Source organism: Zingiber officinale, chromosome 9A (assembly GCF_018446385.1).
Source record: "Zingiber officinale cultivar Zhangliang chromosome 9A, Zo_v1.1, whole genome shotgun sequence".
NCBI lineage: Eukaryota > Viridiplantae > Streptophyta > Magnoliopsida > Zingiberales > Zingiberaceae > Zingiber > Zingiber officinale.
In genome coordinates this window covers 96,117,332-96,180,987 of record NC_056002.1, presented here as the reverse complement: position 1 = coordinate 96,180,987, position 63,656 = coordinate 96,117,332, and the positions used below count along the sequence as shown (strand labels likewise).

The 63,656-nt window shown below is 39.5% G+C and overlaps 6 protein-coding genes and 1 pseudogene across 9 annotated transcripts; 3 read left to right on the top strand and 4 right to left on the bottom strand.

The window, feature by feature from the left end:
- Positions 1 to 3,180: 3,180 nt before the first annotated feature.
- On the top strand, positions 3,181 to 20,058 carry LOC122019351 (annotated as a pseudogene).
- A 535-nt stretch (positions 20,059 to 20,593) lies between these two features.
- On the bottom strand, positions 20,594 to 22,258 carry LOC122019350 (cell surface glycoprotein 1-like). The gene has a single exon (XM_042576826.1). The coding sequence runs from the start codon at positions 22,256 to 22,258 to the stop codon at positions 20,594 to 20,596; it is 1,665 nt and encodes a 554-aa protein (XP_042432760.1).
- Positions 22,259 to 23,242: 984 nt separating this feature from the next.
- On the bottom strand, positions 23,243 to 24,470 carry LOC122021454 (transcription factor bHLH63-like). The gene is made up of 5 exons (XM_042579572.1): positions 24,118 to 24,470; positions 23,917 to 24,051; positions 23,744 to 23,836; positions 23,597 to 23,669; positions 23,243 to 23,457 (listed from the first exon to the last, which is right to left on the bottom strand). Exons 1-5 carry the CDS (start codon positions 24,430 to 24,432, stop codon positions 23,381 to 23,383), a joined length of 693 nt encoding a protein of 230 aa, XP_042435506.1. The 5' UTR covers positions 24,433 to 24,470; the 3' UTR covers positions 23,243 to 23,380.
- Positions 24,471 to 30,401: 5,931 nt separating this feature from the next.
- On the bottom strand, positions 30,402 to 33,554 carry LOC122021445 (protein RER1A-like). Of its 2 annotated transcripts, none has more exons than XM_042579563.1 (4): positions 33,324 to 33,554; positions 32,842 to 33,243; positions 32,046 to 32,226; positions 30,402 to 30,813 (listed from the first exon to the last, which is right to left on the bottom strand). In XM_042579563.1, exons 2-4 carry the CDS (start codon positions 33,180 to 33,182, stop codon positions 30,766 to 30,768), a joined length of 570 nt encoding a protein of 189 aa, XP_042435497.1. In that variant the 5' UTR covers positions 33,183 to 33,243; positions 33,324 to 33,554; the 3' UTR covers positions 30,402 to 30,765. The 2 variants fall into 2 exon arrangements, with proteins under 2 accessions (XP_042435497.1, XP_042435496.1); XM_042579562.1 differs by having other exon boundaries at positions 32,842 to 33,250; positions 33,324 to 33,553.
- A 129-nt stretch (positions 33,555 to 33,683) lies between these two features.
- On the top strand, positions 33,684 to 39,733 carry LOC122020647. Its single transcript, XM_042578654.1, has 4 exons — positions 33,684 to 33,812; positions 34,077 to 34,777; positions 36,227 to 36,664; positions 39,315 to 39,733. Exons 2-4 carry the CDS (start codon positions 34,150 to 34,152, stop codon positions 39,485 to 39,487), a joined length of 1,239 nt encoding a protein of 412 aa, XP_042434588.1. The 5' UTR covers positions 33,684 to 33,812; positions 34,077 to 34,149; the 3' UTR covers positions 39,488 to 39,733.
- Positions 39,734 to 40,202: 469 nt separating this feature from the next.
- On the bottom strand, positions 40,203 to 46,291 carry LOC122019955 (vacuolar protein sorting-associated protein 45 homolog). The gene is made up of 13 exons (XM_042577612.1): positions 46,003 to 46,291; positions 45,027 to 45,222; positions 44,856 to 44,935; positions 44,112 to 44,339; positions 43,854 to 43,979; positions 43,701 to 43,781; positions 43,446 to 43,587; positions 43,181 to 43,359; positions 42,023 to 42,178; positions 41,593 to 41,700; positions 41,401 to 41,522; positions 41,124 to 41,255; positions 40,203 to 40,634 (listed from the first exon to the last, which is right to left on the bottom strand). Exons 1-13 carry the CDS (start codon positions 46,090 to 46,092, stop codon positions 40,577 to 40,579), a joined length of 1,698 nt encoding a protein of 565 aa, XP_042433546.1. The 5' UTR covers positions 46,093 to 46,291; the 3' UTR covers positions 40,203 to 40,576.
- Positions 46,292 to 46,723: 432 nt separating this feature from the next.
- Positions 46,724 to 51,255, top strand: LOC122018925. 3 transcript variants are annotated; one of them, XM_042576397.1, is made up of 5 exons: positions 46,724 to 47,049; positions 48,343 to 48,361; positions 48,448 to 48,806; positions 49,792 to 49,826; positions 49,926 to 51,255. In XM_042576397.1, the coding sequence occupies exons 3-5, from the start codon at positions 48,479 to 48,481 to the stop codon at positions 50,814 to 50,816; spliced, it is 1,254 nt and encodes a 417-aa protein (XP_042432331.1). In that variant the 5' UTR covers positions 46,724 to 47,049; positions 48,343 to 48,361; positions 48,448 to 48,478; the 3' UTR covers positions 50,817 to 51,255. The 3 variants fall into 3 exon arrangements, with proteins under 3 accessions (XP_042432331.1, XP_042432333.1, XP_042432332.1); XM_042576399.1 differs by lacking the exon at positions 48,343 to 48,361 and having other exon boundaries at positions 48,562 to 48,806; XM_042576398.1 differs by lacking the exon at positions 48,343 to 48,361.
- The last annotated feature ends 12,401 nt before the right edge of the window (positions 51,256 to 63,656 follow it).

Sequence of the window (63,656 nt, the reverse complement as noted above, 5' to 3'; positions counted from 1 at the left end):
TCTTAGCCTTTGGTTTGTATCCCAAACCTCTATGGCCATTAGATAACCTTTGTGCTCCTAGACCTAGGTTATGCTCATTTTGCCCTAATAGGATATTTTCCATCCTTTTTAGGGTCTTTTCCATTTTATCAAGTCTTGACCTCAAGACTTGATTTTCTCTCACTAAGTCCTTAGTATTTGACCCATGAGCATTTTTGTTTCTAGGCTTGTATCTAAAATCCTTAGAGTTTTCGCCTAGATTTTTACCTACAATCCTAGCCTTAGGTGTAGTAGTTTTAGCATGAAAAGCTATATGTTTTTCTTTAACACTATCATGCTTTCTATTTTCATGGTAAATAGCATTAAAATGATATAAATTTGAACTATCATGCTTTTTACCATAATGTAAAGGAGTAGGCTCAATAAATGTTACCTTCTTCTTTACCTTAGAGGCTCCCCCTTGACTAGAGCTTCCTCCATGAGCCTTGACCATCTTCTTCCCCTTGGGGCATTGACTTCGGTAATGCCCTTTTTGTTGACACAAGAAGCACACAATGTGCTCCTTGCTCTTCTTTGTCCCGGGGGTGGTCTCCTTGGGCTTCTCCTTGCCCTTTTGTGCCACTTGGCCCTTCTTCTTGGCCAATTTAGGGCATTTGCTCTTGTAGTGCCCACTTTCCCTACACTCAAAACATATTATATGATTTTTATTTTTAATTGAAACATTTATACCTTCTTGTATAGGGATGACACTTGCTCCTCCATTTGATGTTTCTTGAATTTCGGAGGTGGCACCATCTTCTTCTTCTTCACTTGACCCGGATGTAGAAGCTTCTCCTTCTTCTTGATCCGGCGTCACCAAGGATTGCTCCCCCTCAATCCTAGAGGTGGAGGCTTCATCATCTTGAATATGAAACAAGGAGTATGCTCCCTCCTTGTTCCCTTCGTTGCATTCCCTTGAGGATGAAGCTTCTTGGATCTCCTCTTCTTCGGAGGTTGAGCATCTCTCAACCTCGGAGTCCTCCTCTTGGTCTTGATCCAATGAGTCGCCCTCTTTGGATTCTCCTTGATTTGATACAGTGGAGGGGATCTCATGAATTCTTGCCAATTTGCTCCAAAACTCCTTGGCATCTTCAAACTCTCCAATTTGTTCCAAGATGTTGCTTGGCAATAAATTGACCAAAAGCTTGGTCACTTTGTCATTGGCCTCACATCTTTGAATTTGGTCTTTGCTCCACTTGCTCCTTTTGAGTACTTTGCCCTTGGAATTTGTGGGAGCTTCAAAACCTTCCATGAGAGCAAACCATTGCTCTATCTCCATCATAAGAAAATTTTCAATTCTTGATTTCCAAGAATCGAAGCTTGTAGATGAATATGGTGGAGCCACCCTTGTGTCAAATCCAAGTCCATCTTGGAATTGCATCTTGAAGTTGAGCTTGATAAAGTCTTGAACTTGAAGAATTTGCTTCAACTTCTTCACCCTCTAGCTTTTCTTGTTATGCTTGACCTTTCCGGCGATGATTCCGGTGAAGAGCGGCCTCGCTCTGATACCACTTGTTAGGACCAAAAGTAGCTAGAGGGGGGTGAATAGCTCGTCGCGTTCGCTCGGTGCTCGGCGTTGCTTGTTCCTTCAAAGATGTGCAGCGGAAAATACAGAAACAAACACACAACGCTAACACGGTTGGTTTTACTTGGTATCCACCTCACAAGAGGTGACTAATCCAAGGATCCACACCAACACACACACCCTCCACTAAATAAAACTCTCCTTTATGGTAACTACCAAGGGCGGAGAAGCCCTACAAGACTCAATACAAGAAGAGAGGGAAAGGATACAAGAAATACAAGCTTACAAGCTTACAATGAGTATAAAACCCTAACCCTAGCTTCTCTTCTTGGCTTTGATCCGCCTCTTGACTTGGAGAGCTTCCAAGATCCTTCAAGAACTGGCGATCTGAGCTTTGTGAGCGCTGTGGAGGAGTTGGCGAGAGCTCTGGAGTGAATCGGAGAAGTTCTACTGAAGGAATCGCACGCCAACAGCTATAAACGACGCCAACGGTCGGATCCCGATCGATTCGAATGTTCCCAATCGATCGGGGAGGCTTTGGATCGATCCATGGATCGATCCAGAGCGCCTCTGTGCTCTGGAACCAGCGCTTATCGCGCGAAGCAGCCGCGTCCCAATCGATCCACTGATCGATTAGGACCTCTGGATCGATCCAGAAGCTCTCTGTTCGCTGGGACAGGTCTGGATCGATCCACTGATCGATCCAGAGCCTGGATCGATCCACTGATCGATCCAGCACTTGGTTTTTGTCCAAAATCAAGTCCTAAACCTCCAAACCAACATCCGGTCAACCTTGACCTGTTGGTATGTCATGCCTAGCATCTAGTCACTCCCTTGACCTGCTAGGACTCCCTTACCAAGTGTCCGGTCAATCCCTTTGACCCACTTGGACTTTTCTCTGTGCCAAGTATCCGGTCAATCCCTTTGACCTACTTGGACTTTTCTTTCATGCCAAGTATCCAGTCAATCCTTTGACCTACTTGGACTTCCCAACACCAGATGTCCGATCATCCTTGATCCATCTGGATTTTCCCTTGCCTGGCTTCACTCACCAGGACTTTCACCTAGCTTCACTCACTAGGGTTTTCCATCTGCCTAGCTTCACTCACTAGGACTTTCACCTGGCTTCACTCACCAGGATTTCCATCTGCCTAGCTTCACTCACTAGGACTTCCTTCTGCCTGGCTTCACTCACCAGGACTTTTCTTCTGCCTGGCTTCACTCACCAGGACTTTCATTTTGCCTAACATCCCAGTTAGGACTTCCCAGTCAAGTATCCAGTCAACCTTGACCTACTTGACTCTTCTTCAATCAATATCTTATTGTCAAACATCTAAACCCAAACCAAGACTCAGCTTGGTTACCCAGGTCGACCTTGACCTGAGGGATATTGCACCAACAAAAAAGAGTCTGTTATCGTAATTTTATGCTACATAGACTTAGACTATGCATTGAGACATGATCTCCCCACACCCTTGACTAGTGCTAGCACTATAGAGCAGAGGGGTAAATTTGAAAAGTAGGAGGATTCAAATAGCATGTATATCATGAGACTTTCTATTCAGGCACAACTTAAAGGCTTAATAATTGAGGGAGAGGATGCTAGGAGTTTCCTTAACTAGTTAGCAGACCGTTATATGGCAAACAAAAGGGTCGAGGCTACGACACTTCTTTTGAAGTTGGTATCTATAAGGTATAATGACAATGGGAACATCAGGAAGTACATTATAGAGATGTTCAATATCGCCACAAATCTGAAAGCACTTAAAGTTGAGATGTCTGAGTCTATGTTAGTGCATTTTATCTTGATATCTCTGCCTGTACGATTTATTACTTTTAAGATTTTATACAACACTCAAAAAGAAAAGTGGACATTGAATGAACTTGTAGCACAGTACGTGCAAGAGGAGAGATTGAGGCGTGAGACACCTAGCATCAGGTTCCTAAAGTTCGAGCAAGAAAAGAAAAAGGATCAATAAAGGAAAGGGAAACCAAACTACAGATATTGAAGATCGTGACCATAAAGAGCATAAGAAGCAACATAAGGAGCTCAATTGTTACTTCTACAAGAAGAAAGTATTATGAAGAAAGACTACCCTAAATACATCAACTAGCGTATGAAGAAAAGTAAATTTCTCAACTTTTTTAGTTCAGAAATTCATCTAGTTGTTGTATCCACTGACACTTGGTGAATAGACTCTGGTACTACTACTCACATAAGTAGGGGTGTAATCGAGTCGAGCCGAGCCGAACTCTTGGATGTTTGAGTTTGACTCATTTATAATCGAGTCGAACTCGAGTTTTATTTAACGAATATATTCATGGCTCACGAGCTTATTCGAGCTTTTATCGAGTCTAAACGAACTTAATAAATATAAATTATAAATTTAAATATTCATTAAAAACTAAATTATATATTTTAAAAAAATTATAATATTCTTGTTACAATTTATAATTTTATTCTAATAAATACATTTAATATATTTGACTATGTTTTTCATAAGTAGAGTGTAAAATCTATAAATTCAATATCAAAACTATTATTATTTTTTATTTAAAAGTTGATTTATGAGCTTAACGAACATGTTCACGAGCTAACGAGCCAAATATTGTGAAGCTTGAGGTTGGTTTGTTTATCTTAACAAGCCTCATTAAACGAGCTCAAACGAGCTTTTATCGAATCGAGCTTCGAATAACTCACGAGCGCCTTGGCTCATTTATACCCCTACACATAAGTGTCGCTATGCAGAGTTATCTTAAGAGTCATCTTCCGCTTAATGGTGAAAGATACATTTATATGGAGAATGAAAAGAAACTAATGTAGAGTCCATTAGTGTATTTAGGCTTTATTAAGAACTGATGTCTATTTGGATTTAGAAAATACATTTATTGTACGTCTTTCATGCAGAATATAATTTCAATTTCTTACTTAGACAAATTTGATTACTCTTGTTCATTTAAAAATTGAATGTTTAATATTATCTTAAATTCAGTATTGATGGGTAATGGTTTTTTGGTTGATAAGCTTTATAAATTGAACATCTAAACTCGTATGATTGACAACGTTGTTATGCAAATTGACTAATGAGAATTCGTCCATGTTGTGGCATATACGTTTAAGACATATATCCAGTAATGCCTACAAAGATTAATGTCACATGAAATTTTTGATTCCATTAACATGTCAGACTTTGATGTCTGCATTGAGTGTATTAAGGGGAAGACAACTAACAACATGAATAAGGTAGTAAGTCGTTGTAGTGATATTTTGAAACTAATACATACGAATATTTGTGGTCCATTTCCTAAGGCATCTTGAAACAGACACATATTTTATTAGCTTCTTAGATGACTACTCTAAATTCAGCTAATTGTATCATATTTATAAGGGCATGTTCAAAATTTTCAAAACCGAAGTTGAAAATCAACTAGGTAAGAAAATTAAAACTGTCCAATCCGACCATGGAGGTAAGTATTATGATTGATATGATGGATTAGGTGAACAACGTCCATGACCTTTTGTAATACCCCGGTTATGAGATTCTGGTTAAGTATGACTTAAAAGGTTAGATGGTACTATCCATATCACTAAAGTGTGCACCTTCCTTTTCGGAAACCCAAACTTAAAAACTCCAAAGTTAAGCATGCTTGGCTTGGAGAAATCTGAGGATGGGTGACCTTCTGGGAAGTTTTCAAGGGTGCGTGCGAGTGAGGACAAATCACGCTGAAAGGACCTCCGGTGGTCTGTGGAGCTAGTCGTCAACCCAATGGGCAATTCTAGTGGCGTTCCCGGTTCGGTCCGGGTTGGGCCCACCCGGGTTGGGGCATTGCAGATGATATCAGAGCCAAGTTTTCTGATGCTTGGTTTTTCGTATTTTGTTGTGGCAAGTCGAGTTTTGTGTGTTGGATTTTCGAAATAATCTGATATCAATTTATTTGGTATCAGAGCCAAGTTGGCGATACTTGTTTATTTTTCGTGTTATGGATTTTCGAGATTTAATCTGATACCAATTTATTTGGTATCAGAGCAGGTTACGATACCTACTTTTGGTGTTCTGGATTTTAGGGTTAAAGTTTGCTTTAACTTGGGTATTTATTTATCTTTCGGATTTGTATGGATTTTCGTTGATTTTCTCGTACGGAATTCCGAGGTCATAAAGGAGGACTGGACAGCGACGGAGCATCTCCAGACGGCAAATAGGTATAAAGGTAAATTTTATAAGTTGTATACTTGTAGTGATATTTGTGTTATAACTTAAAAGATATGAGGAGATATACACGAGTAGCTGCGAGACGTGGTGTCGGACGACCACATAAAAGGACTTTGGAATCTCTGGCAACAGACTCGCCAGAGATCCCTATTGGGTTTGAGCCTGTCGGTCAGGGACAGACTCAAGATACTGCTGGTGCGTCGGGCTCTCAGCCCCCAATAGCTCCTTTAGAGGTACCTACCTCGGCTGCACCCGTTGTACCCACCCCTACCGTATTTACGGTACCACCAGGGGTACTACCGGCATACCCCGCACTTGCTTCGGTCGAGCCTACGGCGTACCAGGCACCACTGCCACTTGGACCTACCGTGTACCCGACACCAACGACACCTGTGCCCCCAGTACCTACAGTGTTCCCAGCACTCGCACCAGCGGTACCGGTTGCTCCATTTCCGGTACCACCACCTACCGTACCTCTAGTCGTGGCCACCCATCTCGACCCTGCAGTACCACCAGTGGTATATGCCCCAGTTTATGCAGCAGCACCGGGAGTACCTCCCCCGGTCTATCTAGCGGTACTATCTGTAGCACCAACTCCCGTGATTCCACCATTCATTCCTTTGCTTTCCCTACCCTTTCTTACCTCCTCTACAACACACTTACATGAATTATGTGATTCCTGAAAATCTTCTAAGCAAACCGTAATAACCAGATCCATGATGAAATTTGAGTTTATAGCTCTTGACAAGTGTGGTGAAGAGGCTGAATGACTACGACAATTCTTAGAAGATATTCCTCGATGGCCGAAACCTATGCCGGCGATTTGCATACATTGCGATAGTCAATCAACAATCGGTCGAACACAGAGCCATCTGTATAATGGGAAGTCTAGACATATACGTCGCAGACATAACACCATTAGGCAACTACTCTAAACTGGAGTTATCACTGTTGACTATGTGAAGTCAAAGGATAACCTAGCAGATCTGCTAACCAAGGAGTTAAATCGAGAGTTAGTTGCAAGCTCATCACAGGGAATGAGCTTGATGCCATTGTCAGCAATCAGTGCAGAGGATGTTAGGATGTATACTAAAAGCCTAGCTTTTTGTATAAACATTTATCTAGAAATAAAAATCACATTGGTCAAATGTCTACATTTATGATAAATGTAATTGTTCAATTAATTTATATTGTAGATAACATGGTGTGTGGTGTCACACACAGAAGATCATGTTATCGGTTCCTTATAAATTATAAATAGTAGCTCACGACCAAGATGGAAAGGAACAAATCATTGGAAGGTCGTAGTATAATTAGATATTAGCTTATCTTAACTATATAATTACACTAGTACACTTAGAGTGTATTGAGTAGGATCATTTGAGGTCGTTCCTTTTATACTGACTTTATGAAGGAACAAAGACCTCAGTTATTATGGAAGTATGTGCTCTTAATCCTAATATAATAACAAGCACATATATTTGATATTTATTTCTTTAATTTATCAATGGGTGATATTTAGTTCGATAAATCAATAAGCCCGATAAGTTGGGAAATGATATCACTTATAGTGTGTGTTGTTGATTATAGAAGGAAACTGTGTCCGTGATCTAGGTTGAGAATGTCCCCAAGAGGAGCTCATAAGGATTGTCATGTTAAACCCTGCAGGTTGACTTAGTCCGACATGACGATGAAGTTGAGTGGTACTACTCTTGGAGCTAGATATTAATTAAGTGAGTTGTCAGTAACTTACTTAATTAGTGGACATTTGTTATCTTAAACACAGGGAGACTAATACACTCATAATAAGAAGGAGCCCAAAATGTAATTTGGGATTGGTGCGTTAGTTCAATAATAGTTCTCTAGTGGAATGAATTATTATTGATAAAATTAAGTTGTGTGTTCGGGGCGAACACGGGATGCTTAATTTTATCGGGAGACCAAAACCAATTCCTCCTCTCGGTCCCTATCGTAGCCTCTTAATTATAGAGTACTATACCCACCTATACTCACCTTCTTACCCATCCCATAGGGGCTGGCCAAGCTAGCTTGGAGACCAAGCTAGGGCCGGCCAAAGTTTGGTTCATGGGTGCTTTAAGGTGGCCGGCCCTAGCTTGGGTTCAAGCTTGGTGTGGCCGGCCCAAATTAAAATAAAAGAATTTTTATTTTTAAAATTTTTCTTATGTGGATAACATGATTTAAAAGAGAGTTTAAAAATTTAAATTTTTCTTTAAGATTCTACAAAAGATTAAGAGAAGAGTTAAAATCTCTTTCCTTATTTGTAGATTAAAAGGTTGATTTTAATTTTGGTAAAAACTTTCCTTTTAATTATGTTCATGATTTAAAAGAAAGTTTAAAAGTTAAAAATTCTCTTTTATTAGTTTCTACAAAAGATTAAGAAAAGATTTAATATCTTTCCTTATTTGTAAATTTAAAGGAGATTTTAATTTTTAGAGATAACTTTCCTTTTTGAAAATTATCCACATGTTTAAAAGAAAGATTTTAATTTATAAAATTTCTTTTTATTAACCAATCATGAAGGGATTAAAATTATTGAAGAAATTTTTATAAATTTCTAGAAACAAATTAGGAAGTTTTAATTTTTTGTTTTAATTAAAACTCTCCTTGTTTTGGGGAGAAGAGTGGCCGGCCAAATTAATTGATGAGAAGAAAATTGTTTTTAATTAAATAAATTTTCCTTTTCAATGGCAAAAGAATTAAGGAATTTTTTATTAAATTTTCCTTATTTGCCAAGACCAAAGATTATAAAAGAGGGGGTAGAGGAGGCTTCATGGCTAACAACTCTATTATTTTTCTTCCTCTCTTTTCTTCCTTGGTGTGGCCGGCCCTAGAGGTTCCCCTTCTCCTTCTCTCTTCTCCTTCTTGTGGCCGAGACTTCATCATCTCTTGGAGGCATAGAAGTGGCCAGATCTAGCTTGGAGAAAAGGAGAGAAAGGAGTCTTGTTTCTTGCATCCCTTGGAGCTTGGTTGGTGGAAAAAGATCTTCATCTTTTGGAAGCTTTGTGCTTGGCCGAAACTTGAAGAAAGGAGAAGAAGGTGCTTTGGTGGTTTCTCATCTCGGAAGATCGTTGCCCACACAACGTCCGAGGTTAGAAGAGGAATACGGTAGAAGATCAAGAGGTCTTTCTAGAAGGTATAACTAGTATTTTTCCTTTCCGCATCATACTAGTTATTTTTGGAAATAATACCAAATACAAGAGGCATACGATTTTAGTGTTTCGAATTTGTTTTCGATGTAGTGTTCTTTTGTTTTTCTTTTCCTTCTGATTTGATTGTTCTTTTCGGTTGACCTAAAATTATTTTAGGAAATTAAATATTATTTTTCCTTAAAAGGTTTTGTCTAGTCGGTGGTGGTTGCTCCCATATCCAAGAAGGTCATGTGCCTCGCCACGTCAGTACTGGGAACCAATTATGGAAATTAATATTTAATGGAATTAATAACTTAGGTGATTTGGATCGAACGTGTTAAGTTCCGCAGGAGATCTAAGTCAAAACCTAAAAGAACAAATAAATTAAACTTTGGATCAAACGTGTTAAGTTCCGCAGGCGATCCAAGTTTAATTTAAAAGAACACATGGTAGCTAGGAAAAGGTTCAGACCTTTGTACAAAATTTTTGTACAGTGGAACCATTAGACTTTCCGAGTAGCAACCAACAATTGGTATCAGAGCTAGGGTTTTACCTCTGTGTATTTGGTATTAGTTTAATTATGCACATGTCATACATAATTTAGGCAGGTTAATAGTAGGATGTGCTAACTTTGTGGATGCAGGATCCAACTATTATGGCTTATAGTTATTATGTGTGTGATTGGACCCTTGGACATGTCAAGGGCATTTTATTGTGTGTGCATGATTGTATTATAAAATACAGCAGGAGCTGTATTTAGTTTTATTAGGATTTTATTTTTTGATCTAGTTACATGTACATTCCTTTTATGGAATATAGGATCGATGGATGAAAATTTTATTTTATGTTCGATCTAGTTTACATGTACATTCCTTCGAGGAATATAGGATCGAAAAATGTAAAATTCTATTTATGTCGCGGATCGAATCTTGCAAGGCGTGGAACCTTTTGAGGATCAGAGGTGCAGCGGAACAAAGAGCAAGATGGATGCGACAACTAGATCCGGTGGCGGTGGCCAAAGATGGCAGCAGCTAGGTTTGGCGACACACAGAGGACAGCAATAGATAAAAGCCATAATAGTTAAAAATTAGTTTTTCTATTGCTTTTTATGCTGTGTTGTGTGTGCTTGTTAGTATGCATGCTAAGTAGGCTAGCATAGTCAAAATTCCTCACTTTAAATAACTAAGTGGGAGAGGGATTTATTTTTAAATAAATTCCACGGTCTCCATTACTGGTTTATAAGTGATGTAACAAGCTTGCGCGTTGGCTCTAAGTGCCTTCCTCCATATCGGATGAGCTTGTTTGTGGATCACTAGCTTAAACTTCCATTTTGGATGACTATAGGAAGTTAATTAAGAGCGTGTGATCTTCCCCATCGGAAGGGACACAATCTTATTAACGGACTTAGTGTCAAGTAATGGTATACACTTAGGCACGTCTAATAGTATCCTCCCCATCGGAGTCACTGCTATTATTTGTGTGACCGAAGAAAACCAACTATTGATTTGTCAAATAAATAAGTTGACAAGATAATAAAATTAAAAACCCCTCTTACAAATGTTTGATTTTGTATACGTTCACACTATCGTGGCATACAAAATTCACGGTGTTTGAGGTAATTTTATTTGTCATAAAGATTTATTGACAAGATAATTAATGGGTAAACCCCTCCTCTTACAAATGTTTAATTTTGTATACGTCCACACTATCGTGGTATGCAAAATTCACGGTGTTTGAGGTGTTGGAGAATTTAAATAATATTGTTTGAGGAATCAATGTTATTTTAAATTCAAAAGTTTTGACCAAATATTTGATCAAAGAAAGATCAACTATTAATTTTATTCGTCATAAAGTAAAGTTGACGAGATAATAAAATTAATGGATAAAATCTCTTCTTTGATTTTGTATACGTCCACACTATCGTGGCATACAAAATTCATGGGGATTTTTAGGAATTGATATTGACCAAATATTTTTGTGATTCTTAGGATTTAAAATGTTTGTCAATTCCCTAGCTGTTATACTATAGAAAAGACTTAGTAGTCCCAATTGAAATGATTGAAAATAGGACTTGGACATTAAGGTAGACTGTCCTCTTAGAATTAAGAACAAGATAGGTGTATTTTATTCATTAGTTGATACATGTTTAGTGGTATTATCTACCGGTATCTGGTGTGTAGATACAGGAACCACTGATTATGTCTGCAATTCATTGCAGGGGTTCCAGGACACCCGATAACTATATGAAAGGTAAATCACCGTCCACAAGGGTACTACTGTAAAAGTGGTAGTTGTTGCAGTGGGAGATGTTTATCCTTTGATAAGAATAAAATATGGATTTTAAGTAATTGTCTTTACGTATCAAGTTTAGAAAGAACTAGTTTTCAGTTTCTAAACTATTCAAAGAACTTGATATTCTGCCTCTTTTAATAACAAAGTTGTTATTAAGAAAAAGAGGAAAGTTATCTATTCTGGTATGTTGGTTGGCAATTTATAAATCCAATAACTCCCACGATGCAACAAATGGAAATTAGTAACACATCTTCTAACTTTAAGAGAAAGGAACCTTCGGAAATGAACCAATTATATCTTTGGCATCTAAGGTTAGGTTATATTAACTTGAGTAGGATTCATTGGTAGCTGATGAACTTTTGGGTTCATTAGTAGTGGAAATCTTTCCAAACCTACGAGTCTTACTTGGAAGGAAAAATAACCAAGAAGCTTTTAAGACTAAAGGGTATGGAGCCAAAGATATGTTGGAATTGGTTCATTCTGATTTGTGTGATCCTATGACTATCCAGACAAGAGGTAGTATCGAATATTTCGTCTATTTTATAGACAACTATTCAAGATACAAATATATTTACTTAATGTGCCGCAAGACTAAGTGCTTTGATTAGTTCAAAGAGTACAAGGTTGATGCGGAGAAATGTTAAAGTAAAAAGTCACTATGGAAGATCGTAGTGGCAAGTACCTCTTGGGAGATTTTAGGAGTCACTTATCAGAAGTTGGGATTCAATCCCAACTAATTGCACCTGGTACACCCCAACAGAATGGTGTAGTAGAAAGAAGGTATAGGACTCTTATGGAATAATTAGATAGATGATGAGTTATTCAGAAAATTACCAAATTTGTTTTAAGGATATACTCTGAAAATGAAAGTGAACATAGTACCTTCCAAGTTAGAACTCTCTACTCATATAGAATTGCTGAATAGGTGTAAACCTATTTTGAAGCATATTCAGATTCGGGTAGTCCAGCACATATGTTAAAGAGAGACAATGATAAGTTGGATAGGAGTTCACTTATTTGTAAGTTATCCTAGATAAACAAAAGTAGATTTATAGTCTTAAAAAACAGAAGGTCATTGTTAGCATCAATGACTGATTTTTAGAAAAGGACTATATAATGAACCACAAGCTCATAAGTGAATTTGTTCTTACAGAAATAATAAAAGACATGTCTAATCTAATACCAACTGTACAAGATGAGATACCACAAGGAAACTGCAACACGTATCACAAATGATACACAATTGCAGAAAGTGCATCGTCGTAGTGGGAGGGTTGTTAAGGCAACCTAAAAAGATTCATGTTTTGGGAGAGTTTTTGGACTCGATCCCTGGAGGATATGAACCTGATCTCCAGACATATGACGAAACACTCCAAGATAAAGATGCAGCATCTTGGCAAAGAGTAATGAATAATAGAATTAGAATATATATATCCTAATAAAATTTGGAAGCTTGTAGAACCACCAAATGGTGTAAAAGCCTTTGGGTGTAAAAAGGTCTATAATAGGAAAAGAGGGATAGACAGAAAGTAGAAACTTTCAAAGCAAGGCTTGATGAAAAAGAAAACTTTTTCACTGGTAGCCATGCTTAAGTCTATCCGGATTCTTTTATCTATTTGGCAAGTGGATGTCAAGACAACATTCTTTAATGGAAGTCTTGAAGAAAGCATCCATATAAAACAACCAGAAGGGTTCATTGCAAAGGGCTAAGAGCATCTTGTGTGCAAGCTCAATCAGTCTATGGACTGAGGCAAAGCTTCAAGGTCTTGGAACATCCGGTTTATCAAAGTAATCCAGACCTATGGATTTATTTAGTAACCGGATAAGTCTTGTGTATACAAAAGTTGTGATGGAAACGTGGTGGTATTTCTTGTACTATACGTAGATAACATTTTTGGTAGTTGGAAATAATATCAAAATGTTGTCAGAAGTAAGGGTATGGTTGTCCAAACAATTCGATATAAAGGACTTGGGAGAATGTATATATTCTTGAGATCAAAGTAATAAGGGATCGCAAGAAAAAAATATTTTACTTATCCCAAGCTTCATATATCGAAAAAAAAATCCTTGCTCGTTTTAAGCATGCAAAACTCCAAGAAAGGTTTCTTACCTTTTTAGCATGGAGTAACTTTATCTAAAGAAATGTCTCTGTAGACATCAAAGGAGATAAATGACATGAAGGCAGTTCCTTATGCTTCGGCTGTGGGAAGCCTAATGTATGTAATGCTGTGTACGAGACTGGATATCTATTTTGCCATGGGCATAGTTAGTAGATATCAAAGCAACTCTGGACAAGGACATTGATCTGCGGTAAATCATATATTGAAGTACCTTAGAGGCACTAGAGATTATATGCTAACTTATAAGGCAGATAATTTGTTCCCTGTGGGTTGCATGGATTTTAACATCCAATTGGAAAGGGACAATAGTAAGTCAACCTCGGGGTTTTGTGTTTACTTTAGGAGGTAAAGTCATAACTATGGAAGAGTGATAAGCATAGGTGTTTTTCTGGACTCCACCATAGAAGCTTAGTATATGGCAAGCCTCTGAGGTAGCCATAAAAGCTGAATGACTCAATAACGTCAAGATAGACTTAGATATGATTTCTGGTTTGTCCAAAGATTATTACAATTTATTGTAATAATATTGGTGCAGTAGCAAACTCGAAGAAACCATAAGTCTATAAGGCAAGTAAACACAATAGAGCGCAAGTACCACCCAATACGAGAAATCATATAAACGAGGAGAAGTTGTTGTCGCCTAGATTACATCAGTTGATGACCTATAGATCCTTTCACTAAGGTCCTTAAGGCAAGAGCTTTCGATGGGCATGTTGAAGGGTTGGGAATCAGATGTATGGCAGCAGATATAGCAGCTTAGTCTTTTAGTATAAGTGGGAGATTGTTAGGATGTATACTAAAATCCTAGCTTTTGGTATAAACATTTATCTAGAAATAAAAATCACATTGGTCAAATGTCTACATTTATGATAAATGTAATTGTTCAATTAATTTATATTGTAGATAACATGGTGTGTGGTGTCACACACAGAAGATCATGTTATCGGTTCCTTATAAATTATAAACAGTAGCTCACGACCAAGATGGAAAGGAACAAACCATTGGAAGGTCGTAGTATAATTAGATATTAGTTTATCTTAACTATATAATTACACTAGTACACTTAGAGTGTATTGAGTAGGACCATTTGAGGTGGTTCCTTTTATACTGACTTTATGAAGGAACAAAGACCTCAGTTATTATGGAAGTATGTGCTCTTAATCCTAATATAATAACAAGCACATATATTTGATATTTATTTCTTTAATTTATCAATGGGTGATATTTAGTTCGATAAATCAATAAGCCCGATAAGTTGGGAAATGATATCACTTATAGTGTGTGTTGTTGATTATAGAAGGAAACTGTGTCCGTGATCTAGGTTGAGAATGTCCCCAAGAGGAGCTCATAAGGATTGTCATGTTAAACCCTGCAGGTTGACTTAGTCCGACATGACGATGAAGTTGAGTGGTACTACTCTTGGAGCTAGATATTAATTAAGTGAGTTGTCAGTAACTTACTTAATTAGTGGACATTTGTTATCTTAAACACAGGGAGACTAATACACTCATAATAAGAAGGAGCCCAAAATGTAATTTGGGATTGGTGCGTTAGTTCAATGATAGTTCTCTAGTGGAATGAATTATTATTGATAAAATTAAGTTGTGTGTTCGGGGCGAACACGGGATGCTTAATTTTATCGGGAGACCAAAACCAATTCCTCCTCTCGGTCCCTATCGTAGCCTCTTAATTATAGAGTACTATACCCACCTATACTCACCTTCTTACCCATCCCATAGGGGCTGGCCAAGCTAGCTTGGAGACCAAGCTAGGGCCGGCCAAAGTTTGGTTCATGGGTGCTTCAAGGTGGCCGGCCCTAGCTTGGGTTCAAGCTTGGTGTGGCCGGCCCAAATTAAAATAAAAGAATTTTTATTTTTAAAATTTTTCTTATGTGGATAACATGATTTAAAAGAGAGTTTAAAAATTTAAATTTTTCTTTAAGATTCTACAAAAGATTAAGAGAAGAGTTAAAATCTCTTTCCTTATTTGTAGATTAAAAGGTTGATTTTAATTTTGGTAAAAACTTTCCTTTTAATTATGTTCATGATTTAAAAGAAAGTTTAAAAGTTAAAAATTCTCTTTTATTAGTTTCTACAAAAGATTAAGAAAAGATTTAATATCTTTCCTTATTTGTAAATTGAAAGGAGATTTTAATTTTTAGAGATAACTTTCATTTTTGGAAATTATCCACATGTTTAAAAGAAAGATTTTAATTTATAAAATTTCTTTTTATTAACCAATCATGGAGGGATTAAAATTATTGGAGAAATTTTTATAAATTTCTAGAAACAAATTAGGAAGTTTTAATTTTTTGTTTTAATTAAAACTCTCCTTGTTTTGGGGAGAAGAGTGTCCGGCCAAATTAATTGATGAGAAGAAAATTGTTTTTAATTAAATAAATTTTCCTTTTCAATGGCAAAAGAATTAAGGAATTTTTTATTAAATTTTCCTTATTTGCCAAGACCAAAGATTATAAAAGAGGGGGTAGAGGAGGCTTCATGGCTAACAACTCTATTCTTTTTCTTCCTCTCTTTTCTTCCTTGGTGTGGCCGGCCCCTAGAGGTTCCCCTTCTCCTTCTCTCTTCTCCTTCTTGTGGCCGAGACTTCATCATCTCTTGGAGGCATAGAAGTGGCCAGATCTAGCTTGGAGAAAAGGAGAGAAAGGAGTCTTGTTTCTTGCATCTCTTGAAGCTTGGTTGGTGGAAAAAGATCTTCATCTTTTGGAAGCTTTGTGCCTGGCCGAAACTTGAAGAAAGGAGAAGAAGGTGCTTTGGTGGTTTCTCATCTCGGAAGATCGTTGCCCACACAACGTCCGATGTTAGAAGAGGAATACGGTAGAAGATCAAGATGTCTTTCTAGAAGGTTTAACTAGTATTTTTCCTTTCTGCATCATACTAGTTATTTTTGGAAATAATACCAAATACAAGAGACATACGATTTTAGTGTTTCGAATTTGATTTCGATGTAGTGTTCTTTTGTTTTTCTTTTCCTTGTGATTTGATTGTTCTTTTCGGTTGACCTAAAGTTATTTTAGGAAATTAAATATTATTTTTCCTTAAAAGGTTTTGTCTAGTCGGTGGTGGTTGCTCCCATATCCAAGAAGGTCATGTGCCTCGCCACGTCAGTACTGGGAACCAATTATGGAAATTAATATTTAATGGAATTAATAACTTAGGTGATTTGGATCGAACGTGTTAAGTTCCGCAGGAGATCTAAGTCAAAACCTAAAAGAACAAATAAATTAAACTTTGGATCAAACGTGTTAAGTTTCGCAGGCGATCCAAGTTTAATTTAAAAGAACACATGGTAGCTAGGAAAAGGTTCAAACCTTTGTACAAAATTTTTGTACAGTGGAACCATTAGGCTTTCCGAGTAGCAACCAACAGAGGACACCCAACCTATGCTGGCTGGAGATACCAAGAACTAGGTTCAAAGGGACAACTAATCTGCAATGACTAGACACACTGTGGAGGGTAGCCCAATGAAATAGTGACTAGAGCAGGATAAGCCGATGGGTTTTTAATGATCCAAAAAGAGTAGATGGTAACTCTTGAGGGATCACCTATGTGAGAAAGAAGTGGGGCCGCTTCGAAGAGAATTTGAGGCACAATTCTTAGAGCTTCTCACAGAACCAGGCGTGTTCATGGCCAAGAACAAACACACTCATGAGAATTGAGTTGTATTAGGGAGAGTCTTAGGGTGAGATTTGTCACTGCTTACACAGACGACAGTATAGTTCAAGGACATCGTGTCTACTATCAGCCAGTAAGCAATCAGATCTTCACAAGGGAAGGTTCAAAGGGTAAAACCTACTTATCCTATACTTGACTCAACTGCTGAATGCTATCACATACCCTATCTCCATTCATGTGGGGGATTGTTGAATAAGTGTGAATGGAGAAGAGGTGGAAGAGAAGAAGCTCCATTGTGAATAAGACTTTAGTCCCACATTGGAAGTTTCAAGGCAAGTTTGTTGGTTTATATTGATTCACATACATTTAGGATGTGAACAAATGCATGGGGAGAGGCTCTCTCTCACGCGTGGGTGCGCAGGGGGGTGCAAATCCAGGGCCCGGATTGCACTGAACCAAGTTGACTCATGCGCGAGCGTGACCTGCGCACACGAATGCTGGACCGGTCGGGGTTAAATTTGCCCAAGCAGAACAACCAACATTTTGCCACATAAATCTTTTTACTGCTTGTGTAATGGATGCATTAAAGAAAGATTAATGCAGAATCAAAACGGCCTAGTGAAACGTTGGCGTTGAGTAATGATCATTAATGCTATCCCTTAGTCTTGAGCTCCTATATAAGGAGGCTGCGACCACAGGCAAAAGGTTACGAAGATAACACAACGAAGAAGGCAGAAGCTCTCCTCCTCATTCCTCTCCTCTATCGTGCAACTCTTGCTCGCTAGAGTGCCCGTGGTAGCATTCGAGTGCCACTCAGTTCGCCGTAACCACCAGTACTTGGTGGAGTTCACGGTCGATCGTTGTATCCTGGGAAACAGACGACCCGAGTAAACCTCGAAGCACAGTCGGAGGTGGGCGAATCTGTTTCAAGGAAACTGCTACTCGCAGACCTCGATCAGCTTGCCCGGTCGGAATTTTCGCCCAACCATACTGTCTGACCTGGTCTCCCTTTCTACAAACCTGGTCTACCTTTCCTGCAGACCTGCTCAAACAAACCTGGTCATTCTGATCTGCAGACCTGGTCTTCCTTTTCTGCAGATCTGCTCAAACAGACCTGGTCATTCTGATCTGCAGACCTGGTCTTCCTTTCTGTAGACGCTCTGGTCCGCCGCTCTGCAGATCTGTTTGCTACTCTGGTTTGTCGCTCTACATATCTGTTCTACTGCTCTGGTCTGTCGCTCTGCAGACCTGCTCTTCCACTCTGGTCTTCCGCACTGCAGCGCTGGTCTGCTGCTCTGCCCTGCCGCTCTGCAGACCTGCCCTGTCGCTCTGGTCTGCTGCTCTGCAGACCTGCCTGGTCTTCCGCACTGCAGCGCTGGTCTGCTGCTTTGCCCTGCCGCTCTGCAGATCTGCTCTGCCACTCTGGTCTTCTGTACTGCAGTGCTGGTCTGCTGCTCTGCTCTGCCGCTCTGCAGACTTGTTCTGCCACTCTGGTCTTCCGCACTGCAGCGCTAGTCTACCGCTCTGCAGACCTGCCCTGCCGCTTTGGTCTACTGCTATGCAGATCTGCTCTTCCGCTCTGGTCTGCCGCTCTACAGACCTTCTCTACTGCTCTGCATACCTGCCTTGTCGCTCAGCTCTGCTGCGTTACGGAAACCAGCCCTTACTGGCAGCCTGAGATTATCTGCTTAGGTCATTTCGACTGTAAGTTGAATTTAAATTCTGTGTAAGTTTTAAATTCAACTAAGTATCCATAAATCTCCGACATTAGATTATTTGTGTCTAACAGTTCATGGTGGGACATCATGAAGGAAATCATTAGATCCCCTGAGGAATGCGGGCGGATCACCTTCTCTATCTCCCTAAAGCAGGTTGCTTTACCTCTGATTTCGTTCAATCCTGTACACTTCACCCTACAAACCATTATGCTTCGGTTTGAGATGATATTGCAATGGATCTTACCATGTAGCTTGCTCTGTTTCTTTGAAAAATTAAATTTTTCTTTCTTTTGATTGTTACTTTGTCTGCTTGAAAATAGCCTGCACCTCGAGATTATCCGATTCAATGTTTTATCAAAAGGGAACGAGCAAAGTCGACACTCCGTTTGTATCTGGGTCTAATCCCATGTAAGAATATTTTCCCAATTCAATAGTTGTTTGTAGGTTTCTGCACTTGTTATATGCACCTTTTGCTTTGGATTAGAACTTCTTTTGATGATGTTAGTGACTACTTGACAATTGCAGCTCATTCAGGGTAGCATGACAAGTTGTTGCTTGCGGCGCGCAAGATCAGAAGAGCAACTAACACTTATTTTGTGATCTCATTGACTGCTAACGACTTCTCTCTAGCTAGCAATAGCTGCATTGGAAAGGCAAGTGGTCTCTTCTATCACACTTCAGAATCAACATTTTCCATCTTGTTTCTCTAATAGTTTTCTGGATCTCAACCAGGTCAAACTTTCTAGGAACTAAGTTCATACTTTATGATACTGAGCCTGCTTATGTTGCTGCATTATCTCCAGGTAATCATTCAAGCCGAAGGATCAATTCCAAGCAAGTTTCACACAGAACATCAATTTCAGCAATTGTGCCATAGCTACTATTTCTTACGAGCTCAATGTTCTCCCAACTCGTGGCCCAAGAAGAATGCAGTGCACCATGCACTCAATTCCCATATCTTCCATTAAGGAAGGTGGAAATGCCCCAGCACCAAGGAGTTCCATCAACTATATTCATGAACAAACCTCCAGAGTACATGCTGCGAGGGACAAGAAGAAGCCTGTGCTAGAGTTTTCCTCCACTAGTCTCACCGACTTGCATTCACCTGTCCAGTCTGTTGAGGAGTCACTCACTCTTAAGCATAAGTCCCCTAGATGGCATGAACAACTCCAATGCTGGTGTCTGAACTATGGCTTCTGTCAAAAATTTTCAGCTTGTGGCAGCTGTAAAACCTTCCTGCAGCATCTCTCCAGTTGAGCAAGAAAAGGTTATTCTTCAGTTTGGAACGATAGGAAAGGACATCTTTACCATGGATTATAAGTATCCACTCTCTGCATTTCAAGCATTTGCTACTTGGTTGACAAGCTTTGACTCTAAGCGAGCATGTGAATGAATTATTGTCAAATAGAGGTACACCAATGTATTTGTTTTCTCGCTACTATTTATGTCCTTATGTCTCATTTTGCTAGATTTTTGTGGAGGGAGTGTTAATATTCATCAAATCTTAATCATCTGACGCATGCATGTCATATGCTTTAATGCACTGTCAGAATTATCCACCTTAAAATTGAGTTAGACAAAATGGTTCACCATCATCATCTGATCAATAACTGAAAGTGGCGTTACTAAAGTTCTAGTGTTATTTGCGCGCGCACACACATATTGTTAATATGGGCAGGCCATTGGCCTTCACTTAAAAAAATATTGGAATAAGTTCATCTGTACATCTCACATAATACAACAATCAATTTAAACAACTGCTTTATGATTAAGTATGCAAATTGCTACACTCTCCATTCTACAAATCAAAGTGCAAGCATGGACAGACATATTATGTAAATGCCATAAATTTTTTTCTCATCAATGCTATATTGAGAACCAGATCAATTACAACATAGAAATTTCTCTGATATGCTAGCTAAAGGGTCTCAGGCATTCCCCTTTCTGATATTATGCTGGTTGGTGAGAGATTGAGCAAGATTCGTTTGAAATGCACTCTGCAGGGACTGGATTGGTCTTACCTCATCATTTGAATTTGCAAATTTAGCTGGTTTAGTAGAGAAGATCATGTGAACTCCTGGATCTTCTTGGATGCAAGAACTCTCATGAATCAATGAGTTGTTGATGCTCTGAACATTGCTATTCACACTTGTGCTAATGGAGGGGACTTCAGTACTTGCCATTTTAGGTGCATCCATGAGAGCTTTGTCATTGACCTTGCTTCCTGCACTTGGATGCTCTTCGATCTTGGACCCTCTCCTAGAACATGCCGTATCAACTGTCCTGCGTCCTATGTGCATGGATGCACCACTATTTTCTCCAGCTAGAGTAATAATGCTTATTCCACATTCACTATCCCCTTGTAGTGAGTGCTTGATATTCAACATCTTGTTCTCTGTTTGGAGATCGTGTCCTCCACGAGTTGCTGAAGCTCGTGGAATCTCTGGATCCAGCGTTGTTTTCTGCTTTTCTTCTAAACCCTTCTTACTTGCTTTCATATCAGGTTGCTTCTCTTCAATTTTTTCATTTGCTATTTTTGTTTTTTGACTGCGATGGCTTATCTCTCTTGTAACTTCCAGATCTTTTGTTGTGCTGTCTACATCTACATGTTTAGGTCTTTCCTCTAGTGTTGGCTGTTTCTCATTTACAGTTTCAGCATTAGCTTGTGTATGTATGGAGGCCTCCGAGTGTTCTTTTTTTTCAACATCCATTTCTTGTTTTTCCTGAAGCTGAGGCGTGCATGTGTTTGCTACTGACTCTGGATGCGTTATCCTTTTCTCTTGTACTGCCTTTGATTCTTGTTCAGTTAATGGTGCTCCTTTCGGAATTGCTCTACTCGTAGGAATCATGGTCTCTATTGTGTGTCCTAACTCAGGTGCAGATACAGTTTCTGGCTGTGTTAATTGTGAATCTGGTTCTACTTGTTTTGGAGGTTGAGTAGTTTGCGATTCCTGAGTAAGGACTTCTTGTAGATGAGTTGGGGACTTAGGTTCTTTAGATTTCTTATCATACATTTCAGTTTGCAAGGATGTTGAGGTTTGAGATACTTCCTGAGTTTCTGTCGGTTGTTGCGGTTGATGAACACCTTGAGATGGAGTTGGTGACATGTGGGTCGTTGCAGCTGGATCTTCTCTTCTTGATCCTCGTGGAGATGAGCTTGAGGCCGGAGAGAATCTACTTGGAGGAGTAGGCTGTTGAGGCACTTTGCCAGTTGCCTGCCTTGAAGGTGATGCTTTTGGTGAAGGTGTAGGCAGAGGTGTAGGCGGAGGTGCTATATACTCTTCTTCTGGTGATAATTGAACTGTAGATATTTCCGGCATTGGATCTTCATCTCGCGGAGTGGGGCTTGAGACTGGAGAAAGCTTCGTCGAGGGTGGTTGTCGTCGTTCCTGAGGCGAAGGTGCAGACAAAGGAGATGGTGATGGTGTGGTTGATGTAGGTAGGGAAGGCCTTTTCGACGGCGGTTTAGATGGAGCTGGGGCTGTTGTTTTTGGCAGTTTCGATGAAGAGGCCTTCCCGGATACACGAGGAGTGGTGCTTGGGTTCCATGGCCAAAACCGAAAAGGTTGCTTCTTTTTGGGTTGGTTGGCCATGAATGCTCCTAGAGTGTTCTCCAACAGAAGGTTAAGGGTTGAAGGATGAAGAACATGAGGAAAGGTGAAACGATGAATGGCATCCTCATCATGTGTATCGTATATATACTTATAGATGATCCAAAGAACTCTTTTCTAATAGGTTTTGCATCTAATTCTTTGATTTCCAATGTCCTTGTGTAGATTCTGAAATTTGGTATATATACTTGTAGATTCATTGCTTTTGCATCAAATCGAAGCATTCCTTTAGGGGGGTGTATGTCTTGCCATTCGCCCTGCCGTACACCCTTGGCCTCTTTTGAACAGGTTATTCTTTTTTCAATATGAAGCAAGACGCCACAGAGGAAATAAAAAAAAAAAAAAGCATGACCCAAGCTCTAATCTCACGTAAGATAAATATTCTGAAGGTCAAATCGTTTTGAGCACGTATAAATTGTATTTTGAATTTATAGGTGAATTAGGAGGAAGACCATTTATCTCTAAGATATCTAAATGGACAAAAATTAAAAGTGCATTTTAAAGTATATAAATCCAATATTAGAACAACATCTATTCGCCAACTACTTGTTTCATGACTTTAAAATTTGAGCTGTGTATCATACTCTAAAAACAGATTACTGACATTAACAGTAGGTCAGATTCCAGTATTGAATATATCGACGGATAAATATAGTTTTAATATATAGTAGCAGTTACTACTAGTATAGTAGATGCTACAATAGTATTGAAATACCAGGTATTTTAGAAATAATTTATTTGACCTTTTATTTTTATTTTTAAAAAAAAAGAGATTTTTTTTATGATTTATATAATTTGGAAAGTTTTTTTAATTTTTACTCTATTTAAATTATAAAAAGAATAGCCCGAGAAAAAGGGTTTAATGGTGATTAAATGCGAGAACAGGTATCAAATGGCAAAAAATAAGGAACAAAGAAAACTATAATATAGCGAAATTATTTCTATTCACCTCAAAGGGACCAAAAAAAAAAAGAAAGAAAGATAAATGATTAACTTTTCCACTTGTCGAGGGATGTTGAATTATACGATACACATGATTGATTCATGATTACATACTAGCCACTACGTTCAGTAATTAAGCAATCCTGGTTTTCTGCTCAGGAATCACATCTCCATCTTCAGATTGTCAGGCAAGATATTTCCTGCAACACATAATTCTTGTTTTCCATCTCTTATCTCATCTGTGAAATCGTTATAAGTTGGTTATGTTTTCTGTTCATCTCTATCATAATAAGAGTTTTTTTTTTCCTTCCTTTTTATAGATCTTTTTAGTGGCAAAAACATGTATCACAGTCAGTGAATGTTAAGGATCTTCTTTACCTTGCATTAATGTCTGAAATGGGAAGAAGGCTGCTGGCCCTCTCCCCAGCTGGAAGTCCACCCCATACAAACCCTGCAACAGTCAAGAATCAATGCTCACCAAATCTTTCAGCTCAAAAAAAAAAAAAAACTGATGACAAAATTTACATTAGATACTGGATCAGAGGAAGCCATGAACACGCCCATGCTACTTGATCTGGATTCTGCAGGATCCACGGCAGCAAGCTTCATCGACAGGAACTGCCCGAGGAGCTGATGGTTAGAGCTCTGGAGCCAACAAACAAGAAATCTTATAGTAACTTGAAGAATTAAGTATGCACCTCGACTTGTCGTTGGAGGGACTGAACATAGTCGATGATCTTGTCAAGCACGCCGGCCTTTCCGGTGGCCTTACTGCATCCGGGCACCAGTTCCTGGAGGCACTTCATCCTCTGGCTGATCCGTGCCCTCCTCACCTGCAAACTTTTTCAAGTCAATACGAGAGCTTAGTGGAGGTGCCCAGTTAACTGGACTTTGCATACTCTTTCAGCCAAACTATGGCTATCAGTGGCTTGTCCCCGGCGAGCTCTGACATGAATGCAATCAGTCTTTGGTGCCTTCTCGTTCTCCTTCGACACCGCTGTCGGTCTTGTTATTCTTGTTGCCTTTGATTTGGGAGAGCTCTGAAGCTTTCTCTTCCTTGTGATACATGTTTCCTCACCATTTTCAGTGACAGAAACAGGGTTTTGAGTGCTCAAGAGATCAGGGCAGCCATTGCCGAAGCCATCGGAAAGAAACCTATCCAGGGAATTCTGCAGTGGATTTAGGCTCTGCATGATAAAGGATTGCAATGCCATGAAATGCGTCGAGTGTGTATATATAGCAAAATTGAGAAGGGGAATAAGATGAACTTTCATTAATATCTTATAAGATGCTATGTTTCTTATAGAATTGTGAAGTTCATGGCCTAAATAAAATATTTTATGGGATTGATAATATTAAGTAGTTCTGGAGATGAGTACAATTTGCAATCTTAAACAAATAACAACAAAATAATGGTAAAACTAAAGATAGTTAAAGCGATTGGTTAAGTTCTACCTGTAAACTAATCTGAGTTCATATCATCAACTCATGATGCTGATTGAAATGCTCCAGTTGTATCTTCCAGCTTCTTTTACTGTTGTTGCATTGACATCGTTTCCAGGTACAGAAGACTGCATTTGCACTGTTTGGAATTCAAGCATGGTTCTCAGGGTTCAGAACTAGACATTCACGGAGAGACATGTAGTGGCCCCATGAGTTTATGTATAGTCATTGCTGTGCTTGGATTCTTCTTCTTCATCAGCTAATTATCTGAACAGCAGCTTTTTAAATAAAGAACTGAAGGTTCAAGGAAATTTCAGCCAAATTATAAAAATAATGTGTGCCACCTAATCCATAATGCTCTACAGTTATATAGTTCAACATATATCAAGCCATGAACACGAACAAGAGCTGGCAAAGTTGAGGTTTTGAAATGAAAGAGCAATGGTTTTCAATGCCATACAAGTATAAAAAATGTGTCGTCTTCAGTGTGCAGTAATACACCAAAGGTTGCAACAGATCCAAGGAAAAGGACTCCAATTCATAAATGCTCTTCTCCTGCAAGGATTTATGCTGAAATAAATCTGACAAAAGTCAGCACATCGAGCAATAAATTAAAGTGTGCTGCTGAATGCATGCCACCTTCAAAGACTGGAGCTCCCAGCCCCTTTTTCTGAGCTAAGTCTGATTTCATTGCATGCCACACAAGAAGTCAAGCTGCCAGTTGGTGTTCTTCAGCAGCTGTAATTGTGATTGTGACGCCGTACAGGATAATGATTTTCCTGCGAACTGATGAGAAGAGGGATCAGAGAAAATGATAAAAAGAAAATCCGAAGAAAATAAGGAGAAAAATTGTCATTTGCTAAAAGAAATTTTTTTTATTAATAATTTAGGGCTGATTCCTTGTACAACTAGGCATACTGCTATATATATATATATATATATATATATATTTATATAGACTATAGAAGCTAACAAAGAAAAGAAAAGAAACCATAATATATATGGATTTCAATTCTAATTTTATAGAGAAAGAAAAAGATTTTTTTAGAAAAATAAATCTTTGACAGAAATTAAAATTAATAAAACAAGATACTATTATAAATTAACTAGGACCCATAATTACTAGGAATAAAAAAAATATTCTAAAAATAAAAATTATTAAAAATAGTAACAAATTTTTTGAAGGCTCGGATGAGGGCTTAAACGGTATAATTTGAGTCCAAAATTAAAGATTATGGATACTCCGGTAACAAATATAGATTTTAAAATTCTACACGCGCGAGATTCTATAGAGCTTGATTCCGAATTCTGAATTAAAAGTTAACCGTTTGAAATGCAAAGGGTCATGCTGAGTTGATCTGCACTAGATTGATACGGTAAACTTGCAGCAAAGTAGACAATAATCAGTAGACAATAAGAGCATCGACATTGGACATATTATTTAAAGCAGGAAACAAAGGAAAGCAAATAGAGGTCTCTCCTACACTCTTTCATGTGGCTCTGTCTCCAGTTGTTGTGGCCATTGAGGCTACCCTGCAACCCACCACACAACCAGCTTCCATCCACCATCAACTCTCATTTTCAATCTATTATTATTTGTTTTCTCATTCAGAGAAAATAAAAGATGTATTCAATCAAAGCAGTTGATGAAGTGTCTCTGATTGAATCCTCTAAATTCTATCTGATCTTGTTCACAGTTTCTCTTCCCAAAAGTGAATCCTTTTTTTTTACAATCCATTTAATTCTTTCTATTTAAAAGCTCCTGTTGCTTTTGAGGAACTTATCAATGAAATATGGATCTCAAAAGCTGTAAGTCTCCAAATGAACCATCTAAAACAAATCATTACGTAGATTCCATATATATGTTATAAGGGAATTATCTTTTCAAAAAGTACCTTTAATCTCAGGAGATCATTGTATGTGAGGTTTTTAATTTTTTAGTGGCTCTGTAATTTCTGTTTCAGAAAGGTCACAACTCACCAAAAGTTGTTCAAAAGCTTCACATGTTCATCAAGGTAGAGATCAATATACCATTCAATGCAGTCACCACATAGTCGAGGGTTTCAGAATCATTTTAGTGTTTCTGAAAAAGAAACACAAGTAAACATCCATCACAGTCAGTAATCAAACTTGAACTTTGCAGTTGCAAATGTTTCAAGCTGCGGATTGATTTGTGGGTTTACTGATACAACAAGACATCAATTATACAAAAATCCAAAGATTGTAGGGATATGCAGACAAAAAAAGGAATCCTTCAAGATCAAGACAGAAACCTGATACAATGCTGCTCCAAGAACAGTGTACTTTTTCGCTGTTCAACCTATTGGAAGCTTACAATCTGATTCAATTGTTGGCAGCTCATTTTCTGAGCTCATGAAGTTCTTAAAATATAGTAGTATTATACAACAAATGGTGGGAAAGTAGATCTGGAAGAGACTGCAATCGAATCAATGCAGACCTTTACAAGAAATTCGATCCTCTACCACAAGGTGGTTTGGCTTTGCCGACGCAGACCAGGAGATGAGCGTTGGGGTGATCACAGCGAGCAGAGCCCAGCAGGCGAAGATCAAGATGTACAATGAACCCGTCCGGAAGCTGAGTCGAACAGAGGCTGGTCGAGCTGCCGCCGGTGTTGACGGAAAGTCATTGAGACGTCTGGTTGACCGGCTACCCCCTTGGAAAGGTCGACGCGTGCGAATGACGAGGGATGATAATGGGGATGACGAAGCAAGGGTCCTGCGCACACTCAGACAAGCCCCCTCTGCGTTAGAGACTAAGAACTAGGGAAAAAGTCCCCGGATCAAGCCCTCCGACGCTCAAGTCAGATACTTTTTCCCCAGAAGAACAATGAAAGAACGAAAAGTAAAAGACGAGAATGAAAAAATGAGTGAGCGTACCTGCGTAGAGACAAAACCTCCCTTTTTATATGGCAATAGATGCTTCTGTAGTCTGACGAGTATCAAGGAATGTCGGGTGTCAGGATTTGTCTGGTGGTGAATGACACGTGACATCTCTCTATAGGTCTGAGGAGGAATCAGAGGGCGACGAGCCACAGACCGTTAGCATATTCCCTGACTGGTAGTGATTATTCTCTGACGGGTTATTATGATTCTCTGGCTTGATTGTCGTGTAGTGCTTGTCCACTCTGGTCTGTTAACCTTAGACTGGGTCTTCATACCTGTAAATCCCGACCTGTAGGCCCAAACCTGCATTCCCTGGCGCAATTCCCAATTTGTATCTGTTGTCCTGTGAATCCCGATCTGTACGTCCTGCCCTGCATTTGCTATTTAGTTTATCTCCGTAGATCTAGAACCGCGCCTACCGCCTGTACGTCCTGCCCTGCATTTTGCTATTTGGTTTATCTCCGTAGATCCAGACCTGCGCTTATCGTTCTGTCAATCGAGGCCTTTGCTTGTCGTTCCTTAAATCTCATCCATATGCACGGCCATGTTCTGTATCTTACCCTGACTTGTAAGTCTTCATCCACATATCCTGGCCCGTACTTCTCTGGCCTGTGTACTCTGTCCTGCGTATCTCGTCCTGTAGATCTAGGCCTGAAAGCCCTATTCCACATCTTGACTTATATGTCTTTGGTCTGCATATCCTGCTCTGCGATCCTTGGTTCGCATATCCAGACCTGTACGCTCTGGTCCATGTATCTTGTTCCACCCGTCCGTAAATCCTGCCCCGTAATCCTTGGCTTGCATATTCTAATCTGTACGTTTTGGTCCAGCTATCCCGTTCCGCAAGTCCATAATTCCTGATCTGTAATCCTTGGCCTGCACATTCCGACCTGTACGCTCTGGCCCGGCTGTCTTGCTCCGCAAGTCTATAATTCCTGACCTGTAATCCTTGGCTTGCACATTCCAACCTGTATGCTCTGGTCGAGATGTCCTGCTATGCAAGTCTATAATTTCTTACCTGTAATCCTTGGCTTACACATTACGACCTGTACGCTTTGGTCCGGCTGTCCTGCTCCGCAAGTCTACAATTCCTGCCCTGTACGCTTTGGCCTGTATCCTTTGGCTTCCGAGTTCATACTTGACACATAGGCTTAACTCCGGAATGCCCCTTGTGCCCGACCAGGACCATCCTATAACCCAATCCTCTGAACTCCACGTAGGTCGGACTTTTGACCTCCATGTAGGCCAGACTTTTGACCTCCATGTAGGTTGGACTTTTGACCGCCACGTGAGTTTGACTTTTGACCACCCCTGGGCATGACTTCTGACCACCCCTGGGCTGGACTTCCGACCACGTTCGCTACCCGACCCCACTATCATGCATCATATCATACAATATGGGTGACATTGCCGTGAGCAAGATTGGATGTTGAAGCGGGATGTACTCAATTTAGTTTTTTATAAAATTTATAAAATTTTAATGGCTTTATATATTTTCATGGATTCTTTTAAAATTCTCTGATACAAACTTTAAACCCTTGATAAATTTTAAAAAATAAAAGAAGAATCATTTATTCATCATTGTGATTTCTATGAACTTTTACCCCAACATGTCTCTATCTTTTCAAATCCGAGCTTCATCTGCTAATCAAGTGCTCTCTTTTATTTTCCTCAGCGCTTCTTCGATTTCTCTCTCTTACAAGCAGATGAACATCTATTGAAATTACATAGTTTAACTTTATTATTTTGATTCGTCTGAAAGAAATTGTAGTGTTTTGTATTTTTTTTTGAATCTACTTGTTGATTATTGTGTGATCACCGATTTGTATGTGCGTATTTTGTGGCAAAAGGCGATTCGCTTGCCCCCAGCACCCCCGCCAACCCGTCCCTAGGCTAACACGGAGGAGGTAAATCACGGGTGGCTACTAGCCATTAGTGCAAATGACCAAGACATGAGGGAAATTATACTCGGTCATGCCGAGTTTCGACCCCGTATTTTGTTTGTACGTGTGATGGTAATTAAACTTTTAATTAGATGAATTTTGGTGTGCGATTTAGGATATCTGATTTTTCTTCGCGTCATGTAATGTTATCTTGGCGACATTTATGAGGTGTTGTAGAAGGCACTATGACTAGTCGACAAGTTCTTGGAGAAGGAGAAGGAGAAGGAGAAAGGGAAGGAGAAGTTGTTAAAGGACAAAAAATGATCAGCGAGAAATTCTACTTTTATTTTTTTTTTTCAATTTTTTTATAATTTTCAAATTAAAAAAATTATATGAAAATTCTTCTTGGTATCCAATATTTATAAGGAATTATTAAATTATAAAATTCATAATTTTTCAAAATTTTTTAAATATTCTTAAAAGTATTGTCAAAAAATTTATAAAACTCCATAAAATTCTTTTTACAACTCTATGCAATTCTATAAAACTCAATAAAAATCTACCAATTCTAAACAATCTATCACTAAAAAAAAATTAATGAAAGCAGTTAAAATTCTCTTTGATTTTGTTACAATTTTTGTTTAGCCCTTCTAATTTTGATAAATTACATATTGATAGAAGATCATCTAATGGAATATGCTGATTGTTGCACCGCAAGCGTAAATGTGAAATTATGCGAAATTCTGGACAAACTTTTGAATAAATTGGTAGCTTAGTTTGTATGGCTTCATACAAGTTTCAACACAATTGATCGAATTGGAAGTCGGAACTTCGTGTACGTCTAAATGACCAACCAAAAGAGAATGAACACATATGAAGATTTACTTGGAAATTCTATGCCTTCTTTAATCGAACTAAAAAAAAACACAGAAATTCATGATATGGTAAGCATCATTGGTATCCATACAGTGCAAATAAACATCATCTATACTCAAACCATATGACCATCCTCGTGGTGGTCCATCTGTACTTTTTGAATTTATCGTAAGAGATTTCTATAGAACCAGGCCAACCATCTCATCTCCAGGTGAATGAAAGATACAAATACCTAGACACCTGGGCATTCATTTTTAGTTGAAATCTCTTTTCTCAAATCCAACAATTTCCAGAGACAATGCTGAATTTTTTACTAAACATGAATAAGGAGAGTCAAAACTTAGATGAGCAACGAGAAAAATATGTAGTTTAGTTGTCAATCCTCAGGTCGGGTACATCGAAGAATTTGAAGAGCATCCAGTGACCTATCCTCCGCTATGAATCAATCCTTTACCAGTCCGCTGCTTCCAGCCATTTTTTCTCCATATTTCTGGTACAAACACAATGTGATTATAGTTTAATTGACAAGAAATGATCGAAAAAAATATATAAATGCAACTGTGAAATGAAAAGAAAGCAATAATATGTTCATAGTTAAATCCAGAAAGCCAGAGCTTATTAAAATCATAATAACGCAGAGGCATAATATGCACCAGGTGTTCTTTAAGGACCAGTTTCTGACTAGAGGAGAGGATTGAAAAGGAGGGAGGAAAAAAAAGAATTTCTTGTTTATTTGTATTTGCCATTGAAGAGGAGAGGGAGGATATTTGAGAGGATACACTATGAATTTATCCACTATCCACCACACCCCAATCAAGGTCGCTTTGCTGGACACTTAACAAAGGTGGATCTTGCCAGCCAACAGGCTGACTTGCATTCCCTCGCACGCCCTATGCCGCTTTGAACTCCCTCACATATTGGCTGCTGCCTCAACCTCCCTAGCATCCATGCGAGTGCTAATTGAGGCCACCTTGGCTACTTGACATTGCCTTGCTGGACATGCAAGAACACGTCTTGCACATCCCCTAACACATGAGACTATGTCACACCATAAGAAAGAGGCAAATTAGATATTTCATCTTCCCTTACATGGGCACAGTCGTCATTCCAGCCCAATGCCAAAATCCATCCACAGATAGATCTGAGAGCACCTATAGATCACGATTTCAAGTTGGTAAATGAGAGATGACGCCAAATCAGCCTTCTCATCTCATCTTATCTCCTCCTAGGTAAACTGGGCCTAAATCCAGACATTATGATATTTCACTAAATTTACACATATTAAATCATTTTGAGATAATGCAGTATTGTTGTAGTAGGCCTTGTTGGTCTCGACTATACAAAACTATATCATTTACAATATTTAAACAAACTAAATCTACAAATTACTAGGCTCCCTCTATCTTTCTACACCTTCCACTTTTATTAAATCAATTATATTTGACATTTTGACTAATCACTAAAGTCCATTTATCACCTACACCTTCCACTCTAATTGATCCACCTTTTCTAACTATTACATTTATTAATTCTCTTTGAATATGCACATATCATTTTAATATATTTTCTTTAGTTTCCTTATAATTGCTTCCAAAGTTAAATTTTTTATTTATTTTATCTTTACTTTCTTACCTTATTTCATAATCATATTTGATAAGTCTTGCAGATCAATCAACTAAAGCACACCCATACAAGGAAACACAAAATATTAATCGGGCACACCTGCTTTCCCATGCTGAATGGAAGATACTTGTACTTGATCATGTGCACAATTTGGCGTTTCATTGTTAAGAAGAAAAGAACAATCCAGTAGAACAGAAGAATGGGCCAAAAGACGGGGACGTCAAATACAGAGAAGAAGGTCATCACAAAGGCAACACAGAAAGCTTTTGTTATGGAATACCTGGAAGTAACGAAAAGTGTTAGCCAAAACAAACAAAGGTTACACTGTTGAAGATTCTTAACAAAGGTATACTGGTGAAGATTCTTTAGAAGTGACGACATAACCATCATGATCAAACTTCATGTTAGTCCCAACTGTTGAGTTCAACTACATTTGAGCTCAACTTAGGCCTATATTGGCACCACTGAGACAATGTAACTAAAGGGTCTTGATGTAGTAAATGAATGTTACGAGAAAACTCATAAAAAATCAAAATTGGTTTTTCTTTCTTCAAATAATGATAAATTCATTCATGATATTGCATGACAGATATAAACATGATTTAGCTCTTCCCATAGAGGGGAGATTATAAGAACTAGTAGTCTACTATAAACTTGTGACTCCAGAATCTCTCATACCAAGGGAACTCATTAATTAATTTTACAATTCAATGCACAGGCAAAGGTAAAAAACTGAAGGAAAAAATATTACACACACACACACACACAAAAACAGTTTCAACTGGTGAGTAGTGATCTCTTCATAGTGTGCCAAAGGTCCAACCAAGGGAAACCATAAAATGAATAACCATTGCCAAAATTTTAACAAAGGGATCAAACCAATTTCAAAGCTTACCAGAACTTGAATTCAGGAAGACGGCGCACAAATGGTTTGAACTCATCCGAGCCCTTCGTCGGCAAGGCAGGCCCATCAGTACCTTCAAGCTCTGGATCCGCCAACGGCGAGAGGAACCCAATCAAGAGATTTAGCAGATAGATCCCTAGCCCATACGTGATTATGTAAAACCCTTGGATGAAGTAAACACGCAGGAAATAGATGGCCGCCATTCCGGCAGTACCGAGCCACCTTCCAGTCGCGTGAGGAGTCGATTTATCCAGGTAGTACTGAAATGTTCTCGAGAAGTCGCTTTTCCATTTCAGTAAGGGAACCGACGCAGCTGCGCCATCGACCTCCATAGATCCGAACGCAAAAAATCTCTTCAAGGAGGATCACTTCCAAATATCTCAGGTCCAAACCCTATTCTCTGAATACGCCGTACCATCAAAGTCCGATCAAGGCATAATATTTCTCAAATATGAACAAAATAGAGAAATCACCTGCAAAAATTAGGGTTCTTTTTCGTCGTCGACGCGGAGGTAATAGAGATTCCAGTTCCAAACAGGAAGAAATCAAGATCGAGGAAGGGAACCACTAGAGCAGAGAGAAGAACGAGAATGAGATTGAGATGAAGATCTCCATCGGATTGCTCCGAGAGAGGCGGAGATCGGTTAGGTTTTTATTTGGGGCTGCGTCGTCACCGGTCCACTTTGTGAAAACTTAATTCAAATTCTTGTTCTCATTTTTTTTTTAAAATAAAAAATAAAAAATATCGTGTTAAACGGTGGGCCCACTGCTGTTCCTTTCATGTTCGGTGTTTCTAGAATCAAAATAATAAATTGATCTGCCGCAATTATCTTGTTCGCTTTCTATTTATACGGCTTGATCTGTCGCAATTTTCTTGTTCGCTCTTTATTTATACGGCGAGGAGCCCGAATCTTCGGCGACACGCAGTATCCAGGCCTAGGGTTTCAGCGTTCGACACCGAGGTGAGGCTCACCTCGCCATTGATTTTGAGGCAAATGATCTCCCAGTTTTAGGGTTTAGTTTCTGCTAATATCTTCCTCTCTCTTTTTGCTTCTCTTTTCTACTGCCGCCGCCCATGTCTCTATTTTGGTTACGGTCGAATTCCTGATTTTGGGATAATATTGGATTGGATTTTGATCTTTCTGTTGTCGGATACGCCTCTTTTGATAATGGCTTTGTAAAAATTTCGGTGTGTGACGAATTTGATGGATTTTTTTGAGCTTCAGGGCTTCCTGGACCCAAAAGATGCGACCTTTGGTTGCTGAACAAGTTTGATCTTCTTGGCTTCTCGTTGCTGAGATGCCGACTTTCACCGCGATCGCCTTGGAAAGGCTTTTGGAGCCCGGGTCTCGGGATCCTGCGCAGAAGCCGCCTCCGATTCCGATCACGGTGGAAAGAGCGGCACGAGACACTACTGTAAGGAAGAGCGTTCCCTGGCCATATATTTCACCTGCCCTCTATGCCACCCCGGTTGCTACTCCGCTTCCCGATTCTCCTTCGTCAATTGTTTCAGAATCTCCATATCTGATCAACCATAAGAGACGAGGACCTCGTCTCATTAATGGTTTCCAGAAGAATGATACCAGTAGCGGACAGTCTCAGCAATCAGACGTGGAACTGAAGGTTGAAGTCGTGCAAACAAGTGACCATGGGATCAAGAGTCGTGAAGCTGATAATGCCCACACAAGCAATGGTGAGACATTAACAGACGAAGCTAGCCATGGGAAGGTGCAAAACCAAAATCTGGATATTGGAAAGGTTGGAGCTGAGGATGTCAAGAAGCCACTTTCTCATACTATAGAAAGAGATGATGTAAATGATGACTCTTTTGACATCCATAGCATCGCAAGCAATTTTAAGATTGGAGATATCTCTAGTCAGACTGGATCAAGTACTTCTATGGGGGAATTCTATGATGCTTTGGAAGGTATTTTCCTTATTTAAATTTTAATTTCCCTTTCCTTCCCTTTCATTGGTGTTGTTATTACAGTATTTTCTTCTTTGGGGACTTAGTCTTTTTTTCCCTTGAGTTGTGTCATCGAATCTTCCAATTATCCCAATTGTTGTTCTAACTTAGTTAAGTTATCAATGCCCTTTATTCTATTTCACTGTCTTACTTTTTGGGTGTGATCTACAATCAACCTTCCAATTAGGGAAGTATTGAACAAGCTACTTGCTTTATTAGTTTGAAGCAAGGTTTTTTACATTTGAACCCAACCAACTGTTTCAACCCATTACTTTAGAAATGCAGTCCAATCGGGTCCTTTTGGCTTGGCTTTTTGACTGGTTCAACACACTCATCTAGGTCTGAGGAACACTTGGTTGAGGATGAAATGGTAGGGGAAAACACTTGGTTGAAGGAGATCCAAATAGAACCACAAATTACTGAAACTGACATCTATTGTTATTTTATCAGATATAGAGTTTCTTGTTCAACCTGGAAACAACCTCTTGCAAAAAAACAGGGTAAGGTTACGTACAATGGATCCTTTCCCGAGACCCCGCATAGCGGGAGCTTCTTGCACCGAGCTGCCATTTTTTTTTTTTAGAGTTTCTTGTTCAAGCTTTATAACTAAAAAAGGTGAAGTTGTGATGTAGGTGATGGGTACTATTCAAGGTGAATCTTTTAATTTTATCTCAAGTGGAATGTAATGCTAATAACTTCTTTATTTAGATGATAAGAACACAGTACATTGGGTGGTATATGGGGGAAAATACATGTGACGTCTTTGTTCCTTTTACCTTATTGGGGTACACTTGATGTCACCTAATTGTTAATACAACTCCATATGCTTATATAAAACTAGAAGTTGGGTTTGCTTAAACATCTGTGGACAAAAAACATCCAAGAGTCAACTATTTTTATGTGTTAACTCGAGGGCATGGCGGGTTATTGTCCCAGTTTTATAACATTGAAAGCTCAATGACCATAATAGTTTGGTTCACATGACCAAAGAAACCTACATGAGGGTTATATACCTTCTAGAAATATTGGCTAGTTTTTTTTTTACTAACAAACATGTTTTCATTTTACTTCAATTTTTATCTCTTGCATGTTCATGATGGCAATGGAGATATGTAATATGGGTGGTAATGAAAATCCATCCTAGTTTGGTTCACCAACCTACATACCTCATAAATATTGGCGAGTTTTGTTAGTGTGAAGCATTTTTTTTAAACTTCAATTTTCATCTTTTAAATGCTCACAGTGGTACTGAATATATATATAGTAGTGAAAATCCATTCTAGTTTGATTCACCATGGCAATGAAGATATGTGTGTGTGTGCGCGCGTGCGTGTAGCTAGCATAGTTTACGCTCTACTCTTAAACTGGAATCAGGGAAGTCAATGTAGTTTGTTTCTTCTTTTGTTTTAGAGTTCTCTAGTGGTGGCACACCACAGTCTTCCTATAACAACTCGGAAGATGAATTGTGTGACATGAAGCTTAATCTTCTGTTGGAGATACAAAAGCGGGCACAGGCTGAAGAATCACTGGAGCAATTGCGAAATCTCTGGCAGAAGCTTTCCCATCAGCTGTCACTACTGGGACTAAGTCTACCTATTCCACCAAATAACTCTGAAGATATTAATGCACAATTAAACTTGGAACCTGTGGAGGAATTGCCCCAACAGATTGTTGTTGCACGCTTTGTTGCTGATGCTATTAGCCGGGGTTGTGCACGCGCTGAGGTTGAACTAGAGATGGAACCTCAAATTGCAGCGAAGAATTTTGAGATTAGTAGGCTGGGGGATCGACTCCAGTATTATGAAGTTGCAAATAGGGAAATATCTCAGAGGAATCAACAGGCAGTTGGTTAGAATGCTGAACTCAATTATTCTTCTATTTACTTTTTTTTTCTATTACACGCCGACTTTAATTAAATTGCTTGGTTGGTTACTTTGTTTTGGCTTTTTGATCCTCAAGTATTATTCGCTTCCTATTTCATGCTTATAGAGAAAACCCACATTGCATCAGTGAGCTAGAGGTTTCCTTTAAAAATCTTTCATAGAACTATTATCTTACTATTACGTGTTCATTAATTTTCAAAGTAAATTCTTATTTTGCTTCCAATTTCTTAATAAATAGTTCCCGCTCATCAATTTTTTTGTTATTGTTCAATGTAACAAACATCAAAATTACAAAAACCATACTGGAACAACTATACCTTCCGTTATCAGTATGTTCTGAGACGCTGTCATATTTCAATCAGACTTGTTTGTTCTTTTTTTTTTATTTATCTAACGTGCTAGTTTACATATGTTTATGGGACAAATGTTTATGTATCCAAGTTAGCAAATCTACTATAATATATATACTCCTTAATACAAGCAGCAATTGCATGAATAAATCCAGGTCAATACTAAGAAACATTACTTTTAATGTGTGTTTTATAAAATCCGACCAATCTTCTATTCTGAACTGTATTTCTCTTTAACTCATCTATTTTTATTATCAAATGCGTAGCTTCAAGTCTCAATAGGTAACAGCCAGCACAGTCGATGCGAAATTGTTTCTGTCATCAATTGATACTGGTACCCTGTCGACGCTAGATTTAAATGCCATTGTGCCACCTGTGTGACATGGTGATGGAAGCCTAGAAGGAGATAAGGTGCTCGTAAGATTTCTTTTGCTATTTTCCGTAGTTCCATTTGTTGAAAAAGTTCACCATCAGCCCTCAATTTTGTTGTCGTGAAGGAGACAAAACCCTATAAAGTGGGAGAGGAGGGAAAACATTAGCCAGAGCACTATTAGCTACAAAGAGGAATGATGCGAGCATAGTTTAAAGTGTTGTGCCGAGACGGTCGAAACAGGCGAAACATCTTGTTCCGCCCGGCAACCGACACCGACATAGGCACAATCCCGACACCAGACCTACGACAGCTGTAACGTGTTGCGCGACCTCGTGGGCGCAGCGGAGGGGTCGCTCGACCGTGCAACGGTAGTAGAGGGGCTGCATAACTCTTCCGTTGCCATCGTGGAAGTGTCGCATGACCCTACGGCTGTTGCAGAGTGCATGATCACCGCAGTCGCGCTATAGGAGTCACGCGATCCCCGCTACCATGGCTGAAGGGTTGTGCAACCCCGTGGTAGCGCCAAAGTTGTGCAATCTTGCGAGTGGTATCAGATTTTGGATTTTTTTTAATTAAACTTAAGTTAATTATTTTAATCAACTCCTAGCTATGATGAAGATAATCTAAAGAGCCTTTCTTAAATCCTAATAAAATTATCTAATTAATTTTCTATTTCATTTATTTTAATTTAAAAATTATAATAAATTATTTATTTATTTAACTATTTTCATATCTTTTCCCTTTTTTTAAGATGATTTTTTTATACTGTTTATTTTTTAAAATATTTATGTTAAATGTTTTATTTTTTAATTAATATATTTTATATTTAAAAATACCAAAACTATATTGGCACGGCACAAAATTATATCATTCCGGTCTCAGACCAAAATGTTGACACGGGTCAAAATTTTAAACCTAGGATGCGAGAGTTGGAAAAGCCAAGATACATCAATATAGCACCTGTGCCTTCTCTAATTTTAGTTGTGCTCACACAACTCCAGCTTTCAGTTAATGATATATATTTATGAATATGTGGAGAAATTAGTTCTAATATGGGAGAATCTTGTTTAGAATCTAGGATGCTATTAGAACTTATGCTACACTGCTCAACACTCATTTTGGTATTAACAAATTACAATCATCAATTGAGATGCTTGTTATTGTTTTTGTAACTTTTTTTTTCTAAATTAATTTAATTTTTATTTAAATGATTTTCCAATTACTATAAGATTTTATTTGGAGATAAGCAAGCTAAATATCAAGAGATTGTCAGATTAAAACTCACAAGTTGATTTCATTGCTTGTAGTTTGTCAGTGTTGACACATCTTGAGATGATATTATGTGTAGTAGCAGCATATTTGTAAACATATATACATGAAAAACTTTCCTTTCCTGATTTGGAACTGTGATTATTTTATATTGATTGATGAACTCAAATTTGGAAGATTCAATCTTGCTGCCATGCTCCATAGATTTGCTAGATGCATATTTGTGAAATTATACTTCCATGCATGGCAACTTGGAACAAGAATTCTATGAAGGGTTCCCTTTTCGGCCGTCTGATTGAGTTGGAATTTAAGCCTGGCAGTTGCTGGTTGCTTTGTAGGCTTCATTGAATTAAGTAACCATCAGCAGTGGATTTAATCCTCAACAGCTGAAATGATAGGATTTCTGTTCGGCAACTTGGAGCTATTTGACTTTATGAAATGATGCATATGCTGAAGAATTCCGTATACTTCAACTATTATATTTTGTTTGGCAACTTGTAGGAGCAATTGGCTGTTCGAAATAACAAAAAAATGATGTTTATGCTAAAGATTTCTATGCAGTTCAACTATTATATTTTTCCTAGCGTTGTAATGTAATACCATACCATTTTGTTCTGCTGCAGAAATGGCTAGGCAACAAAGGAACAAGCGCAAGAAGAGACAGAAATGGGTTTGGGGCTCAGTCTGCCTTGCCATCTCACTAAGTGCCACTGCTATTACCTGGTCTTATGTTTCTTCATCGAATCTGATTGCTGACGAGTGTGATGCGTCTACCGGTAGTGAGCAAGAATATTGATGAATCATCATAATAATCATCAGCTTATGTACAGGCTGTCTCTAACAAAATTTTACTTGCATTGTTAAAGCTGCATGAGATCTGCCAGGTATTGTCGCATACCGGCTCAGTTTTGAGATCTCTGTTTTTGTTCCTACATCTATGGGTGGTTTTCACTCGGACTTGTTTAATAACAAGACCACATACAACAATTGGAATGTTCAAGGTTCCTGCTTATGAACAAGCAGGAATGGAGGTTTTGCTCTATGAGAATTGTATTTCTCGTCTGGTGCGTGACATCGAGGAACCTGAAATCAAAGCTACAAGTTTGCTTGGTTACAAAACTATAAGGGCATCCAGGCATTAACGCCGACGTGGGTACCTTTTTTTCAGCACTGTAGCATTAACGCGTTCAAATCTTTGAACTCGTTAATGCTACAGATTCAATTAAAAAAATAAAAAATAAGTATTAACGCTTGCGCATGTTAAAAGCATCGCGGATGCTCTAAACAGTTGCAAGGCACTGAGTGTGTGCATCAAATGGGTGTGGTTTGGGTCCATTTGATACAGCTTGGTAACTAAAAAAGAGTACTTTGATACAACTAACAAAACGCATATCTCTTTCATTTTTTTATCGTCTGTTTCTTGTCAAATCAACAAGACAGGAGACAGTTCAGAAACAGCAGGCAAGAAGACTTGGAAATCACTCAGCAACAATTATTGCAAAACCAAAATGTTATAGAAAAAAGAAGAATTTTTATTTTTTTGCCTGTAAACAATGAACACGGTGTTCATAGTCAAATCTAAACTACACAATTGTGCCCCTTTGAGGGTCTCCCGAAGCAAGAGCACCCTGTATGTGTAGCATTTGCCATAACCAATCTAGTGCTCAGAGACAGTTTCAAACCATCCAAGACTAGGCATTTCCATAAGCTCTAACTCTTAGGGCCGATTCAAGATAGACGTAGAGGAGAAAAAAATGATACAAAAAGGTGCTTTCTAAGCTTGTGATATGTTCCCTCCTGTTTCTTACTTTCATTCAAGTAGCTTGTGATATGTTCCCTCCTGTTTCTTACTTTCATTCAAGTAATCGGACTCTTAGTGCTAAATTTAGATGGCATTGCTCTTGCGTGATATCGCTTGTGCTTCTTCTAGGTCTTTTAAGAACCTGCATTTTTGAAAGACATTGAACAGGACGACAGGAATCACATTTTACAGTATCATCATATGGTTGAATGCAATTAAAAAGAATGTTGTTTTCTATCAATAAGATTGGATACTATAACGAGCATAGTAACAATGTACTATAACTATCATGCAGTATCAAAATAATCTCTATCAACGTCTGCTGTCTAAATATCCTAAAAATTGAGATGACGGAAGATAGAGCAAAGGCAGAGACAAGTTTGACATGAACGATCATAGTCAGCCTGCCTGGTGTGGGCAATTTGTTCGAGCATAGTTTCTCAGTTAGCAGAGTAAAAAAACGAATATGCTATGAGTATGCTTCAAAGGACCTGAGTACATGCTACATAAACTGTCATTGATCGACAGATTAACAAGTTGTTTTCATCAGGAAGGAGAACAGCAAATTTCCAGAAGAAAGTTCATGAAAACTTTCAAGCTAAAAAAAAATGAATGCAGTTAGTGTACCTACCTCCTGGAGTTGAGAACTGCTGTGCCTCCAAGTATGAAACGTGTTCCGGAATTTGAAGCATTGTGCAGAGCCACAGTGCGAGCCTCCTCGTATGTTGTCCCCCCAACAATGAATATCACTACATCCTGAGGTCTGCATCATAAGAACTATGCTCACATCTCGGATGGCTTCATGCCTTTTATACTAAATGCCAGTGCATAACGACATCGAATGCTAGTTCTTTATTTCTGGAACTCCGAAGTCTAATTTTCTAGGTGTTAAGAGGATCCATGCTCACCTCCCTTGTTGAAAGTGATTGCCGATAAATGGATAGTCAATGTCTCTTAGTCGTCCTTTGATGATGCTTTCCATTGTTTGGAATAGAAGTGGCTGATGTTGAGTATACACATTCTCAACACCCTATAGTAGAATCACTTCCACATTAGAAATGCCCTATGCATAACCAAAGGTAAATTTACTATTGACGAACCTTAAGTCCACGGGCCATATTCCGAGCAATGTTTAGTAGATCACGATTACCATAGAGATCTCCAGTTCGCCTATCAACTCCTGCTTGCTTTAGGAGGAATTGGACAAGCTGTAAGCCAAGATAATAGGGTTATTAAATCAATATTGTTCAAGCATAAAAAAAACATAGGTAAGTCCACACTGAATGCTAGTGGAAGTGTGAAGACCGAAGTGCATCTGGAAAAATAATTGCAACAAATTTTCAAGGTTTCAGACAATTATTAACATCATTCATGACCACTAACACAATTGCAATGTTAATGCAAGATCATAGTCAGAAAACTGAAGAAATAGAAAGATTCTTTTATCAAATAACAGAATGAAGATGGAGCAAGCGACAAAGATAAATCTTAAACTCAAATGCAGATAATTAATAAATTTGCTAACATTACCCCAGGCTTATATTTTGCAGAACGAGAAGCTAACTTGTTGAAAAGTTGCATCAATTGAACTGGGCTCTCTTTCTCATAGCGTAAGGCATACAACATTACTAGCCGCAATCGATCCACGTCAGAAATAGCTTCATTATTCAGAAGATTGGTGACAGCCTATGAAATTCAGCTATTAAATTGGCAACAACAGAATCAGCTTGATTACCCCATGAAAGCTCCTTCGCCAAACACAGCGTGATCAAGTTAAAGAGGATATGATCTTTGTACATCCAAATATGACATTGAGCAGTGGTAGAAAGAACATGGAGATGGAGAATTCTCCATCAGAGGGCACTAACAAGTAAACTTCATTTAACATGTTAGAATCTATAAATTGTTCATTTCATGAAAACCTTTCCTGTTAGTGTTGACAAGCCTGCCATGTGATATCCATCTTTACATCTTGTCACTTCATTGCACAACAACCAATGGAATTATGACAAGAACATTCCAAGTCATCATCGTGGCAACCATGCTACATGAAGAACAGCAAGAGATCCAACATAAATGGGTTAAATGAGGACTGTGGTTAATCTATAATGTAAATATGCATAGATAATTGGCTTTGGCTCCAATTTAGTGATTGAAAACCTATAAGGAAAACAAACTTCTAGATGCTTTGCCTTGAAAAAAAAAATCCATGCAAACTCCACAAAGGTACGGTAGTGGATAATAAGTAACACACCTAAGAGAGGTAGGATCTTCTAGAATTGTCAAGATAATTAACACATGAAAGCCTAATGGATTTTTATAAATGTGAATTCTTGTGAGAAGATCTAGTTGTTTGAAAAGAAACTCTGGTATCAAAATGTTAACAAGGAACATGATTCAAAGGCATCAATTGTTCGCTCAGCTGTTCAAAGTTTGCAACAGTGAAGAGCAAATAACAGAATCAGTGAAAGAAACCTTTACTATCCAGGACAACACCAAGCTAACTCTTATTCTGAAAAAGAAAAGAAACTATGTGAAAACAGATGGATATAAGATATATATATATATATTATTTTTATTATGAAGCAAATATAGTCAAATTTTGTATTTAAGCTAGATCATTTCACTATCCTTATGTAGCATATCATCTTAGTCAACCTTTTAGTCAAATTAATATGTTTGAAATACCTCGAATGCTGCTGCTTGTCCACCATTACAAGCAAGCTCTTGTTCAGTTTGTGAAACAGTCATGAGCTTTCTCTCATCAACAATTCTACTCATTTCTGTAACCATTGTTACATGCTTTGAAACATTTCCTTGCATCTTTCGGTACTCGGGGTAATTGTCCACAAATTTTGCCATATCGTCTAACAAAAGGCCACTACAATTGTTAACTTTCTGCACTTGCAATACTAATTGGAGATAATATAACCAGCTCCAATTCAATGTATACCTATTGTCTGAATGTTTTGATTACTCTTTGCCACCTGCTGAAACTCATCCACCATTGTCTTAATATTCATTCCGAGGTCCCCAAAATTCTCATACATGTTAGCTTTGAAGAAGTTATCTTGTTCTGATGAAAGCACCACCTCCTGTGGCAAGCCAACCATGAGAAAAATTACTAACAGATATGCTAATAGTCTAGTAGTATATTAATATTACAACTAAAACATATATTTTTTTTTTTGAAGATAGACCAACTAACCTGCTGATCTTTGGAGACTTTGCCAATGTTCCTCAAATCTACTTTATTATCTTCAATTCCAATTAGCTCATGAACCATTGCCTGTCATGAGTAATCAGAATAACTTATCTTAATAACAAGGACATTAACAGAATCTTGTACTCATAATCTTACTTGATATGTCCATTGGTTCAGTAGGGGTGTAACTGGATCATCCCTCCGGTCAATTACAAGCAACAACGGGGAGAACTCCGTACGCCTAAAATCAAACAGACCGCTTTCTTGCTCATACATAAGTTTCTGCAGGATTGGCAAATAGAAGCAAGTTCCATGATTAAAAAATATCATATATTATCAGGAAAGGACAAAGCAGCTGTATCCAACAGAAGAAGCCATATGCAAATTAATCTATGATGAATAAGATTTACTCACTGCAGTTTCTTGTGCTATTCTTTTAGCAATATCAGAAGTTCGCTGATACCTAATAACAGGACGACGCTTGAGTGCTAAAAAAACACCAGCAATCCCATCAACTGCTCGATCACAGAAACTTTGGGAACTTGGAGGATCCACAACGGTTGGCAGCATGTATATGTGATGCATTGGAATGTTTAAAGTGAAATGGAAAGGATCAATGGCACAAAAGTCAGCAAAGAACTCCTGAAGGCCAGGATATGTAATGTTACCACAGGAAAGAATAATTATTCTAAGTTTAATAATCTAAAGGACTTGCTTTTTGTTATTGTCTGAAAATTGACAGAGAAATTATCAGTTGAAGTAAAACATTTCAGACAAGCAACATAAGATTTAACTGCCAGATTGATATTTTAACTAGGAGGGGGAGCCTTGACGCAACGGTAAAGTTGTTGCTTTGTGACCAAAAGGCCACGGGTTCGAATCCTGGAAACAACCTCTTGCAAAAAGCAGGGTAAGGATGCGTACAATGGATCCTTCCCCGGGACTCCGCATAGCGGGAGCTTCGTGCACTGGGCTACCCTTTTTTATTGATATTTTAACTAGGGAAAAAATTGTTATTTTGCGGTAATGTTAAAGCCACTTCATTTAATAAATCACTGTTCAATGGACATCATAAAAGATTAGAAGTAACAACTTTCCCTGTAATCAGGTCGTATTACAATAACTCAAACATAAATAAAATGAGTAAATATAACTTACTTGAATTTGGTGTACAACTTCCTGTTCGTCAGAGTCTGCAAGTACTTGAATCTGGGTAATTTTCAAAATATTGGAGAAAACTACACAAGAACAAAGCTAGAAGACTTTCAGGATATATACATATAACTACTAAATTGGATAAGTTATTCTCGACTATTCTACAATTCATACATAGGTGATATTCTCCAAATCTGGGGTTGGCCAATTGACGTCGTAATTTTTGGATATTCTCGTTGGATGGACGGAGAAAGTAAACTGCTTTTAGGTGACTCATTGTTTCCTTGGACATGGAATCAACAAGTTCCACCAAAAATACCTCCTTCTTGAGCAGCTCTGATTGACTATATGCAACACTTACAATGCTGACCTGCAAATGACCATCAGTAATGCACCATAAACCTGTTACTTATTTTGGAATGGAAAGATAACAAAATGCTCTCAAATGAGATCATAATTGTTTTAGAGTGCATACACATTAATTACAGCACACAAACACTCACACCACTCAAGTAGTCTGTAGAACACACTGAGGTTTTCCAGTCTTTCAGAGAAACTCTCAGAAGAAATAGTAATAACACGAACAGCCAAAACCAAATATCTAAAAGGTACAATAAACAGATGGTGCTTTCTTGAGAAAGTAAAAGAGATCTACTGATAGAAACCACAGGCAAAATAGGTTTTTCTCTACAATCCAGAGATTATTCAGACAATCCTAAGAATAAGCTTAGGTTTCCATTCGCTTCAACAAATAGTAAGCTGGAATTTTGCTGTTCGAAATAGCTTATTTCATAGTCAAATGTCTCATCCGAACCGTGTTTGAAACAATTAAGCAATTCAAATCCATAAAGCGTTCAGGTAAAATCTTGCCTACTGAAAGCGGCGAACTCTCCATACATAACTCCTAGAACTTGCACATGAAAGAGAAATCAGTTAACCTAGCAAACGCGTTCAACGCCATGAGGATCCGTCCCAGCCAAGATGAGGACCGGAAATGGAGGTCCATAAGGATCATCAATTTGTGGTGTTAAAGGATGAGATCTAGAGGGTAATAACAACTTCAATACTCGAACATTTTTACATTTCAATAGAATTGGTGGGCTTCGTTCGCCCTTATTACGAAAGTAAGAGAATGATCCACGAGACGTACAGTTTGCGAATCAAGGATGAGGACTTTCATTCCGGGGATGTCCTGCAGCATCCGCCCGATGTAGTCACGAACCAGAGAGATCAGCACCATCTTTTCTTCTCCACCAACAGCGACGGAGGAGAGTCAGAAAAAGGATCCCTTGGCGCCTTCACCGGACAAAGGCGCAGCTGGAAAGGAGGGCGGTTGAGGTGGCGGAGTGCAGAGGGGGGATGATGATCGCGGACTGCCGGAGGAATTGGAGACCAGAGTCGTCCGCTAACCGGGATTAGATCGAACCAGTGAAATTTCATGTGGCCCTAAAATTTATTAACTTTTGCATTTCACCCCTCAGCACAATTATACATTTAGCTCAGCATGATATTTATAAAATAATAATAATAATAATAATAACAAATTAGTTTTTAATTAAAAAATATCACCTAAAAATTCTTATTTTGGAATGCGTACAATAATTCGGCCAAGTACATCTTAAAGAAAAAGCCTTCGAAAAAGGAACCAAATAGTATGAGTTCGGGTTCTGGCATCAAGTAAACTGATAAATAAGAAATATTAATCTCACCCGATAAACTCACCTTTCTCATGTTTTATGATGTATTGAACAAGTTTTATTCAAGCGGTATCAATGGCGAGTGAGAAATTGGGTTGATTTCTTACACGTATGCGAGCGACTAAAATTGATATTCTTATATATAAACGTACCCCCAGTCTCACCCACCCGCTTAATCTCTCTCTCTCATCTGAGAGAAGACGAGGAGAGGAATCGGATCGGGCGGAGTGTTGCGAGAAGAACCCTAATCTTCGTTTTGGAGTTCGGGATTTTCGATCAGCGTTGCTGGTAACTCGATCCGGGTGTCCGCGAGGCCGATTGAACGGCTGCGAGAGGGCGGAGGGTTGCGCGGAATTGATCGGACACCCACCAGGCCAACTTGGCTGATCGAGCTCGTACCGGCGGTCTTCTCCGCGGAAGGCTCACCTGGATCCCATCGGCTTCCTGATCTGTTGGCGCTTTCTTTCACTTTTCCAAACGGGGTTTCTTCAGCTTGTGAGGTACTCCGCTGGATTCTTCTAATAGTAAATCTCGGCTCGTAAATTCTTTAGCTCTGTTATTTTATTTAAATAATGTTTTTATTGGAATTCTTGATTGTTGGGGATCTCGTGAACAATTTGATTTCTGACCTTTGATGGTTTCTTTGTATCTTTTGACGGACCTCTTTCCTATTTTGTGTTCTATTATTATTTTGTAGCTGCCTTGTTGGGCCGCCAAATTTGTGATTTTTATGTCATGCTTTATCTATCAAAAGCTATTGATTTCTCAAAATTCAGAATTTATGGTATCTTATGCCGTCTCATATATCTCGGATTGCAATTGTAATCATAAAAACTTATGTAGTTACTGAATCATCGTAATGGATTTTTTTCCCTGAATTTTTTAGGTAATATCTTTTTTTTTTTTTTTTTTGTTGATTTCTTTCTCATGGAGAAACTAGAAATAAAAAAGGAAAAAAAATCACGTGGGTACTTGACTAAACTTTGATCAAGATACCACTGCTTATAAAATGCTTTGGTAAGTGTTGATGCATTACGGTTGTTGACTGTTTATAAAGTTTTGCCAGGACTGACCCGCACTATTTTATTCTTTTTTGAAATTGACCGCATTCTGTTAGACTAAGTGAATTACTTCTTTTGCGTGGCATACAATTAACTTGCATTAGAATTTTTTGTGTTTACCACTTACTCTCGTTTTATCCTTTGTTTTTGTGAACTTGATGAGGAAGGAATGTTATCACTCTTACTTGACTAGAAAAGTTGGGAGTCTTATTGGACCACTAAACCTACTTGTTGGACGAATGATATGTTGCATTCCTGACATTTTTTTCTTATTGTTCTCGGACGGTACTCTGATCTGTGTAAAACAATTACAACTATTTACCTTTTAAAGTTAAGCTTCTCTTAGGATGATGATGCCATCAACTTTTCCATTTAACATTTTCATTGTTTCATACTATCAAAGTTGAAGGGTCATAACTGTGATAAAAGCATTCATCTCTCTCTCTCTCTCTCTCTCACACACACACACACACACACACACACACAGAGCTTCTGCTTCTTACCTTTGAGAAGGGCTGCACTAATCTTAGTGCTTCTTACACGTTCCTTTGGACCAAGACAAACTGAGATTTGGTCATGCTTGAATTTTTGTGGATTGTGTTTCCTACCTTCACTGAAATTGTAAATATTTATTTTATCTCCTTGTGTTTGTCATGTCTTGATGATTAGGATGACCTACTTCTGTTTGTGATTTTTGATATTCGTTTTAAAAAACTACATTTTTTGTGATAGGCGAAGCTGTGGACTCAAGGTTTGGCATTCTTTTCCAGGCTTCTGATAATGCAAAAAATATTCATATTTGTATTTTTATAACACTGATATTTGTTTCCCTATTAGATTTCTATAAACTTTAGTAACAAAAAGCAATATGGGGGCCAATTGTTGTGTGGCGGTGAAGGATAAACACTCGCCAAACCTAGCTCAGCTTGATGTTTCACTTTCAACATACAGAAATATAAGGCACTCTCCTACTTGGAGCTTTCGGTGGGACAACCGAACACACATAGAGGTTGTCATGGATAACACTCCTCAAATCTCTCATCATCTGGATGCTGGAAATGAAGTTAAAAATGAGTTACTTACTGAAGCAGAAAGATTGTCTGACAAGGCTGGTCCATCAACTGCTTTCCAATCACAGAAAAGTGAAAAATCTATTAGGAATGGAAGTGCTGGGATGGCAACCAATGATACCTCAGGTACAATTGTCATCTTATTGTGTTTACGAAATATATGTTTCTGGATGATGAATAGACTAAATAGGTAGCATAACTTTATTACAAGTTCTTTTAAAATCATTTGCAAAGTTGGGGGTTTGTTCATAGTTTTCCTAAGAAACTAAGTGGAATTATTAGTCTTTGTATTTATCTTAAATAATAAAAATGTTGATGAGGATTTCATCATCAGTGTTAACTCTTCCAAGACATCCCAGATTGTGTCAACTAAAGAGGTTGCTCAGTCTTCTCAAAGAGAGGGTGCTGTTTGTCTCCAAAATGCCATTTCTCACTGATCTATTTTGTTTATCGATTCTCATGGATCTATGTTTGCTTACTTTCAAATGATTCTTGCTCTATCAAATTTATTACCAACTCAAAATTGTGATAGTTTACTTATTTGCCTGTCATTATCTGTGTTTTGATCCAAGTTATTGCTCTAACTTGTAAATCATTACTTGCTTAGTGGTTTTAACATTTAAAATGTCTATTGATAATTTTGTCCTAATCTGTGATAAACTAACCATTGTTGTAGTTGAGGTAATCTTAGTAATCAGAATATTTAATTGTCAACTCTAATCACATGTGAGTCCTGCAAGGTAAATTTATAATTTTTTGGTTTTATAAATATATGATTTTTCCTCAATTTGGATGTTAAGATAGACTATTATGTTTTTTTTTTCCATTGCCCATCTTATTGTTCACATTGGTTAAATGAGAATTCCTAAGCTTCCTATGAATACCATGACCAACAAGATAACTGCTGATTGTTTTTTGGCTAAGGAGTTGCTTCGTATATACGTTTTTATTTGTTATCAGATCAACATATGATAAGTCTGGTAATAGTTGTTTGATGAGGGATTACTTCTTTGGTAGCCATTCTCAAAGAAAGGGGAACCTAGTTACAGATTTTAGTTAGGTACAAGTCTCTTTCTACATGAATTTGAATAACATTATTTTCATTCAACAGATGATCAATCGAATGGAAGCACATCATCCCCTAAGGTGAGATTGCATATGTGTGTATATATATTTCCATATCATCATCACAGTTTGGTTGCTGTGAACTTAGTGAACTTGTTGTCCATCTTGTTCAATTTCCAGAGAAAGAGCTCTCCTATGCCTTCATTCTTGGCACCAAGCACTTCTGATATGAAGTCAACATTCTCAGTGCCTTCAACTCCTTCCCCTTCATACACAGCAGATCCATCATCTTCAAGGTGTCGTCGGCTTCCATTCGATCCAACTTCTTCAAGAAAGGCTCGCCGGTCGCCGGGCTATCAACTGTCTCGGCAGATCTCTGACAGCAGAATCCCTTCTCTACAGTCGCTTAACAAAAACAGCTCTCCTGAGGGGAGGCAGTCATTTGTTCTCTCTTTCTGCAGCAATGACTTTTCCACTGGAGGTTCTCATGGCGGATCTTCAGATGGTTGGTCCATGCGAACATTTTCTGAGCTGGTGGCTTCTTCAAATAGGGAGAGATGGTCATTCGATAGTGATAACCTCACTCCCACTGGCACTAAGATTTCCAGCTCATATTCTCATCAAAGAACACATAGCAGTTCTGATCAACAGACTTGCAGAATATGCTCGACTCTATTAACAGACCATTGTGTGGTTGCCATTTTGGTTTGTGGGCACCTCTATCACACTGGGTGTTTGGAGAAAATGACGACTGAAATCGACCAATATGACCCACCGTGCCCTCTCTGTGCACATGGAGAAAAATCTGTGGCCAAATTGTTTAAGAAAGCTGAAGCCAAGGCTAAGAACAGACTCTCAAGGATTGGAGCAGCTGACAATGACACCCAGGGAAAAGCACTACTTTACGAAAGCCAACCGACCACTGGAGTTGGACTCAATGATGGAGCTAGTTCTAGCACTAAGTCCTCATTTGGCTTGAGGCGACATTTCTCTCTTGGCAGACCATCAAGGTCAAAATCTGAAAGCGAATCCAAGAGAAAGAAAGGCTTCTGGGGAAGATACCGCATATGATGGTCATTTTCGTAAACCAATACATGCATCCCATTCTGTGTTCCTCACACTAGCAGGGAGAACAATGTTGAGCCATGATATATTTCTAACTAGACCGGGGGAAGCTCTTACCTTTGGTGGCAGGCATGTATATCTTGCTTGCTGGATTCAGTATGGTTTCGGACTACCATATCATGTAAAGTTCCTTGCCACAGGAAAGCCAAAGCAAGGGCAAGTTTACAGTTTAGATCAACAGCTGTGAAGAGTAATCACAATTCCAGTTACACTCCCAGGATCGTCTCGATTGATGCTTTTGCAGTCTCGTCCAATATGCCTGAATCTATCGAATGTCTTTACTATGAATTTTCTTGTTGGCGAGGGAGGTAGTATTGCTTGGATAATAACTGATGTAAAACAATGCTCGAAGTATTGATATGATAAGTGCCTATATTTTCATGTCCCTTTAAGTTGTTCTTCCGATGCCAGTTCTGCTCCTTTGTTTGTTAAGCACGTAGGCTTGCATTATTTGTTAGATTTGTGATATTTGTTAATTTTAGGGATTTGAACTGCAAGTTGAGTCCGAAGCTCCTTGCCAAATTTCCATAACTAGTGCGCACTGACCGAACCCGAATAATTGAACCTGAGATGGTCAACTCGCCACAAATCTAGACGAAGAGCTTCGAAGGCTTCACTTTCAAGTAAAATTTGAGAATTTCGATCGATCCAATCAACCGCTATAAAGAGAGAGACTCCATGAGATATCCACCAATAGCAGAAGCTGAACATGGCTGCAGTTGTCCCAGGTCATAGCACAGATGGAGAGTACATGATTCTATGATCGAAAAGTCCAGGAGTCGATGCTCGGAATGTCATTGTCTGGGGTTAACATCTCTGTCATGCATTTTCCACCTGTGTACTTGTATTTACCTTCCTCCATATCCGTGGGACCGACTCTAGGACCGCTGATGTGACGGTTCCATATTTTTTTTGAACATGACAGCGAGGTTCATCGCAGTTCTTCCACTTCTTTCTTGTTCTTTCTCTTAGCTCCTCAGCCCTGCCCTGCCCTACTCATGCAGTAAGGAATTAAAACAAACAAATGCCAATACTCTTTCTTGATGGTGAAATATCCCCGGATCAGATTGACTAAGATTGAATTAGCTCAAGCTTAAGTGTTAATATTTAGATTTTAATGTTTGACAATATATAAAGATTATAGGTACAATCGTCGAAAGATTGTTTGTGCAATTTTCCTTTGGTCAAGATTTGATCAGTTTAATGTGAAGAAGAGTCCAGTAGGTCAAGACTGACCGATTACTTAACTGGAAAAGTCCTAACTGGAGGTTAGGCAAAGGAAAATCCTGGTGAGTGAAGCCAGATAGTTGAAAGTCCTGGTGAGTGAAGCCGGGCAGTGGGAAAATCCTGGTGAGTGAAGCCAGGTGAAAATCCTAGTGAGTGAAGTTAGATGAAAGTCTTGGTGAGTGAAGCCAAGCAGGTGAAAGTCCTGGTGAGTGAAGCCGAAAAGTGAAAAAAATCCTAGTGAGTGAAGTTAGGTGAAAGTCTTAATGAGTGAAGCCAAACAGATGGAGAGTCCTGATGAGTGAAGCCAGGCAGATGGGAAGTCTTGGTGAGTGAAGCCAGTTGGAAAGTCCTGGTGAGTGAAGCTAGGCAGATAGAAAGACCTGGCGAGTGAAGCTAGGCATATGAAATCTAGGTGGGTCAACGTTGACCGGACACCTAGTGTTGGGAAGTCCAAGTAGGTCAAAAGAGTGACCGGATACTTGGTACAAGGAAATCCAGATGAATCAATGATGACTGGATATCTGGTGGAAGGAAGTCCAAGTGAGTCATGGATGATCGAACACTTCACACGAGACGGTAAGTCCAAGTGGGTCAAAGGATTGACCGGACATCTGGTGGAAGGAAGTCCAAGTGGGTCATGGATGATCGAACACTTCGCAGGAGACGGTAAGTCCAAGTGGGTCAAGTTTGACCGGACACTTGACACGAGGAGAAAAGTCTAAGTGGGTCAAAGGATTGACCAGACACTTAGTGAAGAAGCCCCAACAGGTCAAGGTTGACCGAATGCCAAGCATGAGGAGTTCCGACAGGTCACGGTTGACCAGATGTTGGATTTGGGGACCCTTGAGCTTGAGTTAAGCAAGTCAAGAGTGGTTAATCGATCAACCGATCAATTAAACCGAAGCCTAATTGATCAGTCGATCGATTGAGAGAGTGCTACGATAAATAGCAGCCCAATCGATTGGCTGATCGATTCGGAGTGTTTATCGCGAGCATAGAATGCTTCCCAATCGATCAGTCGATTGATTGGGTACCACCAATCAATCTGGCGATCTATTGGGGCTAGATTTCTCGCGTCTTGCGTGGACGTGAGAAGGCTGAATCGATCGCTCGATCGATTCAGGCTTTTCCAACGAGAGAATAGAGGTGCCCTAAATCAATCGACCGATCAGTTCAAGCCTCCCCAATCGATTGAGATATGACCATTGCACAGGTAGCGAGTGATGGACGACTGTGATTGCATGAATGTGATGTGGCAATCAATTGAGAGTAAACCCAATCGATTGGGAGCCCTAGAAGCATCGAGTATAAAGCCGCGATGAGCTTTCTTCTCCGTAGTGTTCTCTGTTGGAGGATCGGTGGCCGGCTTGAAGGGGGGTTGGATAGACGGCACCCCCAAATCCTTGCTTCCTATGATGTTAGCGCAGCGGAATACAAACAAACACAAATAGAAAGCTAAACACTAAATACAAGAATGGAAATGCAAACCGCTAACACGTTCGTTTACGTGGTTCGGAGATAACTTGCTCCTACTCCACGGCGTGTCCGTAAGGTGGACGATCCCTCAATCCGTCGGTGGATTAGTCCCCGGCAAACTCCGGCTAGCTCATCCTCCTTGTGGGTGGAGAAACCTCACCACAACTCCAACCAAGAACACTTGGACACAAGAGAACCTTGAGCACTTTGGTGACTACTAATTAGGCTTTAACAAAGTCTAATTTCGTCGCCTTGGCCGGCCATACCAAGCTCCATTATATAGAACTTGAGAAATCAGCAAGGCTGATTTGCCCGTTACCAGTCGACTGGTATCGGCACCAGTCGACTGGTGCCAGCCCAACGGCTATCTCAACGGCTCTCTGCTACAGTGCATCAGTCGACTGGTCCATACACCAGTCGACTGCTACAGTACGCTACAGTAACTGCTACAGTAACTGCTACAATGCCGCTACAGTAAAACCCTAAAACTAGGATTTTGCTCCGAGTACAATCTCTCATGCACTCGTACCCTCACGACTCATTTGACTCTTCTTTGCAGCCTTGACCTCTTGCCTTCAAGCCTACTTCCTTTGGCTCTCGTCCCTCGGATGCATCCAAGCCCGCGGCTCGTCCCCAATGCCATCCTTCGCGTATGCCTCGAAGTCGCTTCCCTCGGCCCTTGTCCTCGCTACCTTGTCCACGGTCCCTCGGATGCTCCATCCTTCACCGGACCCGAAGCCGTCAACCTGAGTCACATGTGTCACCTACAGTCCTGCACAACTCAAGTACACATATCAAATAACGAGGGTAATCCTAACTTAAACCCTTTTCCCAAACACCAAAACACATGGTCCCGCGAACCATTGGGATTGCTCCAACAATCTCTCCCTTTTTGGTGTTTGGCAATACGTTTAAGTTAGGGAAAACAAATAGCAAATAAACATGCTAATACAATGGACTTACGATGCCAAGGCTACACACTTTGACTTACTCCGCCGAATGGACTTACTTTGCAAAGGCTACACACTTGGCAACCGCCGAAACAATGCACCAAGCATTGGAACCTATCACAAGGCTCCCCCTACACCTAAGCTCCCCATTGAGCTAGGATTTTCCCACAGGGCTTTTTAAGAACCTATCCCAAGGCTCCCCCTACTCAAAGGCACTTTCAGGTTTTCCCAACTAAATCTTACTTCTCCCCCTTTGCCTAACATCCAAAAAGTTCTCCAACAATATCCCAATTGTTGAAAACTTGTCATCTAAATTGACCTTAAACTCATGTATTAATCCCCCTTGGATCCCATACATCTAAGCGAGTTGACATGGTCACAAACCAATGCTGAAAACAATTTCAGACTGGTATCAGTCGACTGCCCTAAGTGCCAGTCGACTGCCCCATTCGACACAACCTTACAGAACCATTATGTGGTCGAAAAACACTGTTACCAGTCGACTGGTATCGGCACCAGTCGACTGGTATCGACAAAATGAGCTTATAGAGACATTCTGTGCTCAAAAACATTGTTACCAGTCGACTGGTATCTGTACCAGTCGACTGGTACCTTATTTCTGAAAAAATCAGCCTTTTCAGGCCAACTTTAGAAATGCACCAGTAATTCCCTAGACCTCAAAAAATCCTCAAATTTTGTGGAGAGGTCTATTGTACCCTTGTCTACTTGGGAAAAATATATTAAAAAATATATCTATCACCAATCCCAAGATTGACATAAAATCTAAAACTAGCTAAATGGTTCAATTGAACCTTGACCTAAAGTCCTAGTTTTGACTTCCTCTTGATGTATTTGCCCATACCAACCCACAATGCATCCCTAGCATTGGTTTATATGACATCTATACATCCAAAACCATTTATCATGCTATATGAACCCAAATGTCATATTTCTTGCATGAAACACAAACCATGTGTGCCGAATCCCTAGGTTTGAGACTCAAATCCATCTCCAAACCTTTTGGCACACTCCATGGCTCCTCTAGACTCCCAAGTAGTACCCACCTGAGATCCATTTTCCATGGGTCCCAAATTGACTCTTAGAGCTCCCCCTAGAGCTCTTTGCCTTAGCCACCTCCCTAGGTGACTCATCCACAATGGCTAAGCCACAATGGTGCACCTTAGACATATCATCCTTGCCATAATCATATGCAACCCTAGCATTTTTCTTCTCATTGGCTTTAGATGATTCTCCCTTGCCCTTATCATGTGCCACCCTAGCACATGGTCTCCTTTTGACCTTGGAGGGACTAGATCGATATCCCAAGCCCGATCTATCATTGTTGGGTCTTTGACTACCCAACACCATACTTAATCCCTTAGATCCAATAGTGAATCTCTTAAGGAATTTCTCTAAACCATCAAGCTTTGCCTTCAAAGCTTGATTCTCCCTTTCTAGGTTCCTAAACCTAGAGTCAACATGTCCACCTTGGACATTCCTAGACCTACCCTTTCTAGGCATATGTCTCCCCTTCTTGGGATTAATGCCTTGGTTCTCTATTACCTTCTTCTCCTTAGGTAATGAGAATTTAACTTGCCTAGGTCTATCATGCATAGGCCTCTTAGGGTTATGATCGATATTTACCCTATTCCTATCATGATATCTAAAACCAAAATTTTGCATGGGTAAATAATAAGAATTATTTCTAACATGCATGGAGGAGTTTAAATTTGAATTAAACTTCAAGTTAGGATATACCTCCCTTACCCTTGAAGCTCCCCCTTGACTCTTGCTTCTCTTCTTCTTCTCCCATTTCTTTAGATGCGCTAGCTTCTTAATTTCTCCCTTCTTGGGGCATTTGGTGTGGTAGTGGCCCTTCTCTCCACACGTGAAGCATATGATGCGCAATCTCCTCCTTTGGGCTTCTTCACTCCTACAACCCTTGTTAGTGTTTAAATTAATTTGAATGAGTTTAGGAGGTACCTTCTTCTTACTCATTGGACACCTACTCTTGCAGTGTCCCTTCTCATTGCAACCGAAGCACACAATATGGTCCTTTAACTTTGCTTCGGTGGAGGTGCTTGCTAGATTAACCACTTCCAAGACCTCTTCTTCTTCTTCACTTGCCTTGGAATTTTCTTCAATTATTGAGGATGTAGATGATGTCTCATCTTCCTTCTCCTCCTCGGATGTTGAGCATGGCTCAACTTCCGTTTGCTCCTCCTCAACTTGAGCAATTAAACCCATCTCCTTGGGTTCTTCTTCTTCTTGTGTAGGTTTAGGTTCTTCCCGTAGAACCATCTTCACCTTGCTCTACAAATCGTGGGCGATCTCATAGTCACCTACACGACTCATCAAGTTATTAGGCAAAATATCAATCAAAATAGATATTACCTTATCGTTTGCCTTTGACCGTGTGGTTTGCTCCTCCTTCCAATATCGTGGTCGTAGCTTCTTCCCTTTCTTGTCTTTAGGGACTTCGAATGGTTTATTTACCACCATCATGGTGTCCCAATCCGTGTTGAAGAAAACCTCCATCCTCATCATCCAATACGTGATGTCCCCAAGGCTTCCTCCTTCAAATTTTGGAGGGACAATAAACCCGGCCATCTTGTGCTTCCTTGGCGGTTAGTCCAAAGGAGAGCGTCCTCGCTCTGATACCACTTGTTGGAAGATCGGTGGCCGGCTTGAAGGGGGGTTGGATAGACGGCACCCCCAAATCCTTGCTTCCTATGATGTTAGCGCAGCGGAATACAAACAAACACAAATAGAAAGCTAAACACTAAATACAAGAATGGAAATGCAAACCGCTAACACGTTCATTTACGTGGTTCGGAGATAACTTGCTCCTACTCCACGGCGTGTCCGTAAGGTGGACGATCCCTCAATCCGTCGGTGGATTAGTCCCCGGCAAACTCCGGCTAGCTCAACCTCCTTGTGGGTGGAGAAACCTTACCACAACTCCAATCAAGAACACTTGGACACAAGAGAATCTTGAGCACTTTGGTGACTACTAATTAGGCTTTAACCAAGTCTAATTTCGTCGCCTTGGCCGGCCATACCAAGCTCCATTATATAGAGCTTGAGAAATCAGCTAGGCTGATTTGCCCGTTACCAGTCGACTGGTATCGACACCAGTCGACTGGTGCCAGCCCAACGGCTATCTCAATGGCTCTCTGCTACAGTGCATCAGTCGACTGGTCCATACACCAGTCGACTGCTACAGTACGCTACACTAACTGCTACAATGCCGCTACAGTAAAACCCTAAAATTAGGATTTTGCTCCGAGTACAATCTCTCATGCACTCGTACCCTCACGACTCATTTGACTCTTCTTTGTAGCCTTGACCTCTTGCCTTCAAGCCTACTTCCTTTGGCTCTTGTCCCTCGGATGCATCCAAGCCCGCGGCTCGTCCCCAATGCCATCCTTCACGTATGCCTCGAAGTCGCTTCCCTCGGCCCTTGTCCTCGCTGCCTTGTCCACGGTCCCTCGGATGCTCCATCCTTCACCGGACCCGAAGCCGTCAACCTGAGTCACATGTGTCACCTGCAGTCCTGCACAACTCAAGTACACATATCAAATAACGAGGGTAATCCTAACTTAAACCCTTTGCCCAAACACCAAAACACATGGTCCCGCTAACCATTGGGATTGCTCCAACATTCTCGACTCGAACCTTCTTCCAACGCACATGATCTTCTCCGACACTCTCCGCCAGTTCTTGGAAGCTCTTAGGGACAATTGTTGCTGCACTTCCAACTTTCAGGAGGCGTTCTTCAACAACAAGGTCAAGCAAGAAGAAGTTTTTCATTTGTATTCTTGTATTTTCTTCTTGTGTGTATTGTATCTTGTTATGTGAGTTTTGTATGAGACTTCTCCGCCTTCCGTAATTATTGAGAAAAAGTGTTTTTTCATTGTGGAGAGTGTGTCGTGTGTGGATCCCTGGATTAGTCACCTCTTCTTGAGGTAGATACCAAGTAAATCCTTGTGTTAGCATTGTGAGTCTTGTTTCAAGTTTATTCCGCTGTAAATCAACAATACCGAAGCAAGCACACAAAGCACGACGAGCTATTCAACCCCCGCTACAAATCGACCCTAACATTTCTTTCTTCCTTCACTGATCTAACCGAATTTCAGTTCCTCGCAAAATGCCCTGAGACAACGAGTCGGATGGCGATCCTAGGAGCATTGGCAGCGGTGGGAGATCATCGGCGAGCGGTAGGCAGAGTGTAGGTGCAGCGGAGGCCGACAAGAAGGGGGTGAATTGCCTGCAACTCAAAAGTATACCCTCCTCAAGAACTTTCAACTCAAAAATTATAGCAGCAATAATAAACAGTAAATAAAATAAAAGGAAAGGCTGGAAGACTCAGCGATTAATTTGGTTACAACCAAGACGATTGTTAATCCAAGACGTTGGAGAAAACGCACTAAGAAAGTCTCCTTTGCTGTAGGCGGAGAAGCCTTTTTACACTTAGAAAGCTCACTAGCTGCTAGGAATTGCTTACAGAGTTGATTGAACAATTGATTAATAATTCCTAGCTCCAGGGGCCTTTATATAGCCTCTGGAAATTTTATCTCGGAGGTCCAAGGCGCCTCCAAGGGAGTGAGCGGATAGAACTCTATCCGCAGCGTAAACGGTCATCTTGACCAGATGAAGGCGCCTTCATCAAGCCTTGAAGGCGCCTTCAAGCCATGATGAAGGCGCCTTGAGCAGTGTTTCCAGCACACTTGCTTCTTTGCTTCAGCTTCTGAAGTTCCGTTCTTTTGGTTGATTGCGGCCAACCGGAATAGGGCTCATCCGAATCCAATTTCCGACCTTCTCCTCGAGCAGCCTTCCTCCCCGGCTTAACGCACCTTGAACGCCGTGCACGTTCTCCTCGCCCACCGGTGTACTCTTCCGCAGCTCTCTCGTCCTTCGGACGCACTGAACCCGTCGGCTCCCCCCTGTGTCGTCCTTCTCGCTAGCTGCGTCTTCCGCTCGACTTCCTGCGCTCCTAAGCTCCTGCAGACTCAGACACAGGGATCAAACACAAAGCGGGACCTAACCAACTTAGTTGATCACATCAAAACAACCACGGGGTCCAACAATCTCCCCCTTTTTGATGTGCATTAACCCAAGTTTAAGTTAGGGTGAAAATAAATAAACAATAATTTTAAAGAAAATTACTAAACTAACATGTTAAGCATAAATTTGCAATAAATAAAATTGCAACTATTTAATTAAGAGTTTAAACAGAATTTGTCAAAAATATATTTTTAAAACTCAGAGTTTTGAAAAAAAATTCTAAAAAAAAATTCTCTCCCCCTAAACTTGGACCTTTTCTCTCCCCCTTTGATCACAGTAAAAACGGGGTAATAATAAGAGAATATGATATTTATTTAAAAAATATTTAGCAAGATGATTTTTTTCCAAAAACTTCTAAGTAAAAATGAATTTTTAGAGTTTTCTACAATTTTTTTAAGTAAACTGAATTTTTAGAATTTTGAAAAAAAATTTCTAAGTAAAATGATTTTAAAAAAATCTAAGTAAAAATTTTGAAGATTTTCAAAGACAATATTTGAAAAAACTTTCAAAGCATTATTTAATTCTAGTTTAATGCTTTTTCAGAAAGTTAATTAAACATTGTATTTCAATATTTCAGCTTTTAGGTCGTGGCAAGGCACTAGACCTTCTTGGTTATTGGAGCAACAACCACTTCCTTAGACAAAACTTTTTAAAGAAATTTTAACGTTTAATTTTCTCGCTGAAAGGCCAAAAAAAATTTAATTTAAGACAGATTTTGGAACCCAATAGAGTTCCCTTCCTACTGGGTTAGTCAAATACTTAGGGGGTAGATAGTTCTTGGGAATTTTTCTAAATTGACCTTAATGATGTTTAACATACCAGTTTAATTTTTCATAAATTTTAAATTTTGATTTTTGAAAAACATTTGTTTTTAAACATGCATTAGATTTCAATTTTTCAATTTCTAATTTTAAATTATCATTTTCTAATTTCAATTTATCTAAGATTCTATTTAAGTCAACATTCTCTTTTTATAATTTAAATAAATCTTTAGAAAGAGACTTGATAAATTTAAACGACTAAGTAGGGGTTAGAGCACGTACCTTGCTTACCTGACTTGGTGATGCTCCCCCTTCATCACTACTTTCTCCTTCTGATGTTCCTCTCCCTTCATCTATGCTCATCTCTAAGCTTGACTCTTCTTCCAGCTGATGTTTAACCATTAGTGCTAACCCTGAGAAGGCTTCGACGTCTGATTCGGAAGAAGACGAATCTGACCAAGTGGCCTTCAGGTTCTTCTGTTTGGAGGAAGATTGTCGCTTTTCCTTTACTCTTTCCTTTTTCTTCAATTTTGGGCAGTCATCTTTGATGTGCCCTTCTTCGTTGCAGTTGTAGCAACGAACCATTCTTCTCTTTCGCTCATGCCTCTTTGTCTGCGATCTAAATTTATTAGAATTAAAAAACTTATTGAAACACTTTACCAGTAGTGCCGCTTCCGATTGGTTAATCGAGGCTTCGGAGTTAGAATCGTTTGTTCTTGCCTTTAAGGCAATGTTCTGACTTGCTTTATCCACTTTATTGGGCTATGTAATCCGAGATTCGGGAAGTTCAAAAGTAGAAAATAAATTTTCTAAAGTACTTATCTCGAAGTTCTTAGAGATGTAGTACACATCTACTAAGGAGGCCCACTCTGGAGTTTTGGGGAAGGCGTTGAGCGCGTACCAGATCGAGTCCCGGTTCGTTACTTCTTCTCCAAGGTTGCTTAATTGAGTGATTAGCTCCTTAATCCTTGCTTGGAGTTGCGCTACCTTCTCGCCTTGGTTCATCCGGATGTTCATAAGTTGAGTCCGGAGGATATCGCGTCTTACAAGCTTCGCTTCAGATGTACCTTCGTGAAGCTCCAGGAATTTTTCCCAGAGGTCTTTCGCGGAGTCGTAGCTTCCGATCCGACTTACCTCTTGTGGTGGCAGCATGCTAAGCAGGTGGAACTCTGCCTTTCCATTAGCGACAAACTCGGCTTGCTCCTTCTTGCTCCACTGATGCTCTTCTTTGTCATTGGGAACTTCAAAACCATATTTCATAGTTAGTAAAATATTGAAGTCGGTTTTAAAAAATACCTCCATCCGGCGTTTCCATGTCGCAAAATCTCCGTCGAATTTCGGGGGATGAATATTAGCTCCAGCCATCGTCTTGATCGTTGTGCTTCAGTCGGCGGTTAATCCTTCTGAGGTGGTCTATCTCTGATACCAATTGTAGGTGCAGTTGAGGCCGACAAGAGGGGGGTGAATTGCTTGCAACTCAAAAGTATACCCTCCTCAAAAACTTTCAACTCAAAAATTACAGTGGCAATAATAAACAGTAAATAAAATAAAAGGAAAGGCTGGAAGACTCAGCGATTAACTTGGTTATAACCAAGACGGTTGCTAATCCAAGGCGTTGGAGAAAGCGCACTAAGAAAGTCTCCTTTGCTGTAGGCGGAGAAGCCTTTTTACACTTAGAAAGCTCACTAGCTGCTAGGAATTGCTTACAGAGTTGATTGAACAATTGATTAATAATTCCTAGCTCCAGGGGCCTTTATATAGCCTATGGAAATTCTATCTCGGAGGTCCAAGGCACCTCCAATAGAGGTCCAAGGCGCCTCCAAGGGAGTGAGAGGATAGAACTCTATCCGAAGCGCAAACGGTCATCTTGACCAGATGAAGATGCCTTCATCAAGCCTTGAAGGCGCCTTCAAGGTAAAGGCGCCTTCAAGCCATGATGAAGGCGCCTTGAGCAGTGTTTCCAGTACACTTGCTTCTTTGCTTCAGCTTCCGAAGTTCCATTCTTTTGGGTGATTGTGGCCAACCGAAATAGGGCTCACCCGAACCCAATTCCCGGCCTTCTCCTCGAGCAACTTTACTCCCCGGCTTAACGTCCCTCGAACGTCGCGCACGTTTTTCTCGCCCACCGGTATACTCTTCTGCTGCTCTCTCGTCCTTCAGACGTACCAAGCCCGTCGGCTCCCCTCCCGTGTCGTCCTTCTCTCTAGCTGTGTCTTCCGTTCGACTTCTTGCGCTCCTAAGCTCCTGCACACTCAGACACAGGGATCAAACACAAAGCATGACCTAACTAACTTGGTTGATCACATCAAAATAACCATGGGGTCCAACACAGAGAGGGTACCTGGGGACCAACGACAAGTCGAGGTCGGCCGACGCCGATGCTGCTCCTCCTTCCCAAAGAAACATGAGCAATATAAATCCTCTGCGATTAATTAAAGTCCCATTACTTTTTTTCCTTCTCCCTTTTACTACAAAATAGAGCGATCGAACACTCTCAAATGATCATTGCAAGCTTGTAAACATGGTCATTGATATAACAAATGATGTAGGGCCTCTCAGATCAAAATTCAAAGGATTGGTTCATATGACGGTCAAAGTTAAGGAGAAGTCAACGCTTCAGACTAGGATGTTTGATCATCTCGGCCGAGTGGTCATCCGATCGGATCCTTAGTCCGGCCAGATCTCGAGTCCCTTAGTATTAGTGAAACACTGAGCAAGTGAGTTCATTCAGAGCCGAGTCATCCTCACTCCTCAAGATAACACGGTCAATTATTTCGGCTAAGTGATCTAGCCAATCAGACTTATGTTCTGATCGGACAAGCTGGACACTGGTTCAATCTAACTCTTTGGTACAAGCAAAGAGACCAAGTCCCTGATAACATTCCTTAAATCTGACCTAACCGCTCTTGCAAGTGACATCCAAGCAGAGTACAAAAGGGACTTGGTTGGGTTGTCAAGACAGTATACTAAGGGCCCCTCAACCTAACAGCTCAACACTCCTCCTTGTCGTTTTGTGCAATAGCTAACAAAGAATCAAAGGAATATCACTTATGCAAGCTATACACTAGAAGTGTTTACTCTATAAATGTAGAGATTGTGGATCTATTTTAGAAAAGATGTTAGAACATTAGGATGGTTTGTCCTTTCTTGGCAATGCATTAAGATTTGTGTAGAGAGAAAAATTAACACTATAAAAGGAGGTCTCTGTAGGAGATCGGTAGTCGGCTAGAAGGCGGGGTGGGGGGGGGGGTTGGATAGCTAGGTCACCCCCAACTTCAATCGCTTCTCTACAAGACGTTAGGGCG

Bases quoted from the DNA above. Each gene is read 5' to 3' on its own strand.
- LOC122019350 (XM_042576826.1), bottom strand. From the start codon at position 22,258: ATGGCCAACCAACCCAAAAAGAAGCAACCTTTTCGGTTTTGGCCATGG.
- LOC122021454 (XM_042579572.1), bottom strand. From the start codon at position 24,432: ATGGCATTGCAATCCTTTATCATGCAGAGCCTAAATCCACTGCAGAAT. The intron at 24,052-24,117 runs GTATGCAAAGTC...AAAAGTTTGCAG, and splicing joins GCCATAGTTTGGCTGAAAGA to GTGAGGAGGGCACGGATCAG. The intron at 23,837-23,916 runs GTGCATACTTAA...CTCCTCGGGCAG, and splicing joins CCCTCCAACGACAAGTCGAG to TTCCTGTCGATGAAGCTTGC.
- LOC122021445 (XM_042579563.1), bottom strand. From the start codon at position 33,182: ATGGAGGTCGATGGCGCAGCTGCGTCGGTTCCCTTACTGAAATGGAAA. The intron at 32,227-32,841 runs GTAAGCTTTGAA...CGTTACTTCCAG, and splicing joins CTTCCTGAATTCAAGTTCTG to GTATTCCATAACAAAAGCTT. The intron at 30,814-32,045 runs GTGTGCCCGATT...TGTTTGTACCAG, and splicing joins CATTCAGCATGGGAAAGCAG to AAATATGGAGAAAAAATGGC.
- LOC122020647 (XM_042578654.1), top strand. From the start codon at position 34,150: ATGCCGACTTTCACCGCGATCGCCTTGGAAAGGCTTTTGGAGCCCGGG. The intron at 34,778-36,226 runs GTATTTTCCTTA...CTTTTGTTTTAG, and splicing joins ATTCTATGATGCTTTGGAAG to AGTTCTCTAGTGGTGGCACA. The intron at 36,665-39,314 runs GTTAGAATGCTG...GTTCTGCTGCAG, and splicing joins GAGGAATCAACAGGCAGTTG to AAATGGCTAGGCAACAAAGG.
- LOC122019955 (XM_042577612.1), bottom strand. From the start codon at position 46,092: ATGGTGCTGATCTCTCTGGTTCGTGACTACATCGGGCGGATGCTGCAG. The intron at 45,223-46,002 runs GTACGTCTCGTG...GGTCATTTGCAG, and splicing joins TCATCCTTGATTCGCAAACT to GTCAGCATTGTAAGTGTTGC. The intron at 43,360-43,445 runs GTATACATTGAA...GCCTTTTGTTAG, and splicing joins TCAAAACATTCAGACAATAG to ACGATATGGCAAAATTTGTG.
- LOC122018925 (XM_042576398.1), top strand. From the start codon at position 48,479: ATGGGGGCCAATTGTTGTGTGGCGGTGAAGGATAAACACTCGCCAAAC. The intron at 48,807-49,791 runs GTACAATTGTCA...TTCATTCAACAG, and splicing joins GGCAACCAATGATACCTCAG to ATGATCAATCGAATGGAAGC. The intron at 49,827-49,925 runs GTGAGATTGCAT...TTCAATTTCCAG, and splicing joins GAAGCACATCATCCCCTAAG to AGAAAGAGCTCTCCTATGCC.